The 72,089-nt window shown below is 36.0% G+C and overlaps 2 protein-coding genes and 1 non-coding gene across 6 annotated transcripts; 1 reads left to right on the top strand and 2 right to left on the bottom strand.

The window, feature by feature from the left end:
* Nucleotides 1-18,573: 18,573 nt before the first annotated feature.
* LOC120079710 (Transducin/WD40 repeat-like superfamily protein) lies at nucleotides 18,574-44,089 on the bottom strand. Of its 4 annotated transcripts, none has more exons than XM_039034037.2 (10): nucleotides 43,727-44,089; nucleotides 43,503-43,633; nucleotides 42,732-42,814; nucleotides 41,419-41,670; nucleotides 40,944-41,016; nucleotides 34,382-34,462; nucleotides 34,222-34,303; nucleotides 20,716-20,816; nucleotides 19,433-19,523; nucleotides 18,574-18,907 (listed from the first exon to the last, which is right to left on the bottom strand). In XM_039034037.2, the coding sequence occupies exons 1-9, from the start codon at nucleotides 43,859-43,861 to the stop codon at nucleotides 19,469-19,471; spliced, it is 993 nt and encodes a 330-aa protein (XP_038889965.1). In that variant the 5' UTR covers nucleotides 43,862-44,089; the 3' UTR covers nucleotides 18,574-18,907; nucleotides 19,433-19,468. The 4 variants fall into 4 exon arrangements, with proteins under 4 accessions (XP_038889965.1, XP_038889964.1, XP_090171036.1 ...); XM_039034036.2 differs by having other exon boundaries at nucleotides 34,382-34,465; XM_090314910.1 differs by lacking the exon at nucleotides 19,433-19,523.
* On the bottom strand, nucleotides 38,185-39,187 carry LOC120079712 (uncharacterized). The gene is made up of 2 exons (XM_039034039.2): nucleotides 38,496-39,187; nucleotides 38,185-38,351 (listed from the first exon to the last, which is right to left on the bottom strand). Exons 1-2 carry the CDS (start codon nucleotides 39,048-39,050, stop codon nucleotides 38,232-38,234), a joined length of 675 nt encoding a protein of 224 aa, XP_038889967.1. The 5' UTR covers nucleotides 39,051-39,187; the 3' UTR covers nucleotides 38,185-38,231.
* Nucleotides 43,936-44,007, top strand: TRNAW-CCA (transfer RNA tryptophan (anticodon CCA)). The gene has a single exon. It is a non-coding gene; the product is annotated as a tRNA-Trp (tRNA).
* Nucleotides 44,090-72,089: the final 28,000 nt, after the last annotated feature.

Genomic DNA, 72,089 nt, shown 5'->3' on the forward strand with positions numbered 1-72,089 from the left:
TAAGGACACTAAAAATTAAAGGGAATAGAAGAAGAAGGAAGCCTAACTTCGGTCTCCATGCATTCAGCTTCAAGAGTCGGCCTATACCTCCAAAATTCAGCATTTCGGACCTAGGGCCGGGGAGATATATTAATAGGATTCATCGCAGCGTTGCAATGCTTGGAATAGCATTGCAACATTGATGCGCGAGAGGGAAGCGTCAGACAAGCAGTCCAACGCTTAGCCCAACACTCGATTGCACACGCGCTTAGCTCCATGTACATCAGTCTTTGCAGTGTTGCAACGCTGATGCTTCTACCTTCAAGTGTTGGAGTGAAACGTTAGGATGCATTGGGACGCTAGCATTGATTCAGCTTGGAGCGTCGCGACACTTGGAGTACCGTTGCAACGCTGCATCCACTGCTAGATACTCGCTACTCAATACTCGATCCTCGTTCACTTGGTAGCGTTTTCTTGATTACTTGTCAGCCTTTTACTCGATGGTACTCGATGGTGCTCGATGGCTGCCTCAAACTCGGTGGAACTTGATGGCATCTTGGCCTTTTCAACTCTTTCGAAGTCCGGATGTTCAAATTAGCTCCAAATTACTTCAAAGTAACCCTGTTCTTCACCAAATGATTAATTCTACCTCTTGATTGTTCGATACCTACAAAATAGGGAAATAAACATATAAAATCCACTAACGAGCTCGAATTAAGTTAGGCATGTTAGTTCTTTTTGAGAGCTAACAATGTTGTAACTCTCTTATCGACAGCAACACTCAAGCATTGGGGTAGCATTGCAGTTGTAAGGTGACACTTAGTTGCGATGAGGTGTGCGTGCGAAAGTTTGATTTTTCTGTGAATGTCCGTAGTGCTGTAACGCCTCAGGGTAACATTGAAAAGTTGCCCTGTTTGAAGATACAGCCTTTAAGCATTGCATTGAAGCATTGGACTAGGGTTGTAATGTTGCTTCTACTGCCATATGCTCCTATTGAGTGGCATTTTTGTCATTTTGGTGACTTCTTTGATTTTGATACTTTTAGGCTTCATTTGGACACCAATTTGAGGTATTTTTCTTCTATGTGACTCCATTAGTTCTTGGGATGACTTTTCCTATAAAATAAGCATTTTATACATAAGAATTGTACAAAATAGATGAAACTAGCTCTTTTTTAGAGCTATCAAAGTAGATGGAATTTAATTATTTTAAATGATAAAACTGCTAAAAATATTTTCAACTATAGCAAAATATCACTTGATAAGCAGTGATAGACAATCTATCAGTGTTAGTGATAGACATTGATAGATTTTCATCTGTGTTTATCATCAATAGACAGTGGTATCTTGTTATATTTGTAAATAAGTCGACTTATTTTTATGTATTTTCAAACATGATATATAATATACGATATATAAGTTGGCTCATTTTTTTTTGTATTTTTATGTTATATTTAATAATACACAATATATATTCTTTTTTTTTTTTTTAGTTTTATGTTATATTTAATAATACGAGGGACACAATTCAAATGGAAAATAAACGAATTTTTCTTAAGTCACATTTATCAAACTGTAATAAAAATTGGTGTAATCATAATGGAGTTCTATTGATGGATCAATTGTAATGAGTGTGAATGACAAATGTAATTGAATTGTTTTTTATCGTATTTAATTAAAATTATGAATTTTGTCAATACTGTGACTGTTATTATCACCGTTACAGCTACCTTTGAGAGTGAAGAGGTAACGGTAACAGTAAATGTGACAAAATTCATACTTTTTCCTCTTGAACAATAACAATAACGGTAATGATACAACATAGTTTATAGACGCAATTTAACTAAGCACGCTTCATTCATCAATCAGTTTGGTAATAGTGAATGTGGCAATTTTCCTCCCAACTTTGGGCAATTCATTCTAACAACAACTTAATAGTTATAGTCACAAGAAATGGGTTAAATTGATATAATTGTGTCAACCACAGGATCTACTGCTTCGATATCATGTTAAAATACCGATTAATCTAAAAATTTAAATTGATGAATGAATTAGGAAAATTCAAAGAAGATAAACTATCAGATCAGTGGAGAATTGTCACAAGGATAATTCACACTCGTTCATAGCTTAAATTTTAATTACATAGATTACGAGATAAATATTTTCTTAATGGTGTCTCCGCCCAATAAATTTAACCCACGTCAAGTGTTGAGGAGAGAGTGTTAAAATACCGATTAATCTAAAAATTTAAATTGATGGATGAAGGTAAATTGAATCTTAATTAATTTCATAATTAAGGAGAAGTCACCTCATGTGAATTTCTACCTTTTAGTAAGGTCAAAGAATATAATATCTCCTCAACACTTTGACGTGGGTTAAATTTATTGGGCGGAGACACCATTAAGAAAATATTTATCTCGTAATCTATGTAATTAAAATTTAAGCTAAGAACGAGTATGAATTATCCTTGTGACAATTCTCCACTGATCTAATAGTTTATCTTCTTTGAATTTTCCTAATTTATTCCATTGCTCACTACAAGAAGTTAGTACACTATTGAATTAAAAACCAAAGCCAACACATTTTATTGCAATTACAATACAACATCCAAATATTATGATATTTCATTTCATAATTTGGACACATATGATTTGAACATTGAAAAGTTTGATATGCAAATTCAAAACCTCCATATGAAGCCATTAGAACAACAATCCAACAGAGACCTTCCTGAGTCAGCAGAAGCCAAGAAAGTTTTCATTCAGAAGATTCAACCAAAAGAAATGATACAAGTTTTCTTCAAATTTCCAACACCAAAATGAACAGTAAAAGAGTCCTAGGAGGAAAGTTCATTCTAGAAATAGCATCAACTTAAACTTTCGGGCACAATTTCCTTCGTCGTGAATGCATTAATTCTAATTAATCGTTGATTTAGTACAACCAACAATGTCCATGCAGATGTAATAATTGATACCTAAATGATTTTTGAAGTTAATAATAAAAAAAAGATATAAATCGATTCACTAATAAAAGTTTAGAGTAATTATTAAAAACTACTAAATATATTTTCAAGTATGGTAAAATGTCACTATCTATTAATAATAAACACGGATAGACATCTATCAGTTTCAGTGATAAACACTAACAACATTTTGCTATATTTATAAATAAGTTAGCTCATTTTTTTATGTTTGAAAACCATCCAAAAATTTATAAGTTTAATAGATATAAATTATAAGTTTCACATGATGATCTTTAAACAAAATCTGGAAAACGAAAGTTTGAAGTTTAAATAAATACAATAACTAGTTCAAGATTATCATTGATAGCGTTTTGTGTATCAGCTTAAATAGTTCAGAGATGCTATATAATGATAAATTGAGTCTAAGGGGATCAGAATTTGGAAGTCCAGTAGAAGCCTTTTGGATATATTCTAAGATTTTATCTCTTTTAATAATAAGTTTGACACAAATAATACAAAGTGGATACGTGACTCCAAATCAGAAGGTTGATTCACGTCGGGTTCAATTCCATTCTTTTTTCTCTCTTCGAATTTTTCAGCCCCTTATTTTGTTACCGCTAACTTTTGAAAGGAAAATAGAGGGTATGTTCTTCTATTTGAATGGATGACGATGACTTTTGTTGTTGATTCATTAAAGTTACCATTTTGGAGATTTGGTTAAATAGGGAGTTGACAAGAGTTTTTCGACATGATTAAGAGGTATTTTATTCGACATTTAATCGCATTAACCCACAAAAACTAATAAACTAAGATCCAAGGTTATCTTTTGTAACTTAAACATGTATGTGGAGACATGTAGGTGAATCATATTTAAGTGATAACCTAAAGGGTCTGTAGTAGATGGAAAAGACTATTGTAATATTAGATTTGTGCAATTGCGTTTGTTTGCTCGCGAAGAACATTGAGGGAATCGAATAAGACGATTGTAGAATTACGTGTAATATTATCGAGATATCTTATCCTAGTGACACTACAAATATGGCTCGCTTTGTAGTTGTTGTAATTGTTGTAAAGTGCTATAAATGATCTGATCCTGATCATTCATGTGGAAAAATGTGAACGAGGTATTCTATACAAAGAGTTTGTATAAGATCGAACTACGAAATGAATAGTCTCCTTGTATAACACTGTTGCTACAAGAGAATTACATTTCATCAGAATGACCATGGGTGACTTGACTTGAATCCTGTGTGAGTTGTGAACACTTACCTATGAGGGCGGTCCTTTGTTCTTCATGGGTGAGAGTGGCCTATTTCGCCGACTCAATATTTATACCAATTTGGGGATTCATCTGATGGAGGATATCGGAACGCAACTTCAAATTCACTCCTTCCTTACTATTAAGGTAAGTAGAAAAATTGCTCTCTTGAGGGCTGATTCTGAGGTTTGAACAATGTGCCACCACACCCTTTCTTGACCCGTGAGGGGTTCAGTAATAGTTGGACTATAACTTATTGTTCATTAGAGAGATCAATGGTATCTAAGAAGTTAGATGTGATTACAGGGATAAAACAGTAATTTTGGCCCAATTGTACTTACGAACAATTTGTGAAGGCCAATGTGCTATTAATTGGTTATATCCAATGGACACAAAAATATATCTATAGTGCGAAGAATGCGGCGGTCGGTCTTTAGTGGAATGACCAGAAATTAAAGAGTTTAATTAATTAATTAAGTGTTGTTGGAGCTTCAATCTAATCGATCTAATTTTGGATTAATTTGAATTGTTTAAATTAATAGAGGGAAATAATTATATAAGTTATAATTAATATAATGTATATGATATATTATAATATAAAGTTTTATTTGAGAGAAAATAAATATTTGGATATGATTCAAATATTAATTATATGAATGTCATTCATATAGAAACTATAGGTTAAGATTAATATGAATTTGATTCATATTAAATACTATTGATTATATTATTTGTGATATGATATAAATTATAGGTTATGTGTTACATTAGATATAACATATAGTTTAATATATATATATATATATATATATGTATGTATGTATGTATGTATGTATGTATGTATGTATGTATGTACGTACTAGAAAGATAGTTATTAAATCATTAGCATTGCATAAAAACATTCCCCTTAGAGTAGCTGTTAATTCGAATAATAGAAACTCTTGTTATAGTCATTTATGTACATTCGATGTACTCTACGGATAGAGAAATACATAGGTTGAACATAGTAAAATAGGAAATTGAAAGATTTCGTTGAAATTGTTTGTTTGGAAATTTTCTGAAAAGCTAATCATAGATTCTTCGCTTCATCAAAACAATAGTGTCGTTATGCTCATTACTAAACTTGTTGAATAGATGAAATATAACCAAGATATATCTAACGTTGGTCTCTAACTAGAAAAGTAAATGCTTGAGCTTGAGAAACTTCTGGTCCAAGCAATATTATTGAACCAGATAAAACAACAATCAATAAAACCAAAAAAAGATAAAACACCTGAACTATAAGACAAGTACGTTAAATTTAAAATTAATTAACTCCGTTAATTGGGTGGGAGTTATGGAATAACTCCTCCCCCCACCTCTTCTATTTCTCTTGTTTAATGTACATAGAGGTAAAGAGAGAGATTTTGGCTTTTATCTTCTTCTCGAAGAAAAATATAGAAAGAACGTTCAAGCTCTTTCAACACTAGCTCACTACAAAATTCTCTCATAAAGAAAAGAAATCCCTTTTCCTTCAAAAATTAATCTCTGAAGCCCACTAATTCTCAATGATTCTCTACCCTTCGAGAATACTGAGGGCGTCGAGTGGTAATGTCCGGTTTTGGGTTACGTGTTGTTGTGATCGTGAGTTCAAGAGGAAAGGAAGATTGTACGAACTATTCGTGACCAAAAAGGATTTTCGAAGAATTCGGTCTTTAAGGGTGAGTGTTCTTCATCCTTTATTTCCTCTCCAAATTTCTGAGTAAATGCATGCTTAATTAGAATAAATGTATGTGTTTCCATCCTCTATATTTTTTATGTTTTGTAAAATAAAAATGGGACATCGATCCTTTCGCTGTAGGTAGTCACCTACTTTTTCAATCAGAATCAGATCAAGGTTTAAGTCCCAATTTTAATTTTCAAACCTTAATTCAGAATAATGGTTGGTTTATGATTTTGCATTGATGAATGTTGAATGAATTTTTCACATTTGGATGTTTTCACGATTGACCTTGTAAAATATAGAAAATGATCTTTGATCTTAATTTATTGGTTTTTGTAGGTTAATGCAACTAAATGTTGAATAAAAAGCCTCTTATTTTATTAGATAAATAAATTGTTTTTACAAATACAATTAAAAACTACAAGATCACGAAATTTAGGGCATCAACTCCAACAATCTCTCACTTGTTCTAAAGTTAATGGGGTGTACATCATAAAAGTCAAACTAGTATAACAGTACACAAAAACAAAAAATTGAGGCATACAATACACGCCCAGTATCTCCCACTTACCCTAGACTAGATGAGACATAGCTTGTAGACCCAAATTCTCTAGGTGACCCTCAAACATCTTAGCCATGAGGGTCTTCGTAAACGGATCATCAACGTTGTGCTCTGAAGCAATCTTCGTGATGATCACGTCCCTTCAATGCACAATCTTCTGAATCTGGTGATACTTGCACTCTATATGCTTTCAACGCTTGTGGCGCCTGGGCTCCCTAAAATTAACCACAACACCATTATTATCACAATAAAAGGTGATGGGCCTTGATATGTTTGGAACAACTTCCAGATCAGTCAAGAATTTCCTTATTCAAACAGCCTCCTTAGCAGATTTACAAGCCGCTACATATTCTTCCTCTAGTGGAGTCAACGATGCACCCTTGCTTGGTGCTTCTCTAGACAACAACCCCTCCACTAAGAGTGAACACTGATCCTGAAGTGAATTTTCTAGAATCCCTATCAGTCTGGAAATCAGAGTTAGTGTATCCTGTAAGGATCAAATCCTTAGACCCATACACAAGCATGTAGTCCCTTGTTCTTCTAAGATACTTTAGGATAGTTTTAACAGTTGTCCAGTGATCTAATCCTAGATTGGACTGATATCTACTGATTATCCCCACTTCATAGCAAATGTTAGACAAGATAACTTCATGCCTGAAAGGTAACAAGTCTTTCTTGGAGTTTTCCTTTGAATACTTGACAAGCATTTTATCAATGCACAATGTGTAACGACCCGATTCCCAAGGACTTATACGAGGCCGTTACTAAATGCATGCATACATTTCAAATCAACACATTTTCATGATTTGGTAAAAACCAACTAAATACTATGAAATAAATAACTTTATTAAAAGTAAATAACTTAAATTTATTTAATAGGGTACCCTTAAAACTATAAAACAAAACTATAAAATTCTCATGAAAAGTTCAAAAGCACAAATACCGAAATTTCAAGTTCAAACATCAAAACTAGAAATTTTAAAACATAAAATCTTGAAAACCTGAGCTAAAGCATATGACTAGTCCCAGTGGCTCGATCACGGATTCTGTCTGTCATTCGCCCGTGTGTCCTTACCTTTTCCTGAAAAAGAAACATGAGAAAAAATGAGTATAAAATACTCAGAAAGTAATCCCACTACCGGGGTCAGGCTAAGCATCTATGTCCTCTAAATGCTACTCTCTAGTGGGACATGCATAAATATCTACTTTCCATGGGATGACCATCTTTCCCGCTCCCCACCCCCCGTAGGTTAGATGTACCCTCAAATCCCGTAGGAGATGAAAAATCACTGGTGAAGTCCCAAAGGAAATCACAACCTCTATTGAAATCCTAAAAGAGATCACTAACCTCTGGTGAATCACGAAGGAAACACAAACCTTTGGAGGGAGATCACCACCTCTGGTGAATCCTAGGAAACACATAACTGGTAGACCTGAAGGCACACATAATCTGGTGGACCTAAAGGCACACATAAACTGGTGAACCCGAAGGCACACATAACTGAATCTGAGGTTACATAGCTACAGGTAGGAGGTAATTATCACTATCATACATAACATGCATCATAAACATAGTCCCACAAACATGCAATTAATTCATACACATACAACCTCTTAGCAAAACATATAAGAATTTAATTCATGATCGTACTCATAACATGCTTCAAACACAATTAAAATAAGCTTATTTATCCTTCTGCATCTCGATGCTAACAATATTAAAATCCTCAAATTATTCTTAAACTTTTATCGTTCAGCATAAAGGCGGTTCCAGTGGTAAGATGACTTATCTCAAATTTGGTCAAGAATATTAGACCACAAAATCAATCTTCTTTAAAACCTTTGGAAAACTTGAATTCAATCCTATAACATAAATCACCATTTAATTTAGCAACCATAGTCTAGAATAATGAATCTAAAATTTTAACTTATCCTTTGGGATCCAAATACAATTAACCAAATTGGTCCAAATGTCTTTGATTAAACTTAACAGAATTGTAACTTGGTTCAAAGTCAGTTCCAAATTTCAATTTATTTTTCCAATATGAACATAAATCAAAACCAAAGTTTAATAACTAAATTTTCAACAATGACCTTTAATCCAAACGAGAACCAAACCAACTAATCACCTAAAACTTACCAAACTTTAACAATTTTATGTAAAAAATTGGTCTCTTCTTTGATGAGCACAAAAAATCTTCCAAATCTTGGATCTAAAAATCCAAACATAACACGTTTATACGAAATTGACCCCAAAACTAAGTGAGCATTCAAAATCTTCAAATAAGACCTTAAAACTCAAATCTTACCCAAAACCACGATATTCCGGCGATGACGAACGGTGACTAGTTGCGACAACGGTAGAGGACGGCTAGATCTGGCCGATTGAGACTGGAAACGGTGGCTAGTTGCGGCGACTTCAATGGAGACGGAGAAGGAGGTGCAATGGCTGGTCACTTGTGTTTTAGGATTTGAGCCAAGAAGTCTCTTGAGCTAAGAGGGTTGGATTGCTTCATTTATTAGTAAGTGAATCTATTACTAGTTTGCCTTTGAGTTAGGCACCTTAGCTTATCCGGGATGATTTATGCCAAGTAGACTTTACAAGCATGCTACAAGATACTGTATGTATGGTTGTTAAGTTTCATGATAAAAAATTCGCTAAGAGCATGTTGAATCCTATGAGTTTTATGATATGTTTATATGGGACCCATTGTCTGTTTGATGCATGCTAGACAAGTAGGTGACTGTCAATCTTCTATCAAGCTATGTACATCCTATGCTTGTGAACCTACAAGTTTATTACTTATGTATGATTGTTTTCCTCTGAGATCATGATGATGGGAAATTGGAAGTCAATTTTACTCGACAACCAACTTCCCTTGGACGTGGTATGCGATGCATGTTCCTAAGATATGCGTTGATAGTCATGCGTCGATGGTCATGCATTGGAATGAATATGCGTTAATAAATGTATGCGATGACCATGCGTCCTGCCACAAGTTTTCTTGCGTTCACACCAAGTATAACATGGACGCAAGTTTCTCGGGTAATCCAAGGTCGAACACAGGGACTTATAACTATATGTTTGTGATGATTGTGCATGCGGCAGTATAAATAAAAGAATGGAGGGGTTGTTGTTAAATTAATCCTACTCCTACTCCTATCTAACAGACAACGTAATGAGAATATGCATGAGAGGTAGAGATACAACAAACCTTGACAGGAAGTAAATGAATGGGAAAATGGATAAAATGCGGAGGTGTTTTCATTGCAAAACTTAAGAGTGAACGCAAGGGAACCTTAATCAACGTAAACTAATGTGATCATGTAAAAATCATACAATAAGAAACCACCTCTCAGTGTGAATGCTACGGCTTCTAATGCTAGAACGCATGCGATGTATGTGCAGAGGTGTCTATAGAACCTACACATAAGACTCTACTTCTTGTCTATACGATGATACACAAACAAGATGACCACATATCATCATTCCTATTCCTAGGGTGCATGCGATGCAGTGTTGACAAATAGAGCTCATCTCTAAGTCCCCATTCTTTCCTATGTGTTCCAATCTGCTCTCTCGAGTCTTAGATTTGGGTTTTAGACTACTCTCTCAAGTATGCCTAAATGATGAATGATGCGTTCATAGGACAAGGTAACCGCATGAACTTAGTTGACGTAAGGTTGTTACTATCCCTAGTGAACAACGCATACATTACTTAATGCGACCAACCACTTACCCTCTCGGGCAGTTGATTGTTGCTGACTTCACTCATAGACAAGCAATGCGTAGCCTATAGATAGGCATTGCAGCAGATTCACACTATGTAAATAAGATTACTCACATACTCGCGCAACGCATACCTCTCGGTAGTTTGCTACATGCTTCATATCCCTAATCCACATGACTAAGTATGCAATACCCAAGCAATTCCACTAAGTGTTGCATGAAAGTAAAGATGCTAAGCAAGAAGATGGAGATGGAATCGAATGAATAGAGAAATGCATTGAAAACAGATTGTATTGATTTCTTAATTCCAGAATGTTATACAATACAATATGAGAAAAGAAAGGAAAAGAAATGACCGGCTGGAAGCAAAGATTTGCTTCCAACGGATGTGCATCAAGGCTACTGGTGGTGCCATGGATGGGTAGAGGAGCCGACTCTCTCGAGATCTAACTCCAGTTGAAGGCTCCGGGCATCACTCGAAATAGATGAAGGAGGTGAACAACTCTCAGCCGTCTTCTCACGCGTTTGTCTGGATCACAAGGATCCGCCATAGGCGAACCTCAGGCGAAAACCTTGGATAAAATGAATTTCAGCTCATCGGCTTCTATTTATAGAGCTTGGGTCGCCGACAGCATTAATTGGACTACTCTGAGTCTGAAATTCGATGCGTTCGTCCTTTCTGATCCTTTGCCACTAACGGCGTGGTAGGTGAAATGTCAACATCATCTTTGGATTTTCTCGAGGTAGATGCGTTGATGCGTTCATTCCACCTACCTTGCGTTGATCCCATTAGATGCGTTGTCGCGCAGCTGCAATCATTCAATGACCGCATTCGCTTAATACCGCAACTCTACATGATGACCGCATTCGCTTAATATCGCAACTCTACATGATGACCGCAATCACTTGACGAGTGCAACTCCTATGCAATGGATGCATACGGCTGATTACCGCAACATCCATGCGTTGATCGATGCGTTTGCCTTGCGATGGAGTGTTTCTCTGCATGTGGTCGTCTATGCGATGGTCCGGTTTCCACATTTGCGTTCATTTCCTGCATTGGCTACAAAAATAGAACATTGAACGCATAATTAACGCAAAATAACGGGTTAGCTGAGATTGACATGCTGATCGATGCAAGCTCATATTCTTGTGAATTCCTATCATGATCGACGCATATTCTGCCTAACAACCTTCATAATTCTAAGTAAAAGGTCTAAGATGACATGAATTTCTGCATGTCATCAGATCACCACCTATGTTTATATACCTTTGGGTTCACTATCTACGTGTTTGTTATGCTATGTACATTTATATATTAGGAATAGTTAGCAAGTTCACCTAGATGGCCATTCATGTTATGATATTAAATGTTGGTCCCATCAATTGAATGATCTATAATGTATGTGACTACTTAGCTTGACCCTGGTGGTAGAGTCACTTACTGAGTATTTTTATACTCATCCTTTCTTATGATATGTTTTTCAGGTAATAGCAATGATACACTAGCGAATGATAGAAAGAATCTATCATCGTTCCTAGGGAACTAAACCAACGCTTCCGCACATCTTTTTTTTAATGGTTTAAGAGTCAGTTTTTAATATATTTGAATTATAAGACTCTTCAGTGTTTGCACTTTAGACCATAAGCGAACTATGTGGTTTTAATTTTTTTATTTTCTAGGTACCCTGAACAAGATTTATTTTTATTAAAATGAATTTATGTTTGGTTGAAATTGTTCTTTTTGTTTAAAGCACTTTGAATTGCATGCATATAGTAACAACCTAAATATAGTCCTAGAAAGTCGGATCGTTGCAGGAATATTCTATTTAGACAAAATATATTTTTGACTCATCGCATTTGAACTTAGTGTCTATTTAGTCATTATAATTCAAAAAGAACACTTTAGTTCCTTAAATATGACAAATGATTCAAATTGGTCCATGAGCTGATCATTTGACTATAAGTTGAACTAATAAAAAATATCGCATCAATTGACTTATTGATTGTACTACGATGATGTGGCTATTAACAAATACACACACATCCACTCACATTTCTAGATAAATGATCTAAATCATAACAATTATATAATAGACGGTGTCAATAATGTTAACAATATAATACACAACTTTATTTATATACTATGATTTTGTTTTCTTGAGAAAATATATATTATGATTCTTTTAAGTTATTTTTTAAACATGATATCGCATGTTAAGAGCACATGGTACGAGATCACATTAATAATCTTTCCTATCATAGGTAATTTAAATTACAAATTGAGATGATAAAATTTATTGCTATTATTTTTGCTAATATAATATATTATTGATTAAATATTAGTATAGGACATTAAAAAAAGAAAACAAAAATCCCATAAGCTACTTCCTAATAAAATGATAGGTTAGAACTTTAATTGAGTGGATTATGGGCAAACTTATTTTTGTAGAGTTCACTCAAATATCCAATCACAAGTTATCATGTGGTAAAAATTTCTCTTTTTTTTAGATTTTATTATATATATATAATATCACTCTTAAATTGCATTAAATTAAAGTTAAGATCTTTTTATTTGTAAAAAAAGTTTTGACTTGTTAAATGACATTTAGAAAAAATTTATAGCCATTTTTTCAATAAAACAAGGTAAAAGGAAAGTATTTAGCTATTTTAAAATAAAAATTTTGGAAATCATATTAAAATTTTTAAAAACAAAAAAATTATATTCACAATAACCATTGAATGATAAATTCAAAATCCATTCCCCCTCTAATAAGCATTTAAATTATAATGTTTATTTATTTATTTTAATTTTTTTAAAAAAAGGTTTGATTCTCCTTTTGTAGAATAATTAACCATATTTGCCATATTGTTCCTTCCCCTCCTCATATGAAACTAATTTCCCATTTAGATTTCAAAATAAAAATCTAATCTATGGAGACCTGCCTCAGTAACATGAATAATGAGGAAGTGAGTAGAGAAAATTTTCTTTCCGTTGACTAAACGAGGACGAAATATCCATTCCCATCCCCAATTCCATGCCCCACAAGATTATTATTATTATTATTATTATTATTAGAAAACAATTTTGAAGTCTATTTTATTGTAATATTTAAATTTTAATTTTTAGAAACTAGTTTGATACTACGCGCATTGCTTGTATAAAATTTTAAAAGAAAACTTGATTGTTAGATTTTAATAATACAACTTTAATTTATGAATAAAAGAAAGATAAGATAACAATTTAGATTTCAAATACTAATTTGATTTTATTTTGAGTTAAATATTTTGAATTGATTAATGTGATAGTTGATAACAATTTTTTATTAAAAAAAAATTAATGTGAAGATTAAAAAATAAATCTAAAGAGAATTAAAATCAATAAGAATTAAGATTTAAAAATGATAAATAAAGGGTGTTACAAATGATTTAATCTTTATATTAAAATAAAAGATAGCTGATGGAAAATTGAGGGTGTAACTTAGCCAATTTAGTTGATGGAAAATTGGGGGTGTAATTTAGCCAATTTAGATTTCAAATACTAATTTGATTTTATTTTGAGCTAAATATTTTGAATTGGTTAATGTGACAGGGACAAATCTTATCAATTGGTTAATGTGGTAGTTAATAACAATTTTTTTAAAAAAATAATGTGAAGATTGAAAAATAATTCTAAAAATGATTAAAATCAATAAAAATTAATATTTTAAAATGATAAATAAAGAGTGTTACAAATGATTTAATCTTTATATTAAAATAAAAAGACTCTATATATTCATATAACCATCAAATAAAATGAGTAAATATATATATATTTTTTTTGAAGAGGTATTGTAATTAAAATGTGGGGTGGGGGAATCGAACCTCAAACCACGAGATACGCTTTTATTGGTAAAATAAGCAAATATTTTGAATTGGTTAATGTGATCTCAATTATGTGAAGATTAAACGATAAATCTAAAAATAATTAAGAATAATTTAATTTTCTAAAAATAATTTTAAAATCGGTTACAAATAATTTAATCTTCATCATTACAATAAATGTAGCCCACATATTCATAAAACTATCAACAACATACTTAAGTTGAATTTGAAGAAAAGTATATGTAACTTTGAATAAATTCAAATATTTTTTATTTAAAATTTCATATTAATTATCTCTTAGTTAATTTTTTATTTTGATTTCGATGATTTGATTATCTTATATTAATTTCAAACTTTTATTTAAACTAACAATTTTTTAGAAAAAAAATCCTAATAATTTTTTCTTATGTTGTTTTTAAAAATTTCTTGATTGGAGATTAGCATCCTAATTCTAAACTTTTATCTTAAACTAAAATATTTTTTATTCTTTTATTTATTTCAGATTTGATATATTGATTATTCTATTAATTTTAAAATTTAATTTAAATAAATCATTTTTTATTTCGTGACAATATTATCTATATTAATATTATAATTGATTTGTCGACCTCTAAATTGTTCGAACCTTGTTGAACCTTAAAAATAAGGTCTTCTTCTCGTTCAATATTTGAAGATCAATAGGTAAATTTGCGTAGAAAAAAACTAAAAAAACATATTTAAAAAATACATTAAATCACTCTACATGATTTTATAAAATTGAAAAGTGAATTTTTTTTTTAAAAGGGACATATCTTAAAAAAAATACCTAAAACATAATAAGTAAACTCTTTTTAAAGAAGAAGTAAAAGAAAAGATGTTACTCTTGACAAAATTAAAAAGAAAACATCTGAATGCTACAACAATTTAAAAAAAAAAACAAAACAAAACAAAAAAGTTGGATAGAGAAAATGGGGAGAGATACATAAGGGTAAATTTAGCAATAGATAATTTAGATATTAAATCATAATTTGATTTTATTTTCAATTAAATTATATAAATATGATGTAAAATGAGATATAGATTATTAGAGATAAAATATGTATTATTTTTATTTTGTTTTCTTTATTTTAAAGTGGATTTGAAAATTTATAAATAAGCTTTGGTTTTTATTTTCTTTTATTTAATGTGAATTTGAGATTATAAGATTTTAGAGGTAAAATGTGGTTTTTTTTAAAAAAAAAAAAATAAATAAATTATCTTCTTTAACGTAAATTTGAGATTTTAGGAATTGAGCCTTTTATTTATATATTTGTACATGAGATATTTTTATTTTGATTACAAAATTTTATAATTTTTGATGATCGGCCTAGCAGTAAAAATTTTGAAAAAAATCCATTGAGTTAATAAAAAATTATTTTTTTAAAAAATGGTAAAATAAAATTTTGGTCCTCGAAGTTTGAGGTTAATGTCTATTTAATTTTTGATGTTTTAAAAGCTAAGGGTGTTATGAATTGGGTTGAGTTGATACGAGTTAATCGGGTTATTTATTTAAAATTTTATTCTAAAAAGAAGTAAAACGTAAATATATAAAATTCTAAATTAATTATTTTCATATATTGAATTAAGATTAACAACTCAATTTCAATTTATATAGCGATTTTTATTTTTCTAAAGTGCAAATAAACTACTTTTAAGAGTCGTTGAAAAATAAATTAAATAAAATTAAAATCAATATATGTATAAATAATTGTGTTACAAGTAATAAAAAATATATTTTAAAGTTAATAATAAATTCGGGTTGGTTCGGGTTGGTTTGAGTTATATAAAGTGAACCCATGAACCAACTCAACCCATAAAAGTTTCATTTATTTGAACCCAACCCAATCCAAATGAGTTGATAACCCAATCCAAACACACACAGTTTGGGTTGGATTGATCGATTTCTTTGGGTCATCGGATTTTTTGAACACCTCTAAGCTACATATTAATCTTTGGAAAATAGTTCTAAATGGTTCCTAAGTTAATTTGACCATTAGTTAATTAACAGAAATTTGACGTAGCATGTTGACGGGGCAAATTTTAAATGATTCGGAGAGCTTTCCTAATTATATCTATATATATATATATATATATTTTATAATACATGGTTTTGAAATTATTTTTTAGTTTTTCATTATTTTCTTTCTCCTCATCTTCTTCAACATTTTTCTTCTCACCTTCTCTGGTGGATCAAATTTCCTCCCAAGCATAAAAAAAAATTATCCAATCGGCCTCAAATCTCCATTAATGGCATCTCTTAAAAAACTCTCACACTTCAAATTCTCAACAAATCCAAATGATTTTGCTAAATTTTGTGAGTCCATTTGGGCTTTCTTCATTCAATTTTAGAGCAATAATATATGTAAATATTTCTGTGATAAAAGTTATTGACAGCAAGAGGAACTTGTAGAACTTCAAGAGGTTAATGGGTTGAATTTATATGGTTTTGGATTGGTATAATTTCTTTGTTAAATTTAGATGAACTTGCAGAACTTCATTCAATTCTTACCGATGGTGAGACTGCGAGCATCAAACTGTGATGTAAACGAAAATCTTACTAGAAAAGAACAGAGACAACAGTGAACAGAAAAAAAAACTAGAGAAGGGGGAAGAGAGAAAAATATACCATTTGTTGTCTCTGTTCTTTTCTAGTAAGATTTTCGTTTAAAATTAGTCTAGATGTTTAAAATTATTATTACGAATTAATAATCTAATCAATTCGTTTGAAAATCATTTTAATCTAATCAATGATATAAAATTAATAGAAAATCGCAGCTCGCTTAAAATTAGCCACCTCAACGTGTCACATCAAGTTAAATTAAGATGGGATCTATTTGAAACTATTTTCTAAACTTCAAGGGCTAAAATGTTTTTTTTTTTTAATTTTAGGGACCAAATAAACATTAAATCTAAACCTCGAGGATCACAAGTGAATGAAAAACCTAATCCGCAAATTCCCTATAAGAAATCTCCACTCCGATTCACGAAACTAAACAAAACACTTGGCAAAGATAAGAATTGAAATAGGGGCACACCCACCCATTGACATTTCTAAGGGGATGTTTGGGGTTGGGGTGGAATACGATGTCTAACGTTCATATATATGTGGAGTTTATATATCCATATTTAGGGTGCAAAGTTATTTTGGTCTGAATTCATGTCATATGTCTCTGTTTGGGATACAGAATTGAGTTTATATGTTTGAAGTATCTAGTGCAATTTTTTTAACTCTAAATAACCTGGATTTTTTTTTTATGATGACTATTTTTACTTCCAATCCCTCCAAATTTAGATGATCATCATAGAACAAATTTCCATTTCTCACTATTTCTTACCAAAGATGTTGAAAAAAATCTTCATTTTATGGTTTTTTTATATGTTACATATTATTCAAATACACATACTTTTTCAAATATTATTTACACTCATTTGATATGTGAATTCAATTAAATAAAAATATATTTTACAAATTTCTATGTATAAATATTGCACTTAATGTAAACAAAGTACTATTATTTGTATAAACAACTCTACAACATACTTTAACCGTTATTAATCATATAATAGTCGAAAGTGGTTGTCTAAATTGATTATCGAAGATGTTTTTCACTGGTACTTATAGTTGGAGGTAACCATCGCAATTTGAAGTTGGTTTCATGAAGGTGGTATTGGAGTTGGTTGTCGAAATTTGCCGTCGAAAGTGGTTTTCAAAACCCAAAGTTGGTCCTCGAAATAGTCGCACGAAGGTGGTTGTCAAAGTTGATCATGGAAAAATGATTTTCGTTAGAGTTTGTAGTCAAAAGTGATTGTCGAAGCTCGAACTTGGTTGCATGAAGGTGGTATTAAAATTGGTTGCTGGAGTTTTGTCGTCAGAGGTAGTTGCCGAAGTCCGAGTTGGTCGTTGAAGTTGGTCGCTCAAAGGTGATTTTCATCGGAGTTTATAGTTGAAGATGATTGTCGAAGACTACAAAGATGGTTGTCAGAGTTGGTCATGGGAGTTTGTTGTCAGAGGTAGTTGTCAGAGTCCGAAATTGGTTGTCAAAGTTGGCCACATGAAGGTGGTCATTGGAGTTGAGTTACCAAAATTGTCATCAGAGGTGGCTACCAAAACCCAGAATTGGTCGTTGAAGTTGGCCATTGGAGTTGTCGTTGGAGGTGGTTGCTAAAGTCCAGAATTGGTCGTTGAAGTTAGTCGTCGAAGTTGTCATTGAAGGTAGTTGTCGAAACTCAGAGTTAGTTCCCAGAATGTAGCAATGATAGTTGTTGACAGTGGCCGATGGATGGAGCTATTGAAAACACTGAAAGAAGGGAAAATTTGGATGAGTTGGAGTGAGTTGGTAAAATATACCAACTCAACTCATGTTAGTGAGCCAAACAACCCCTAATAAAGATTCCAATTTAGGAAGCATTCAATTCAACATAAATATTAGAAAACTCAAACTCACATTTTCTTTTCCTTTTACTTCTCAAACCAGGTAGATATTAAAGAAAATTTCAAATTTTACATTCAAAAGCTTGGCTTTTCATCTTTTTTACTCAAATCAAATATTTCATCAAACATTTTTAAAATATATACATATAGAAGAACTAGTATAACATGTAAAATGATCCCACACTACAAATAAATTCCATATGGAGAGAAGGGATGTAGATATCGAGCATAGCTCACTTGGTTTAGACATATTCTTTAATTCGAACCCCCACATGTTAAACTAAAAACAAAAAAATATGGCACGACATCAAACGCTGCATTGAAGCTCTTGACTTTGGGTCTGTATCAATTCACTTAGTTGGAAGATGGAGTAATACATAACTATTCAGCTTCCTTTCCATCTGAAAAAATTTGACAAATTGTTGTATCTTTTGTTTAAATACATCATCAATTTTTATCCCAAGTCCATGACCTAAAGTTTCTTGTTAAAAACACACAAACGTCGAGGGCCTAAAATTAAACATTTCAAATTTCTACAAACTAAAGCAAAATAAATAGGAAATTTTACGGACCAAAAACATTGGACAATTTGTAAAAATCACCTCTAAAGTATGATGATAATTGCAATTATGCCCTTAAATTTTCAATGATGAAATTGAGCCCTTAAACTTATAAAAGTGTTAAAATTGAACACTCAAACTTACATATAATTATAGAAATTGTAACAATTATATAAATTTAAAGGGTTTAATTTTTGTCATTTGGAAGTCTAATTTCTATAACTGTTATAAGTTTGAGGATTCAATTTTTACAATTGAAAGTTTGAGGGTAATCGCAATCTTCCAAGAGTAATTTTGCAATTTGCCCAAAAAATTTAAAAATACCCTTCTTATTTTAAAGCTGAAAAAATATGGATAATTTATTACCCTTAGTGGGAAACAAGGCATGGTAGGAAGGTTGAGTTATCCAGTGGAAGAGTCCATTACATTATGTAAGAACACTTGAGGAGGATCTTCTCTGTTGTATAAATATGAGATGGGAACATAAAATTAACACCAAAAATAATAAATAATAAATAAAAAGAACAAAACATGTAAAGAAACCAAAAAAAAAAAATATATAAGTTTTGCAAGAGTATAAAAAGAATCTAAAGTTAACAGAGGTTCTAAGAAAAGGGCAAAGGAAAAAAACATACACGGAATGCATATGAATACGAAATTTTCTAATCTTATGGGAGTTAGATACTTTTTTTTTTGTCCAAATTATACTTTTGTCTTTATAAGTAATTTTAATGTTGGTAAACCCCTTATCATTTTAAACAAAGTATTGACGTGGCAAGCAATAAATGGAAGGACTGCATATTAGAGTATCTAAAATTTTCTGGCATATACATATGTACCAAACTCTCTTTGATAATCATTCTATATTTTATTTTATGATTTTAAAACTTTAGACACTACTTCCACTCATATATTTAATGGTGAGAAAGCAAATTTTTAACATAAAACTAAAAATGAAATTGTTATTAGACACAAATTCAAGGTTTTCACATTTTTGGTCTGGGGGGGGGTGGTGGTTGTTCACATTTAACTTATGACTTTAATCCCAAAGTTTTACAGAACAATCCCATTTGGTCCCAACGTTTTTTCCTTCTTTCTTTTCTTTAATTGGTCACTAAACATTTTCTTTATTAATTTTAGGGTAAAATACATTTTTGTCCATGAAATTTGAATTTAGTTTCTCTTTAGTTCAACTCACTTTTGGTCTTTGAACTTCGAAATTGGTTTCTAAATGGTACTCAACTAGAATTGACATTAGTTGACTAAACAGAAACATGACATGACTATTAACTTATCCTAACTAAATTTTGTTGACATGTATTTTTAAATGAGTTAATTTTTGTTCTTTTTTTTTAAAAAATATATATACCTAGAGACTAATTAAAAATCATTTTCTAACCTCATGGCCAATTAGAAATAAAATTCAAATCTCTGGACACTAAATATGTCATTTTTGAAACCTGTAGGACGACCTAGAAACTAAATCAAAATTTTAAAGACAAAAAATGTTTGTTTTGGAAACCTGGAGACCAAATTTCAAGCAACAAAAGTATATTTTATCCTTAAATGGAAGCAGAAAAACGTCTATGCAATGGAGATTGGAGAGGAACAACGTATAAGAGATGAAAGAGTATGAATAGAAAGTGAACCTTTCTTTAGCTTCTTGGTACGTACAACTTGAAGCAACAGCCAGAAGTTCCCCTGTGCAGTTGTAAGATAAAGAAGCCACACTATTTGGAAATCTAGGCAACTAAAACAAAATAGAAGAAGGTCAGCTCACCAGCTATGTTCGCAACAGCCACATGAAAATCAAAAACTACAAAATGCATATGTATTCAATCAACAACAGTCAAACATTTGCACCTCAGATTTTGGTTCAATTCGATGGGAAGATTGTATCCGTTGAAAATAGGGTTTTTACCCTAGGGGTATTTTTGTAATTGTCTCTCACCCTAGGGTTCTCTACTGAAAATAGGGTTTTTACCTTAGGGGTATTTTTGTAAGTTCCCCTGTGTGTTGGTTTCTCTCTTTTCTTATTTTCATCATGGTATCAGAGCAAGGGGACGAAACCTTAGCCATTATGGAAGAGAACCATCCACAGTCGCCTTCAGCTGGTGGATCTTCGAGTTTTGATATGAAAACTGCTATTCGGGCCGTTGTGAAGGAGTGTTTTCAAGCTGCCTTACCAAAATTAATTTCTGCCGTCCAGTTGCAGTCAACAGAGAGCCGCCTCACCTAACGGAATCCAGCCGATGTTCACGCCGCACACGGAAAGATCTGAAGAATATGCAGACACAGCCGATCTGCCTCGTCTCGTGCTGCCGTCGACTGATCCGGCTCAGATCGGGTATGTCCGTAGCAACCCCTCAGATCCATCGCGAGGCGGATCAAATCTGGCTTCGATCGGGGACGTTCGCGTCCGCAGCAACCCCTTGGCAGACAGAATCCCTTCGTCCGCGTCCGATCGTGCCTTCGACCTGCAAACACTCGACGGACAGGCTGGGCTTGCACCTCGATGGACAGACTCACAACCCTCTCGATTTGTGCCGACTGGTTTCGCGTCGGCGTGCCCTAGGGTTTCCGCTTCAGATCCGGCGAACCCACCCATCCGGCAAAGAGATCTGGACCTTTCCAATTCTGCCCTAGGCGCGTTCGACCAGCAGCAGACCGGTAGCCACCTCGAGCAGCACAGCCGGCCGAGATCCCCATACCTGCCGGCGACCATCTTCCCGCCGGCGACATGTGTTCAGTCAACAATGGCAGCCCAGTTTCCAGTCGCTTGTAGTTCGGTCCATTACTCAGACGATGTGAGACAACGGTTGGCCTCTCTGCACCAGCAGATTTCAGATCTGGATACAATGCTTGGCACAAATCCCCAACAACCTATTTGTTCAGAGAATCCAGTAAACTCGTTCTCTATTTTGCCCAATACAACTTACTGTTGGAAATAGGGTTTTTAACTTAGGGGCATTTATGTAATTGTGTAAGACCCCTAGGGCTTCCTACTGTCTATTTATACAGTAAGTCTCTGTGTATTTAGTGTATCAGTTTTAATAAGAAAATAATTTATATCGTGGTTTTTCTCCCTGCACTAGGATTTCCATGTAATCCTGTTGTTTTTCTCTTCCCTATTCTCTTTTTTAACATGGTATCAGAGCGCGGTGACGAAAACTTAGTCGTTATGGAAGAGAATCAACCTCAATCCTCCTCTGTTGATGGGTCTTCAAGTTTGACATGAGAACGGCAATCCGAGCAACGGTAAAGGAATATTTTCAAGATGCCCTATCGGAATTAATATCTGTCGTTCAGGTACAATCCTTGGAAAACGTCCTCAGCCAACCGGGTATCACCATTCCGAAACAAGTTAGAATCCGATCAGACCTGGAGCCGACCGTGAGGAACCATCGATTCACGATTGGAGCTATCACGATCATGGCAGAGTCGACGATCTCGGACGTGAAGAACAGGCTGGCTGCAAGGAGGTGTTGACCGTCGATCGGAACTATCAGGGCAGAGGGAGCAACATTGGGGGCGAGGAGCAGAAGGGTGATGATCAGATTAGGGTTAGTACCGGTCTGGAGCAAACCGGACTGGTTCGGGTTGAACCAAGGCAGACCAGCCAAACCCGATATTTTGATTTTAATTCCGACCCGAGGCTGTTCCGACCCGAGAATGCAGTGTTTCATTCCGACTCACGATCCTTTCATTTCAACCTGCGATCCGACCCACAACCTGAAAGCTTATCTATCCAGTTTTTTGCACCAGCCAATCCACTTTCAGCCCATCCAGCCCGACCCAGTGATCCGGTTTCCTTCAACATCCGATTCGATGGTTTTTTCACATCCAACAACCGAGGCTCGAGCAACCAGCACCTGTTCCGATAAATTGTGGTTCAGCTCGTTACCCCGACAATGTGAGACAACGATTGGCTTACCTGCAACAGCAGATTTCTGATCTGGATACGATGTTCGGTGCAAATTCTCAACCGGTTTATTTAGAAAATCCGGTAAACTCATTACCTATAGTGCCTAACGTTTCCTACTTATCTGGTTCGATGGGTAATTCTGCAGGATTTATCGTTGGAGAAAAATTAAATGGCCAAAACTATTTTTCTTAGTTTCAATCGATCCGGATGGCCTTGAAGGGTGCCACAAATTTGGATATTTGACAGGGGAAATTCCAAAGTCGGCCCCAGGTGATCCACAAAAACGAATTTGGAAAGGAGAAGATTCGTTGCTACGGTCTGTCTTGGTGAACAGTATGGAACCTCAGATAGGAAGACCGCTATTGTATGCGACCACAGCCAAGCATATCTGGGAGGCGGCGCAAGATCTATATTCTAAACGACAGAATACCTCTCGGCTATATACACTCCATAAACAGGTTCATGAATCCAAACAAGGGTCTATGGATGTTACCTCTTATTTTAACAAACTGTTGATGCTATGGCAGGAAATGGACTTGTGTAGAGAAATTGTCTGGAATTGTCCACAGGATGGGGCCCAATATTTGAAGATTGAGAAAGCAGATCGTGTTTATGTGTTTTTGGCTGGATTAAATCCAAAGTTTGATGGGGTTCGTAGTCGGATCTTGGGCCAGCGTCCGATTCCTTCACTTCGAGAAGTCTGTTCTGAAATACGGCTGGAAGATCGATCGTGTACCATGAATAATACCACCTCAACTACTGATGCAGCTGCTTTCGTTGCCAAGCCGTCCAGTATTGATGGTGATAAGAAACCTCCTCCCGTTTGTGAACATTGTAAAAAGCTTTGGCATACGAAGGATCAATGTTGGAAATTACACGGGAAGCCCCCAAATAGCAGATGACGACAGTCTCACAAAAAATCTAATACTAGTCATGCCCTGGCAAGTGATTCAGTAGATGACCAAACTCAGAAGAAATCTCCTGGTGACGATAAACACAGTTCAAGTACCGTTGGGGTTAGTGCAATTGCACAGTCTGGTAATTTCCCTTCTTTTGGCCTAATTAGTGTGAATGGTAAGAAACCATGGATTGTGGATTCAGGGGCTACTAATCATCTTACGAGTTCCTCAGAGTTATTTATGTCATATAATTCGAGTGCTGGTAATGAGAGGATTCGAATTGCAGACGGGTCTTTTGCCCTTGTTGCAGGAAAAGGCAATATCTCTCCGTTTCATGGTTTAATTCTACGTGATAACTTACATGTGCCTAAAATATCATATAATGTGTTATCTGTCAGTAAACTAACAAGAGATTTGAGGTGTAAGGCGATTTTCTCACCTGATTCAGTTTTATTTCAGGACCTGAAATCAGGGATGACGATTGGCACTACCCGACACGATAGAGGACTCTACTTCCTTTCTGACGAGGCTTCCTCTAGGAATGATCACCAATCGGGGTTTATGTCTTTAAGTTTCTCTGTTTCTGAAAATGATGTTATGTTATGGCATTTTCGCTTAGGACATCCGAATTTTCAATATATGAAATATTTATTTCCTCATTTATTTCGTAATGCTAGTGCTTCTTTTAATTGTGATGTTTGTATTCGTGTCAAGCGACATCGTGTTTCTTTTCATTCTCAGCCTTATAAACCTTCGAGTCCTTTTTCTCTTGTTCATAGTGATGTATGGGGTCCCTCACCGGTTACTACTTCCACGGGAAAACGGTGGTTTGTCACGTTTATAGATGATCACACCGGTCTCACCTGGGTTTTCCTGCTCACTAATAAATCTGAAGTGTCCTCTGTTTTCCAACAGTTTTACACAACTATCGAAACTTAATTTAACACAAAGATTGGGATTTTAAGAAGTGATAATGGGCGAGAATTCTTTAATGCCTCTTTCAGAGAATTTCTCGACTCTAAAGGTATTGTTCACCAGAGTTCATGTGCTTACACTCCATAACAAAATGGAGTAGCTGAGCGTAAAAATCTGCATCTAGTAGAAGTAGCCCGATTTCTTATGTTATCCGCCACCCTTCCGTCATACCTCTGAGGAGATGCAGTTCTTACTGCTGCTCACCTCATTAATCAGATGCCCTCTCGTATTCTTAATCTTCATACCCCTTTAGAGTTGCTTAAAGAGTCTTTTCCTACTACTCGGTTGATCTCTGATGTTTCTCTTCGAGTTTTTGGTTGTGTTGCTTTTGTTCACTCCCATGGTCCAAACCGCACGAAATTTTCTCCTCGTGCTCAGAAGTGTGTCTTTGTTGGATATCCACTCCATCAACGTGGATATAAGTGCTATCACCCGTCATCTCGAAAGTACTATGTCTCTATGGATGTCACCTTTCTCGAGGATCAGTCGTTCTTTCCCGTTAGTCATCTTCAGGGGGAGAACATAAATGAAGAAGAGACTAACTGGTCCTCTTATGCTATTCCTTTAGAGTCAGCGCCTATTCAAACCTTGTCTAAACCTAATCTTGATCATGATAGTCTGGTTCTTCCTACCAATCAAGTTCCTTGGAAAACGTACTACAGAAAGAATCTCAGGAAGGAAGTAGTGTCACCTATTGAACCAGAACTTCTGGCTCCAGTGCAGGAGTCAGACCTGTCATCAGGGCCAGGTACGTATATTCCTAATAATGTTGATTTATGTATGGAGAATGATGAAGGCAGGCATGACACGGGGGAAGGAAGCAGTGATACTAAGAGAGTGATAGGAAGGGAAACTGTAGAGGATGGAATGATCGAAGTTACGGAGGATGAAATAGTCCGTGCTAATGATGATGTGGAAGATACTACTAAAGTTTCTGATACACAGATAGTAAATCATGGTGAGAAGCCTGAAGAGGTGAAAGAACGTGATGCGTCACTTGATCTTCCTATAGTCCTGAGGAAAGGTACCCGTTCATGTACTAAATATCCTATGCATAGTTACATTACATATAGTAATCTGACATTCGAGTTCAAGGCTTTTACTACTAGCTTGGACACTGAAGTGGTTCCAGATAACATAAGTGTTGCAATGAAAAAACCAGAATGGCGATCTGTTGTTATGGAAGAAATAAGAGCTCTGGAGAATAAAACTAGGGAACCGGTGACTTTGCCTGAAGGGCACAAAACAGTAGGATGTAAATGGGTGTTTACTATAAAGTACAAGTCAGATGGGACGATTGACCGGTACAAGGCTAGACTTGTTGCAAGAGGTTTCACCCAAACATATGGAGTGGATTATTCTGAGACGTTTTCACCTGTGGCTAAACTTAACACAATCTGAGTGCTTCTGTCAATAGTTGTGAATAAAGATTGGCCCCTACACCAACTTGATGTTAAAAATGCATTTTTGAACGGGGAACTTGAGGAGGAAGTCTATATGAGTCCCCCTCCCGGGTTCGAGAGTCAATTTAAAAATAAAGTGTGTAGATTGAGGAAATCACTATACGAACTAAAACAGTCTCCAAGGGCCTGGTTCGACAGGTTCACGACGTTTGTGAAAGCACAGGAATATGTTCAAGGACATTCCGATCACACTCTTTTTGTAAGAAGATCAACATCAGGAAAAATTGTTGTTCTTATTGTCTATGTTGATGATATTGTTTTATCTGGGGATGATGATGTAGAAGTCACAAGACTAAAAACAGAGATGGCTAGAGAGTTTGAAATTAAAGACCTCGAGAAGCTAAGATACTTTCTGGGAATGGATGTGGCTCGCTCAAAAGATGGTATATCAGTTTCTCAACGAAAATATATACTGGACTTGCTAAAGGAAACAGGTATGACTGGGTGTAAACCTGTTGACACGCCAGTAGAATACAATGCGAAAATCGGTGATAAGAATGATGGAATTCCTGTTAATAAAGAAAGGTATCAACGGTTAGTTGGGAAGTTGATATACTTGTCTCACACAAGATCAGATATTTCTTATGCAGTAAGTGTTGTGAGTCAGTTCATGCAAGCTCCTTGTGAGGATCATATGATAGCAGTTGAACATATTCTTCGGTATCTGAAAGGAACTCCTGGTAAAGGTCTAATGGTCAGGAAAACCGATAAACGATCTGTTGAAGCTTACACTGATTCTGACTGGGCAGGGTCTGTTGTTGACAGAAGATCTATGTAGATATTGTACGTTTGTCTGGGGAAATCTAGTCACCTGGAGAAGTAAAAAATAAGGAGTTGTTGCTAGAAGTAGTGCTGAGGCAGAGTATCGGGCCATGAGTCTAGGGATTTGTGAAGAAATCTGGTTAAAGAAAGTATTATCAGATCTCCAACAAGATAATGAGCTTCCAATGAAATTATTTTGTGATAATAAAGTTGTCATCAGTATTGCAAACAACCCAGTTCAACATGACAGAACTAAACACATGGAGATAGAAAGACACTACATTAAGGAGAGGTTGGACAGTGGAAACATATGCATCCCTTATATTCCTTCGAATCAACAAGTTGCTGATGTACTTACAAAAGGGTTATTGAGACAAAATTCTAATTATTGTGTAAGCAAGTTGGGGCTTGTTGATATCTATACACCAACGAGGGGGAGTGTTGGAAATATGGTTTTTAACCTAGGGGCATGTATGTAATTGTGTAAGACCCCTAGGGCTTCTTACTGTCTATTTATACAGTGAGTCCTTGTGTATTTAGTGTATCAGTTTTAATAAGAAAAGACTTTATATCGTGGTTTTTCTCCCTACACTAGAGTTTCCACGTAATCCTGTTGTTTTTCTCTTCCCTATTCTCTTTTTTAACACTTACTTAACTGGTTCAATGGGAAATTCTGCAGGACTTTTGGTTGGAGAAAAACTAAATGGGGAGAATTATTTGTTATGGTCCCAGCGATTAGAATGGCCCTAAAAGGAAGGCACAAATTCGGGTATCTGACAGGAGAAATTCCGAAACTTATCCCAGGTGATCCTCAAGAAAGAATCTGGAAAGGGGAGGATTCTCTATTACGGTCTGTTCTTATCAATAGTATGGAGTCCCAGATTGGCCGACCCTTACTGTATGCAGCAACTGCTAGAGATATCTGGGAGGCAGCCAGGGACTTGTACTCGAAACGACAGAACGCATCCCAGTTGTACACGTTACACAAACAGGTCCATGAATGCAAGCAAGGGATCATGGACGTTACTTCCTACTTCAATAAACTATCAGTGTTTTGGCAAGAGAGGGATCTTTGTCGGGAGATTGTCTGGAACTGCACACAGGATAGGGCGCAGTATTTGAAACTTGAAGAGGCAAATCGGGTTTGTGTTTTTGGCTGGATTAAACCCAAAATTTGACAATGTTCGAAGTCGCATATTGGGTCAACGACCTACCCCGTCTCTTAGAGAGGTGTGTTCAAAGGTTCGACTAGAAGAAGATCGATCACAGGCTATGAACAATCCTGTGGCAGCCTCCATTGATGCATCAGCCTTTGTTTCAAAGGCGTCCAGTTCCGACAATGATAAAAAGCTCACACCTGTTTGTGAGCATTGTAAGAAGCCGTGGCATACGAAGGACCAATGTTGGAAGTTGCACAGCAGGCCCCCAAACAGTAAGAGACGACAGTCACATGACAGATCAAACTTCGGGCGTGCTCTTGTAAGTGATTCAGTTACTGAGAATACCGATAGTAAGACCAATTTGAATGCTGTTGGGGTGAGTGTCATTGCTCAATCAGGTACATTCCCATCTTTTGGCCTTATTAGCATTAATGGCAAGAAACCCTTGATCGTAGATTCAGGGGCCACAGATCATCTCACTAGTTCTTCAGAGTTGTTTGTTTCTTACTGTCCGAGTGCGGGAAATGAACGTATCAGAATTGCAGACGGGTCTTTTGCCCCAGTTGCAGGGAAAGGGAATACCTCCCCGTTTGATGGTTTAGTATTACGTGATACACTTCATGTGTCTAAAATCTCATATAATCTTTTATCGGTCAGTAAAATTACAAGAGATCTGAACTGTAAGGCTATTTTCTCACCAGATTCTGTTGTGTTTCAAGATCAGAAGTCGGGGATGACGATTGGCACTGCCCGGCATGATAAGGGGCTCTACTTTCTTTCTTACGATGCTTCTTCTAAGGAGGATCATAGAACTGGTTTTATGTCTTTAAAGTTTTCTACTTCCGAAAATGACTTTAAGTTATGGCATTATCGTTTAGGACATCCGAACTTTCAATATATGAAATATTTATTTTCGTATTTATTCCGCAATATTAATATAACGTCTCTAAATTGTGATGTATGTATTTGTGCCAAACAAAGTCGTATTCCGTTTCGTTCTCAACCTTATAAGTCGTCCAGTCCCTTCTCTCTCATTCATAGTGATGTCTGGGGACCATCACCGACTACTACCTCCACTAGTAAACGTTGGTTCGTCACCTTCATAGACGACCACACACGCCTCACTTGGGTGTTCTTACTTGCTGATAAGTTTGAGGTGTTTTCTACCTTTAAACAATTTTATACCATGATTGAAACCCAGTTCCATGTCAAGATTGGAATTTTGAGGAGTGATAATAGACGAGAGTTCTTTAACACCTCTTTCCATGACTTTCTTGTGTCTAAAGGAATTGTCCACCAGAGCTCGTGTGCTTATACTCCCCAACAAAATGGAGTAGCCGAGCGTAAAAATCGCCATCTGGTGGAGGTTGCCCGTCTTTAATGTTGTCTGCCACTCTTCCGTCCTACCTGTGGGGGGATGCCATTCTTACAGCGGCTCAACTCATCAACCGTATGCCTTCTCGTGTTCTTGACTTTCATAATCCCTTGGACCTTTTCAAAGAATCCTTTCCGACTGCTCGCCTGATTTCTGATGTACCCCTCCGTGTCTTCGGCTGTGTCGCGTTTGTCCACTCCCATGGCCCAAATCGCACAAAATTCCACCCTCGTGCTCAAAAATGTGTTTTTGTTGGGTACCCTCTTCACCAATGTGGGTATAAATGCTATCATCCGTCCTCTCGAAAATATTTTGTCTCCATGGACATTACTTTCATTGAAGACCAACCTTTCTTCCCCGTTAGTCATCTTCAGGGGAAGAGCTTAAGTGAAGAGCCTAACTGGTCTACCTATGATATTCCCTTAGGGGATTCCACCCTGATTCCTTCTCCTAGTTCTGAAAAAGCCTATCCTGTCCTCCCTACTAACCAGATTCCTTGGATAACCTACTATAGAAAGAATCGTAGAAAGGAAGAGTTGCCACCTGTTGATCAGCCGACTCCGGTCCATGAATCAGACCCTGTATCTGGTTCAAGTAAGTGTATTCCTGAAACTAATGATGATGATATATGTATGGAGACTGACAACTGCAGGGAAGATAAGGAAGGTGGAGGTGGAGGTGGCAATACTGAATATGTGATAGATGAGGAAACAGTTGAGAGTAATAACAGTAAAGGGAAAAGTCCTGTTGGTGACAAAGAAGTGGAAGATACTACTGAAACCCTTGATTTACAGGTGACTAGTCATGCTGAGAAACCAAGAGAGGTGGAAAATCATGATGCCTCTCTCGATCTTCCAATAGCACTAAGGAAAGGTACTTGTTCATACGCAAAGTATTCTATGCACAGCTACATGACATATAATAATTTGTCTCCCGAATTTAAAGCTTTCACTACTAGCTTGGACACTATCACGGTCCCAAGCAGTATTCGTGAAGCAATGGAGAACTCTAAATGGAAAATGGTTGTTATGGAAGAAATGAAGGTGCTTGAGAAAAATGGTACATGGGAACAGGTGCTTTACCTGAAGGGCACAAGACAATTGGATGCAAATGGGTATTCACCGTAAAATACAAATCAGATGGGACGATTGATCGATATAAGGCCAGACTGGTTGCTAAAGGTTTCACCCAGACTTACGGAGTTGATTACTCTGAAACGTTCTCTCCCGTAGCCAAACTCAACCCTATTCGGGTTTTGTTGCCAATTGCTGTAAACAAAGATTGGCCACTACATCAGTTGGACGTTAAAAATGTGTTCCTTAATGGAGAACTTGAAGAGGAAGTCTATATGAGCCCTCTTCCTGGATTCGAGAGTCAGTTCAAGCACAGAGTTTGCAGACTGAAAAAATCCTTATATGGACTGAAACAATCCCCAAGGGCTTGGTTTGATAGGTTCACCACATTTGTTAAAGCACAGGGATACAACCAAGGGCACTCAGATCATACACTATTTACGAACGGTCCGATTCCGAGAAGATTGTCGTCCTCATAGTGTATGTTGATGATATTGTTCTGTTCGGCAATGATGAGAATGAAATTATGAGGCTTAAAACGAGAATGGCCAGAGAAATTGAGATTAAAGACCTTGGTAAGCTGAGATACTTCCTGGGAATAGAGGTGGCCCGATCAAGAGAAGGTATTTCAGTATCGCAAAGGAAATATACACTCGACTTGCTCAAAGAAACAGGCATGACTGGGTGTAAACCTACTGACACACCCGTGGAGTATAATGCAAAACTTGGTGTTACAAACAACGGAGTTCCCGTTAGCAAGGAAAGGTACCAAAGGTTGGTTGGGAAGTTGATCTACCTATCCCATACAAGACCAGATATTTCATATGCAGTAAGCGTGGTAAGCCAGTTTATGCAAGCTCCTTACGAGGAACATATGAATGCAGTTGAGCGTATTCTTCGGTACTTGAAGGGGACCCCTGGTAAGGGGTCTAATGTTCAGGAAGTCTGAAAAAAGGTCTATTGAAGCATACACAGATTCTGATTGGGCAGGCTCTGTTGTTGATAAAAAGTCGACCTCTGGATATTGCACCTTTGTCTAGGGTAACCTTGTCACCTGGCGAATAAGAAACAGGGAGTGGTGGCTAGGAGTAGTGCTGAAGTTGAGTATAGGGCAATGAGTTTAGGGATATGTGAAGAAATCTGGTTAAATAAGGTGCTGATTGATCTTTACCAAGACGGGGATCTTCCAATGAAGTTGTTTTGTGATAATAAAGCTGCAATAAGCATCGCAAACAACCCAGTCCAGCATGACAAAACAAAACATGTAGAGATCGACAGACACTTCATTAAAGAAAGATTGGATAATGGGATCATTTGCATTCCCTATATCCCCTCAAATCAACAAGTGGTAGATGTTCTCACCAAGGGGCTACTGAGACCTAACTTTGACTGTTGTCTTAGCAAGTTGGGTCTTATTGATATTTATGCACCAACTTGAGGGGGAGCGTTGAAAATAGGGTTTTTACCCTAGGGGTATTTTTGTAATTATCTTTCACCCTAGGGCTCTCTACTGTCTATTTATTCACCCTGTTCTCTTGTATTCAGCGTATCAATTAAAAATAATAAGAAAATATCTGTATCGTGGTTTTTCTCCCTGTTCTAGGGTTTTCACGTAAACTGTGTGTTGGTTTCTTTCCTTTCTTATTTTCATCAGTATCCCACAAACTAATATTGTCCTTCCAACGAGGATATGCATGCTAAACAAATGGATTGTAGTAGGAGAAGCCACAAACCAAACCCCCCACCCACCCAAAAAAAAAAAGAAAGAAAATAATTTCCTACTATTAATCCTCTAGATGCTCTGCCTCTAATTTAAAGAAATGAAAAAAGTGGGCCAAACACAACCACAAAATATAAGATCCTTTATAGTACACTTGACAAAATATACCAATTTAGTCCAAGAAAGATCCTATTCATCTTTGCAATTCTAATCCTCCACAAAGAAGAGAAAAAAGAACATGTCAACGAGGGAGAAGAAGACAATAAATGAAGGTACAAAGACTTTAAAGAAAAAATTTATGAAGGTGAGAGCCCAGAAAGTCCTTACCGTTGGAATAAAGAACCAAATAACATATCTCAATGTCTCAATCATGAAAGGTGCTTAACGAAAAAGACCTTGACCTAGAACTAATAACTGAGGTCACGAGGGAGTTTTTTCAAGTGAGGTCCATATAGTAATGAAGCACAAAGTTCAAACAAGAGGACTTATTTGAAGCCAAATAACTACCTATAATCGAAGTCTACAACTATCATTTGTGAAAAAGTTGATAAAGGATAGAAAGCTTGAAAGAAAAAAGGGAAAAAGATAGATCGCCTCCCAAGGGCTTTAAAGGTGAGGACAAGTTAAACAAAAAACCCAACCATTGGGGTCAGTCTTATGCTTGCTCACAGCTACCTGATGTCATAAGACTTGAAATTCTAAAGGGAACCACAACCACACAACCATTTCAAGAGAAGGGCAGATTTCTTGGTATCTAAGTTCTCGATCCTCAGACCACCCTCCGAGGTTTCAACCCTCTAATTAACTAAACACGACCTATTTCTTTCCTCAATTTATTCCCACAAAAAGATCCAACTTTTTATCATTATTATTATTATTTTTTTTTTTTGGTCAACGGTTTTTAATCACGAGGGACAAGATGGATAAACAATCAAAGACGTGAAAGAAAAATATTTATTGAGATGAACACATTAAATCGCCACATCCTTTCCATTCTCCAAGGATTTGTAGAATTCCACACAGTCAAAAATGCTCACAGTCGGTAATACATCGCATACTGGTTGCTTCTACTAAACCGTGTCCAATCTTGTTTCCATATTTATATTAGCAGCAATTCATAATCTATCATAAGGATAGAATTAGGAAGAGAACTAGAGTTCAAAGGCATACTATAGATAGAGTGGGTTCAAAGAATGAAAGTAAACATTGGTTCAGCTGGTTTAGGCTTGAGTGATCTTAAGAAGGGAGAGACCATCCAAGTACCTCGAGTCCTCAAGTTACTTGGGTTATCATATAGTTAATTTATATTTAATACTATTCTAGTTGTTTTGATTCTATCGCAATCACACTGCTCTATACTGAAAGGAAAGAAACTGTTGATGCATTCAACCAAAAGATACAAACATAGAACTTTGCTAGTAACTATGGCCTACGGATTGTTGAAGTGGACCTTGGTTGGAACTTGGAAGAATTGATGGCTGCTGCCTGACTACCATTACCATACCTAAGGGCAAAGGGCATCTATCAATGAATCCTCCTTGTTGATTACTGACATCAGGGAACTTGAGATTAACCATTTTAAGGATGAATGTTCAATATGATTGCAAAAGACTTCTAACTACCATACTCACTAAGATGAAGTTTCTACCATTAAAATCATCAAAACCAAACTTACAATACTTATTCTCAACTGTGTGTTTCAAGGTCATCAATCTATATGCCATACTGAAGAAGAGCATGCAATATTAGAATAAAAAATACCTTTAACAATGAGATAAATGTACTAAATCAAGCAGATGATACCTCAAGTATTCTTCTCTTTCTTTGGAAATCCCATATGCTAACAAAGCCTGTATTATCACCCGTAGCAAAGGCACCATGATGTCTAAATAAAAATAGAATATTAGAATAATGTGAAAAAATATTTTACCCAGCTGAACGGTAAAGAAATTATAATGCATACATTGGATTAAACACAATATCATTCACCGACTCCAAATGGTTTCTTCCGGCTTTTGACTTTGGGTGACACCTGAAAATATATCTGCTTCAAAGAATGAAAGGAACATGTGTAAGAATAATGCACCCCGAAAATGATTGCACAAGCCAAATAATGATTGAAGAAAATCCTAAAATCCTGAATATCTTTCTTTGCCACTTGGAAAATAATACAGAAAGGAATAGAAAGAAGAAGACAAACAAATGCCAAGTTCATCATGAAAACTTGAAAAGTAAAGCTATGTTTCTGTAAGAGAGATCTCTAAGTACAACTCTCCTGCAGCCAAATAAAGAACTTGGATTTCATTAAGGTTAAGTAAAGGTAAGCTAATTGGAGGGCATTCCTAGCATCCTAGGGCAGAGATGTCTAATCTTTTGACATTATAAGATTGTATTGAAATAGAGAAGGGAATAAGAAGAAGAAAACACACTGTTTACGTGGAAAAATCCTAAATCAGGGAGAAAAAACCACGATATAAGAGATATTATTATTCTTCTACACTTACAATGTGCCACAGACCCAAATATAAATAGACAAAGGCAAACCCTAAAATAGTAGAGAATTACGAAAGGACTAAAACGCCCTTAGGGCAAAATACAACACTTTCAACACTCCCCCTCAAGTTGGGGCGTAAATATCAATGAGACCCAACTTGTTAACACAAGTGTCAAAGCTTTGCCTAAGTAATCCTTTGGTGAGAATGTCAGCAACCTGTTGATTTGAAGGAATGTAGGGAATACAAATACTGCCACTATCTAGTTTTTCCTTAATGAAGTGTCTATCAATCTCCACATGTTTAGTCCTATCGTGTTGCACCGGGTTGTTAGTTATACTTATAGCTGTCTTGTTATTACAGTAGAGTTTCATTGGAGCATCATATCTTGGTGAAGGTCAGACAAGACTTTCTTCAACCATATCTCCTCGCATATGCCCAGACTCATAGTCCTGTATTCCGCTTCAGTACTGCTTCTCGCAACAACACCTTGTTTTTTACTCCGCCAAGTGACAAGATTACCCCACACAAAGGTACAATACCCCGAAGTTGACTTCCTATCTGTAACAGATCTTGCCCAATCTGAGTCAGTGTAAGCCTCAATGTATCTCCTATCATGTTTCCTGAACGTTAGGCCCTTTCCTGGAGTGGATTTCAAATACCTTAGTATCCGAGTGACAGCCTCCATATGTTTCTTGTAGGGAGCCTGCATAAACTAACTAACCATACTAACAGCATAGGATATATATGGTCTAGTATGAGATAAGTAAATCAAATTTTCCAATAGATGCTGATATCTCTCTTTATTAATAGGAACTCTATCGACAGAATCTCCCAACTTAGCATTGACTTCAACGGGAGTATCAATGGGTTTACATCCAGTCATCCCTGTTTCCCTCAATAGATCTAAAGTATATTTTTGTTGAGAAACAAATATTACTTCTCTCGATCTTGCTACTTCCATTCCAAGAAAATATCTCAAATTCCCTAGGTCTTTAATCTCAAACTCATCTAGCATTTTCCACTTTAGTTTGACAATCTCAGCATCATCGTCTCCTGACAAAATGATATCATCAACATATACAATTAAAACTGCCACCTTCCCAAATGCTAACTTCTTTGTAAATAAGGTATGATCAGAATGCCCCTGAATGAACCCTTGAGACTTAACAAAAGTAGTGAACCTGTCAAACCAAGCTCTCGGAAACTGCTTAATCCATATAGGGATTTTTTGAGTTTACAAACTTGATGATCAAACTGAGCTTCGAATCCAGGAGGAGGGCTCATATAAACCTTTTCTTCTAACTCACCATTTAAGAACGCATTCTTCATATCAAGTTGATGAAAAGGCCAGTCTTTGTTAATGGCCACTGAGAGAAGAACTCGAATCGTATTTAGTTTTGCCACTAAAGAGAAAGTTTCCAAGTAATCAATCCCATACGTCTCGGTAAACCCCTTAACAACCAGTCTGCCTTTGTATCTATCAAGAGTTCCATCAGATTTGTACTTAACAGTGAATACCCATTTACACCTAACGGTTTTATGCCCTCTCGAAAGAGCTACACGGTCCCAAGTTTTATTAGTCTCCAGAGCTCTTATCTCTTCCATAACAGCAGCCTTCCATTCAGGAATTTCCATGGCCATATGCACATCGGTTGGTATTATTACAGTGTCCAGGTTAGTAGTGAAAGCCTTAAACCCAGAAGACAAGTTACTATACAAAAAGAAGCTATGCATGGAATACTTGGTGCATGACCTAACCCCTTTCCGTAGAGCAATGGGTATGTCAAGGGTAGCATCATATTCTCCTGTTTTTCTTGATTTCTCATTAGCACTGGACTGGTGATCATACTTGCTTAGTTGTGGCAAGTCCTTACTCTCCCGAGTATCCCCTAACGACTCATGACTACCTGCAGTCTCGACTTTGCCTAGAACAACCTCATTAGTTTCATCATTTTCAACTATATTGCCTTCAACACAATCATCATTACCATCAGAAGCAGTATCAAGAACAAAAGTACCTTAGCTTGAGCTGGTGCCGGTTCCAAGTCATGGACCGTATCCGATGGAGCAATAGAAGGTGCTATTTCCTTTCTAAGATTCTTCCTGGAGTATGTTTTCTGGGGCACTTGTTTCGTAGGAAAGATCGTGTCATTTGTGGGAAAGACAGGATCATTTGGGGGGAGGACAGGATCAGGAAGAAAGTCCATAGGAATAGAATACGTGGACGAGTTAGTCTCTTCACTAGTATTCTCCTCCTGAAGAGGACTAACGGGAAAGAAAGGTTTATCTTCAAGAAACGTCACGTCCATAGATACAAAGTATTTTCTTGAGGAAGGATGAAAGCATTTATAGCCCTGCTGGTGAAAATGATACCCAACCGGATAAAGACGCACTTTTGAGCGCGAGGAGCAAACTTAGTTTGGTGTGGACCATGGCTATGGACAAAGATTGTACACCCAAACACTCGAAGAGGGACATCCGGAATGAGATGCGTGGATACGTAGGACTCCTTGAAACATTCAAGAGGTGTTTGGAACTTGAGAACACGGGAGGGCATCCGATTGATGAGATGGGTTGCAGTTAGAACAACATCCCCCATAAATAAGAAAGAAGGGATGCAGGGAGCATGAGGGACCGGGCAACTTCAATGAGATGACAATTTTTTCATTCAGCCACCCCATTCTGTTGGGGAGTATAAGCACACAAATTTTGATGGACAATACCCTTCGAAGTTAATAACTCACGAAGGGTGTTATTGACAAACTCCCTCTATCTTGGTATTAAACTACATTTCAACTGTAGTATAGAACTGTTGGAAAACAAATGTTACTTCCAACTTGTCTGTGAGAAGAAACACCCATGTAAGACGGGTGTGATCATCAATAAACGTTACAAATCAATGCTTGTCAAACAACATAGTAATGTTTGAAGGACCCCAAACATCACTATGAATCAAATGGAAAGGCTGGGAAGGTTTGTACGACTGAGAAGGATAGGTAACTCGGTGCTGTTTTGCACGTACACACACATCACAAGATAAAGCAGAAACATCCACACTATGAAATAAATGGGAAAACAAATATTTCATATATTGAAAATTTGGATGACCAAGACGGAAATGCCATAACAAATAATCTTTTTCAAATGTTGTAAAAGAAGATAACAAACTAGTACTAGAAAAACGCCTAGAGACAACATCGTCAGAAAGGAAATAGAGACCCCTACCATGCCGAGCAGTGCCAATCGTCGTCTCCGAGCTCAAGTCCTGAAACAAAACAGTATCTTGTGAGGAAATAGTTCTACAATTTAAATCCCTAGTTATTTTGCTGATAGACAATAAGTTGTAAGAAATTTTCGGAACGTGCAACATATTCTATAAGACCAACCCCTGGAAGGGAGACAGATGACCTTTTCCTGTGACAAGAGCAAAGGAATCATCTGCAATTCAAATTTTCTCATTACCAGCACTCGTAGAATATAAGAGAAATCAATTAGATGAACCAGTTAAATGATCTGTTGCTCCTGAGTCCAATATCCATGATTCTTTTCCCTCAATAAGAAAACTAAATGATTGAGAGGTACCTGATTGGACAATAGTACCGACCCCAACAGTACCAGGTCAGTCTGGTTAGCCACCTGAGACTGCGATGCAACATCAATGGAATCACTCACAAGGGCTCGGCCAGATTTTGACTTGTCATTCGAAAGACGACATTTGCCATTCGGCGGTCGACCATGTAGCTTCCAACATTGATCCTTCGTGTGCCACGATTTTTTGCAATGTTCACATATTGGAGGAGATTTACTATTCTGCTTATCACCATCAACCCCGAACGATTTTGCACCAAAAGCAGCAGAATCAATAGGATTGGGACTGGGATTGTTCGTGGCACTTGATCTATCTTCCTCCAACCGGACTTCCAAACAGACTTCCATGAGAGAAGGGACCGGTCTATGTCCCAGTATCCGACTATGTACTGCATTGAATTTGGTGTTCAGACCAGCAAGAAAGTCGTAAACACGATCGATTTCCTCCAGTTTTGAATACTGTACTAGGCAATCCCAGACAATTTCCCGACACAGGTCCATCTCCCGCCATATTAAGTACAGCTTGTTAAAATAAGATGTAGCGCCCATGGTCCCTTGTTTGCATTCATGGACCTATTTCCGCAAGGTGTATAACCGTGATGCATTCTGCCGCCTAGAGTATAACTTCTAAACAGCATCCCAAATGTCTCGAGTAGTCGCAGCATACAGAAGAGGTTTGCCTATTTGTGATTCCATACTATTAATCAACACCGAGCAAAGCAAGGAGTCTTCTCCTTTCCAAACACGCTCTTGAGGATCACTTGGTCTCAGTCTCGATATCTCACCTGTTAGATACCCAAATTTGTGACGCCTTTCGAAGGCCATCTTAATTGACTGAGACCAGGAGAAGTAGTTCTGGCCATTCAATTTCTCCCATGCAATACAACCTATAGAATTTCCCACAGATTCAGAAAAAATATTTGTTGTAGGTAAAGTAGGGAAAGCATTTACCGGATTTTCAGAGTACATCGGTAGATGTGAGGACAACTCTGGATTAACTAAGTTCGACTGAAGTTTTGTGGAAGTCCCGAGGGTTGCCCTAAGTGCTGCAATCTGCTGTTGAAGATTATTGAATTACTGCTAAACCACCATTGGAGTAAGATTCACCGAACCTGTAGCATTAAGATTAACCGGAGGAGACTGTACAAGACTGGTTGTTGCTAAAACAGTTGGTTGTTGTCCGCTGTGGAATGATGACAACTCCCCCATCTCAACAAAGCACCATCGATCGCCCATGTTCGTCCAATTGAGGTGGCCAGTGCTCGGCAGATTAAGGCTAGGAACCGGCAACTGCCTAGTGGCAATTTCGGACAAAACCAGCATTGTGGAGGTCGATCTCGTGGCAGTTGAAGCAGGCCAATGAGTTGGCTGGTGCGAACGGCTGAGGGACTCGTCTATGGGACTGGCACAGACAAATTCGACTGGAGCAGATGGGTTCGGCCAGTGCAACAGAATCGGCTGTTGCGAACTGGTATGGAACGGATCGATGTTGCTCATTGGCAGCAGCTGTTGCGGCGGCACCATCTAACTAGGTAACGCCGGCGACTGGAGCGACTGGAGAAGTTGCTGCATCATCTAACCAAAGAGGAATGGAAGGGTTGTCCGGAGATAACGGTCAATAGCCACATGTACGGCAAAAGCGTGGATGTCCTCGACAGCGGCTTCACTTGTTTCAACAATGGAATCACCGACTGCTTTCGTTGGTGTAGGCTAAGGACCCTGCGACGGATTTTCACCAACGACAGCTAGGGTTTCTTCACCATGCTCTGATACTATATAGAAATAGAGAAGGGAAGAAGAAGAAAACACACAGTTTACGTAGAAAACCCTAGGTTAGGGAGAAAAAACCATGATATAAGAGATATTATTATTCTTCTACACTTACAATGTACCACAGACCCAAATATAAATAGACTAAGGCAAACCCTAAAATAGTAGAGAATTACAAAAGGACTAAAACGCCCTTAGGGCAAAATACAACACTTTTCAACAGATTGATTGAACAGTTTCTCAATGAAAACTTCTAATTCCAATTAAACATTTAGGTGGTCCTAAAATACTAATAACATATTAATTTCTGATGCCATATATCGTTCCATCAAGTGGTACTCCAATGACATTAGAGACTTGCACTTATAGAAATTCAAATAGTGATCAGGGAAAAGAAAAAAGAAAAAGAAAAAGAAAAACAGCGACAAAACTCCAAATAGGTGTCTACAGTATCCAGAAAATACTTCCAAACAAGTTCTAAGTTTTGTCATATGACTGAATGCAACTGAACCAGATGCCAGAATATTACTGTAGTACCCCAGAAGGATATGATAGAGCTTTTAAGCTATATATTAACTTGAGCTAGTTAAAATTTTATTTTAAGTAATTAGCATCCACATCTAAAGGTAGAGAAAGCAAAAGCTTCTGAGTTATGTGTACTATGATAAAAACCTAATGTCATCTGTTTGGTCCAGACAAGTAATATCCAAAGCTACACATCCATCTACTGATCCAACCGCAACTCCTGCAACAATAGTATCTGGAGGTGGTCAATACAATTCAAGCAAAGATTGTCTTGATGTTATATAGTTTTAACAAAAAGTAAATATTACTAGAAAAAATAAAGGAAAGAAAGAGGAGTATCCTTCAAAGATCAAAATATTAGCCAAAAATCATCCGGAAGAAACTGCAAATACATTTATCTAAAAGAAGCAATCTAGCCCCATAATCCACGTTTTCAAAATAACATTAACACAAAAAGGGTCCCCTTGTCTTCTAGTTTGTATGGACTATTATGTCTCTTTGGACTTTGCAAATTAGCCTCTTTTCTTTATATCAATGAAAAGTATTGTTTCCTTTTCAAAAAAAAAATCAATACAAAAAGGATCGGTGATATATTTATAACATGCCAAGTAACATAACCTACCTTCACTATAAGGAACTGAGCTAACACAAGCGACTGGAACTTTCATATAAGAATCTTTCAGTTGAATTGATTTCTCTAGGTTCCGTAAGTCCAGTAAATATACACATGCTCTAGAAGCCACATTTAAATTAAATCCAGATAGAGACATGGATACCACATCTGAACCCATATTTCTCACAAATGAAAGAGACTTTTCTTTACGTGTGTCCCACAACTGTATCTTTCCATCCAAACCCGCTGTTACTATTTGGCCTACAAAAATAGAGTAGATTTTGTTGTTCAACAACAAAGTTGCAAAAGGTCAAAAGACTACCAACGCAGATTATACATACCCAACCATCGTAGACATATTGCAGGATTTTTTTAAAACAAAAAACGACGGTTTTCATTAAGAAAATAAAAAGAGACTAATGCTTAAAGATACAAATACCAAATTTAAAAAAAAACAAAAACAAAAACAAAAACAAAACAAAACAAAACAAAACACAAAACACAAAAACCAGAAAACCTCAGTATCAAAGAAATAACAATAATGACAGCACTAAATAGGAAAGATGAAGGGATCCTAGCTGCAATAGATATCCTGAATGGAGTAACCAGCAAACTTCTTAGATAAAGAACACCACGAAGAAGATTTCAAATGGGCCGATTCAAATCTGACAAGATTGGAACAAGATCCTACATGACCATTTGCAAGCCTTTGTAGATAAAGATCCTATATGATTGTTACGATATGGCTATAAGCCCATAACAATCTTTTCAAATAAAAGAAAATAATATGTATGATAGTCAATTAACTTGGTTACTTGCGGCAGAGTACACACTGCTATTGTCTTCAAAATATTTGGGATTTTTTTATGTCGGATCTGTTTCTGTAGAATATCTAAGCAAAAAATAATCTAGCAAAATCTACCAGCATCAATACAGCAGAAAAGAAAGAAAACGGCTTAAAAATAAACCATTGGGGTCATCCAAAGAAAGAGAAAAGATGGCAAACAAACTGAAGGTTCAGTGTATGTCCTGCATTAACCAACGTAACAGAAAAACTGTAGTCTGTGATTACATGTTAAAGAAAAGAAAAGAAAAGATCGAATAATGATACTTAACTACACATTTGCACTCCAATATAAAGTTTGCTAACTCTTAAACAGTGCCCAATGAGACTCAAGGTTCAACAAGTTCCAAAGGAAAATATAATCCGTTCATTAAAGTGTGCTAAAAGCAAAATATAATTTAAAACATTTTCAATAATTTACCAAAAAGAATCTAATGTCTACAAACAATTAAGTTATATCAAGTGATAAAGAGCTTACACGTTCGATCAGAATATCTGATATGGGTTACACTATCATCGTGCTTTCCAACGGTCTCAACTATCCCTGATTGTAATTCATAGCTAGAAAAATTTTACTGAAAGCCATTAGCACCTATGCTCAAAGTATCCAACCATCACATTATGCTGCTAATATACAACAGAAGTTTTTTTGGCCAAAAAGAAAGGTAAAAAGAAGAACAAGGAAAATTTTCAAGTTAATTCCCAGGCAGGTTATGAATAGCATTGGAAATAATTTTTTAAGAACCAAAAATAAAGTCAGCACCTAAAATACTAACAATTTTTCTGTTTTTGTCATAGACTCATAATATAATACATTTTTAATATTAAACAAATAAAATATATATGGAATGAGAAAATAGACTGAACCAAAATTTGACTACCAATAAGGAATGAGACAAAAAGAGGAAAAAGAAACTGCTGCATTTACAATTTCTGCGCAGCAAATAGTAAAGAATTTAACTCGATCCTAAACATCTTAAACTACTCACTTTTAAATTCAAAGATTTGCCTTGTCCAATCTAATTAAATGGCCAGCAAAACAACTAATATTATACTGCACGATTCCAAGATAGCCTTTTCTTCTTGTTAACCTTACCCCACAAGATTACCGTATCATTTTTTTTTTTCCTCTTTTTTATTGATTAATCAGCAAAATTGCTTAAAAATACAACATCCGAATATCATAGATACACTGATATTTAAGCCAGTGGGATTTAACATTAAAAAATTTGATATGCAAATTCCAAACCTTCTTATGCAGCCATCAGAACCAGCGCTGAAAGCTAATGATTCATCCTGGAAGCAACAATCCAGCAGCGCAGCTTCAGATGAAGCTTCAAGTCTTAGTATAGACTTATCAACATCGTACAAACGAAGAATCTATCCCAAAAGAAACAAAACCCTAAAACATCAATAAGAATGAACAAAAAAGAAGGGGCAGAAGTTTTCAAAAAGCTTCCAACAAACACTTACAGAATCCCAGGAAGAAATTAGGAGATTGTTCGAATGGGGCGCAAATTCAAGTTTGGAAATGGAATCTTGGATCGGAATTTCAAAATTCAGTAAAACCCTGTTGGATTCCATGCCGAGAGATCGAGCCCAGACCATCAAAAGAGGCGGGAACCGAAGAAATCGAAGAAATTTTGAGTAGTGAAAACGATTTTATGAAAGAACAATTAAGTGGATCCGTGGCGCAATGGTAGCGCGTCTGACTCCAGATCAGAAGGTTGCGTGTTCGATTCACGTCGGGTTCAAATCCCATTTTTTTCTTCGAATTTTTCATCTCTTTGTATTTGAATCTTCATTTCAACAACTGATACTAGTCGATCAATTCTTAATTTTCAAGTGGAGAATGCTGACGTTCTTTATTTTTCTTTTTTTCTTTTTTTTTTTTCTAAAAAACAAGTTCAGCCTTAAATATTTTCTAAAAATAATAATATTGATTTATTCTAAAATTGTTAAAATCATTTTAAAATATTTACGTCATATTTGGAGTTACTTTTAACATATTTTTAATAATCCAAGATTAATTTTCAATATATTAAAATTGTGTTCTAAATTATAAAACCGAATATAAAATTAAGAGAACTTTGGTCCTTAAAGTTTGGGTTGGATGGTAAACTCGTCTTCAAATTTTCAAACTCAACAATGTTACTCCCAAAATTTGTATTTAGTTCCATCTTGGGTTCATTCATCAGTTTTTCATTTATTACTGACACAAAGTTGATGCGATAACTGTTTTCTAGAATTGTCTTCAAATAAAGGAAAATAAGTCAACATATTTAATGACAAAATTTTGCTACCTATTAGTGACATTTTGTTATTCTTGAAAATATTTTCAGCTATTTTATCATTTAAAACAATGACCAATTTTCTACTAAAATTATTTTTTTCTAATTTTTAATTATCTAAAATTAACAAACTCATTTTATTTTATTTTATTTATTTTTCACTCGGGTTTCTCTCTCCTCTCTTTCCATCTTCTTCCTTCACCATCAATGACAATCGTAGCCCATTGCCCATCAATGTCATTTGGCATTGTCATAGACTGATTAATAATCTTCAAACATTTGCATTAATTTTCAAACTCAACAACATTACTCCAAATAGAATCCATATAGCCTTCAAACATTTGCATTAAGATTGAGATTTCCACTAAAATGATTACTAATCTAGATAGTCTAAGTTAAAATAATAATATAAAATAAATATTATTTAAAATAATAAAATATTAAAACTGAGATTTCCACTAAGGTGGTTGTAGAGAAATTGGGAATTATTATTTAAAATAATAAAATAAATATGATAACTAACTTATCATATCTTATTTATATTAAGATATATGTTCATCAAATATAACACATAACCTATAGTTTTAATATTGTATCGTATACAATATAAACCATAGTTCATTTTCTCTATTTTATGGCATTTAATACAAATCATATTTATATTAAATTTAGCAATTATGAATCACATTCATAAAGAATATATTTGAATCTAGATTCAAATATATATTTCCTCCAAATAAACTATAATGTATCAAATACATTATAACAATTATATCATATATAATTAAATTCCCTCTTATTAATTTGAACAATTCAAATTAACCAAAAAACTGATTCTCAACTAAATCCTTTTGAGCTACCAAGGGGACCTTATGGACTTGTAGTTTCAAGCTCCAATGATACGTGAATAATTAATTAAACTCTTTAATTACATTATCCACCATTCGTTAACTGTCGGGCACTTCATTAAAGATCGATAGTTGCACTCTTCGCATTACAAATATATTTCTATATCCATTGGATAGAACCAATTAATAGTACAATGACCCTTCATAAATTGCTCGTAAGTACAGCAGACCAAATTATTGTTTTGCCCCTATAGTTACCTCTAACTCCTTAAGTACCACCGATCCCTCTGATGAACAATAGATCATAGTCCCACTATGATTTAACCCCTCTCGGAACAGGAAAGGGTGTGGTGCCACATTATTCAAGACCTGGAATCAACCCTTAAGAGAGCAATTTATCTACTTACCCTTGCATCAGGGAAAGGGTGAATTCCATCTTGTGTAGCTAAGTTCTCAGCTCCCCAATCAGGCAAATCCCCAAAATGGTAGGCATGTTGAGTCGGCGATCTGGCCACTCTCACCCATACATATCAAAGGATCGCCCTCATAGGCAGGAGTTCACAACTCACTCAAGATTAAGATCATGTTACCTATGGTCATCCTAGTGAAATGAAAGTCTTTATTATGAACGGTGTTATATAATGAGACTAAACATTTCATGGTTCGGTCTTGTACAAACTCCTCTGTATAAAATATCCCCACTCACATGTCTAATACATGAATGATCAGGATCAGATCATTTGTAGCACTTTACAACACTTGTAACACCTACAAAGTGGTTCATACTCGTAGTGTCACCAAAATAATGTACCCAGCCTTATCCATATACTACATACCATTTAGGTTATCACTTAAACATGATCCACCTGTATGTCTCCACATACATGTTTAAGTTACAACGATAACTTTGGATGTTAGCTTATTGGTTTGTGGTTAATGCAACTAAAATATCACATATTTTATTTTAAAAAAATGAATAAAAATATCATATATTATTAATCACATAAGAGTTTGTTCATACAAGATTTACAAACTATAGGACCCTACGAGATTAGAGCATCAACCCCCACGGGTCATACATTTAGCAATTAAGGTTTAGTAAGTATATCCTTTGAAGAACTCAAAAAACTAGAAATTTCTTATTGAATTCAGATCACCAACCGTTTGTGGACTATCGTAAGAGTCTTCCCCGCTATTCTCCGATTTTGAAACGGATTATGAAATCCAAATTGAGATGAGATTTAAGGGGAAAAGGAGGATTAGAGAGCTTTTGGTGTAGGAACTTAGAAGAACTAAATTTCTTCCAATTCTAATTTTTGCATGAAGTTTCTCCATAAACTAAAACTTCTATTTGTAAAAGATATTCATGCAAAGAGGATTCACCCAAAAAAAAAAAAAAAACGACACCAAACATATGCAAAAAAATGGGAAATTAGGTGTAAAATTAGTGGGTTTTGTGAGATCAACCCATTAACTTCAATTTTTCATTTTTTTTTTAATTTCACAAATTTCAAAAGAAAAATGAAATTTAATTTTAAAAATTAATGAAACAATTTAACATCAAATATTAAATTAATAAAATACATATCCCGAACAAGAATCCTCATTCATGTATACAATATTTAAATTATATTTAAATATTTTCAACTCTCCAATTTGTTTAATTCCATAATTAAACGTTTTAATTATATCGTATATAATTAATAATTCCCTAAACTTAATTTGAACATTTCAAATTCTCTCAACATACTATTTTAAGGTTTAGTCTGATATGAGCTAGTAGGGGGACCTAATAGACCTATAGATCATATGATCCGAGATTAACCGGCTAATTTCATTAACCCAATTAACCAACATTCGTTAACTACCGGGACACTCCACTAAAGCCCAGTAGATGCACTCTCCTCACTGTAAATATATTTCTGCCCATTTGATTTAACCACGATTAGAAAGTTGACCCTTCACATGGTTGTTCATAATTATAGCGGGTCAAAATTATCATTTTACCCCTATAAATACATCTTGCTCCTTAAGTCCCATTGATCCTCTAAGGAACAATTGGTTTGTAGTCCAACCACCAAACCGGTCCCTCTCAAACCTTAGAGAGGGCAGAGCCCTTAGTTCAAGACCTGGATTCAACACTTAAAAGAAAAACCTATCTACTAACCCTAGAAGCGGGTAAGAGTGAATTTTGTCTTGCAAGACAATGTCTCTAGCTATCTACCCAGTTTTACCCTTAAAATGGGAGGCTCATTGAGTCGACCATGTTGAGTCACTATCAACCATGTAGGTTAAAGGATAATCTCGAATAAACAGGAATTCATAGTTAGCTTGGGATTAAGATCGAGTTACCTAGATCATCGAGTTGAAATAGTCAGTCTTAACAATAAACGGTGTTATAAAGTAAAAGTGATTATTTCATGTTTCAGTCTTATGCAAATTCATTGCATAGGTTGCCTCCACTCGTATGTCTCCACATGAAAGATTCAGGATCACATCGTTTGTAACACTTTACAGCTATAGTAACAATTACAAAGTGAGATACATCCATAGTGTCCCTAAGATAAGGTACCCAACCTAATCTTGTTTGGTTATTACTCAAACTCGATTCACTTTTATGTCTCACACATAAATTTCAAGTATTCATGTTATAATCAAGGGTTCTTAGTTTATTAGATTTAGGTTTAAAAAGTGCAATTCACACATTCAATAACACTCTTACTGAATAAATAACATCTTTATTGCAAATAAAATATGTTTAATATTTACAAACTACGAGTTTCAGGACATACAACCCAACAAAATATACATCATAATTCTTACTCCTAAACTAGATAACTAACCTCGACGATACGCCATGACGGTGTTGAAGGGATTAAAATTCCATAGCGGAAGCATTTTATCACTTTTGTCTTTAATTTGGAAGATGCAACAATACAACAATACAGAATTAAAGAACAGAACAACATATGCTTTATAATTTTCTAGGTTAAGCACAACATTTGGTTGAAGAAAAGATACATTTGAAAAACTCTTCTTCAATCTTCTCTAAGTCTTCACAGTAACAAGTGGTACAATAACCTTTTCTTCTTTGCAAGTTGGACATCTCTCCTTGATCTTCTCCACTACAACTCTAGCAAGAACCGACTTGTGGGAGCCTTTTTTAGAGAGTAAAGAGAAGTTCGTTTATAGAAAACATCTATTGTGTAATTGAGATGGTGGGAGATTTTGAGAGAGAGAATTAAAGTTTGTAAGAATTCAACATCTCAAATGAACACCTTTTGTGTTTTTAACGAGGGGGAAGATAACTTCCTACCTCCCCACTCTCTGCGTTAAATAAGTAAGAGAGTGGGATTAATTAAATCAATTAATTAATTATATAATTAAATATCTTATATTTAATTAAATAAAAATTTCTATCAAATACAAATATACATTTCTCTCATAACCTATAGTTTTAATATAAATTCTATCTATATTACTTTTTAACCTATAGTTTTAATATGAATCCAATTCATATTAGTTTAATATTTGAATAAAATTCAACTACATTAAATCTCTCACATCATATAGTTTAATTTAAAAATAATTGTATTTATCTAATGTATCTATATATATAATACGGTAATTTGTATCATATGCAATTAACATATATTTCCTTAATTAGTTTGAACATTCAAATCATTCTTTCAAACTATGGTCCTTGTTAATTCATTGTGAGCTACCAAGGAGGCCTAATGGACCTCTAGATTATAAGCTCTAACGATTCGCAAGATTAATTAATTAAACTCTTTAATTAAATTAATCAACAATTTAATTAAATTAATCAACATTAATTAACTATGGAGCAAACCACTATAGACCCATAGTTACACTTTTATGCACTATAGAATATGTTGTGTTCATGGTGTTGGGGTTGATGCCTTAAATCTCGTAGGGTCCTATAGTTTGTAATTATATTGTACAAACATTTTATTTATGTAATAAAATTTATGATGTTTTATTTCAAAATTAGTTGCATTAACCACAAACTAATAAACTAACATCCAAGGTTATCTTGTAGCTTAAACATGTATGTAGAGATATACGGGTGGTCCATGTTTAAGTTACAGCCTAAATGGCTTGTAGTAAACAGATAAGGCTTGATACCTTATTCTTGTGACACTACGAGTATGACCCGCTTTGTAGATATTACAATTATTGTAAAGTGCTACAAATGATTTGATCTTGATCATTCATATAGAGATATGTGAGCGGAGATATTCTATACAAAGAAGTTTGTATAAGATCGATCACGAAATGTTTAGTCTCAATATATAACGTCGTTCATAATAGAGACTTATATTTCACCAGAATGACCATAAGTAACATGACCTAAATTTTGAGTGAGTTGTGAACTCTTGTATATGAAGGTGGTCCTTTGATTTGTATGGTTGAGAGTGGCCAGATTGTCGACTCAACAAACCTACCATTTTGGGGATTCGATTGATTGGGGAGTTGGGAATATAGCTACACAAGAAAGAATTCACTCCTTCCCCAATGTCGAGGTAAGAAGATAAATTGCTCCTTTAAGGATTGATTTCGGGGCTTGAACAATGTGGCGTCATATCCTCTCTTAGGCCAAGAGAGGTATGGTCATAGTTAGACTATGATTTATTGTCCATTAGAGGGATCAATGGTACTTAAGGAATTAGATGTAACTACAGGTGCAAAACAGTAATTTTGGCTTAACTATACTTACAAGCAATTTGTAAAGGGTCATCTATTGATTGGTTATATCCAATGGACACAAATATATTTGTAGTACGAAGAGTGCAGTCATCGGTCTTTAGTTGAGTGCCCAACAGTTAACGGATGATAAATTATTTGATTAAAGATTTTAATTAATTATTCACATATTGTCGAAGCTTTAACCTACAGGTCCATGAGGTCCCCTTGGTAGCTTAAAGGGATTTAATGAGAATCAGTTTTTAGATTAATTTGAATTGAGAGAATTAATTATATATGATATAATTAATTAAATTTTAATTATATATGATATAATTACTATAATGTATTTGATACATTATAATATTAAGTATTTATTTGAGAGAACTTACATATTTGAATATGATTCAAATATTAATTATGTGAATTAGATTCATGTAATTAAATTGAATATAAATGGGATTTATATTAAATATCATTGTTGAGAGAATTAAACTATAGATTATATTGTACGGGATACAATATCAAACTATAAGTTATATGTTATATTTGATATAACATATAGTTTTATATATATATATATATAAGTCTTTTTTTTATTAATTTTATTTTAATAAAAAAAACTAATTATGGAAGGGAGTTGTAACTCAATCCCCACCTTTTACTCTCTCAGACTTGAGAGTGGGGGTATCCATCATTCTCTGCAATTTTTGGTGAAAACCAAATACAGAGGTTTTCTTGAAACACAGAAAGATTCTGTGATAATCTTCCTTCTATCTTCCTCTGGATTCTCTCACTCAATCTCTATCCATCTCATAAATCCAAAACAGCCAGAACTCTACACCCTATTGGATTCTCACCTAGAGAATATCGTGGAAGCCATTGTGGTATTGCCCAATTGTTCGAGGGATTTTTCCAGTGAAGATTCATTCTTCAAAGGTAAGGGTCTTAAACCCCATTTTAATTATTCTCCGTATCGTTTTGTGCATGCTGAAATTTTTTGGGTTAAATGCATAATTTCATTATGTCTCTGTAAATTTTGGAAAAATTGGGACGATCCACTTCCGCTTTATGGTCCCTTCACAGGGTTTTTTCACATGGATATAACCATTACATATAAGTTGATCATTCATGAGTTGTTCATAACTTCAGTTGGGTAAAATGTTTATTTTACCCCTGTAATTACCTCTTTGTCCTTAAGTACTATTGATCTTCTAATAAAACAATATGTTTATGGTCCAACCATAAACTAAGTCCCTCTCGGGTCAATGAGAGGATGGGGCTTTATTATTCAAGTTCAGAAATCGAAATTTAAGGAAACTACTCATCTACTTACCCTAACCGGGAAGGAGGAAATTTCATATTGTGAAATTATGTTCACATCTCCCCACTTGGTCAAGTCCCCAAGATCATAGGCTTATTGAGTCGGCTATGAAGGTATTGGAATTCCTACAATGGAATGTATGAACACCGATTGTCTATAAATTTCGGTTCACAAACTTAAGAAAATGGAGAGCGACGAAAACAAGATAAACACACAAGACCTAAGGATGCTTTTCTACATAAAAATGTAGAGAAGGAAAAAGGATTGATATACATACCCTTGAAGAACCTATTCTTCACAATTTTCTCTCCCTGGGTAATCTCGAACTTGATCTCCTTCTCACGAACACAACTTCACAACAAGGCTTCGAACACAGTGACGAGGACACCACCACAAGAAAACCTTGTTATTCTCAAGATGGGAATCAAAAAGAGTTGTGTGCTTCCTTGGTTAATGTGAAGGGAGAAAGAATAGTTCTGGTGAGAAAATTGCAGAGGAAAGAGCTGAAGATCTTAAGAGAGAGTTTTTTTTTTTAAATCAAAATTAATTTTCATGTATGAAAAAACTAACAATTCCTCTATCTATATCCACACTATAAGAGATGAGAGGGAGGGTATAGAATAACTCCCTCCACCACTTGAAAATAACTCCCTTAGAAGTTAATTTTAAAATTCAAAATTTAATAATATTAGCTAATCTAATATATATTAAAATTAAACCATATTATATCCCATATAATATATATAATTTGTAGTTTATATTATATCACATATAATATAACCTATAGTTTATCTTTTCTCATATAACCTATAGTCTTAACATGAATCACATTCATATTAATTTGAATCTATAGTTTTTATATAAATCGAATCAAATATTTATTTCTCTCATTAAACTTTATATTATAATGTATCACATACGTTATATTAATTGTATATTATATAATCAATTCCCTTTAAATTAATTTGAACAATTCAAATTAAACTAAAACCAACTTGATTCCCATTAATCCTTATTGAGCTAACAAGTAGACCTTATGGACCTATAGATTGAAGCTCTAATGATATAGGATTAATTAATTAAACTCTTTAATTAAATTAATCAACCTTCATTAACTGCCGGTCAATCCACTAAAGACCGGCAGCTGCACTTTTCGTACTGTAGATATATGTATTTGTCTATTGGATATAATCAATCAACAATGCATTGACCCTTAACAAATTATTCGTACGTAAAACTAGGTCAAATTTACCATTTTACCCTTGTAGTTATATTCCTTAAGTACCACTAATCCCTTTAATGAACAATCAGTCATAGTCCAACTATAACTGGACCCCTCTTTAGCCAAGAGAGCGTGAGATGTTTAATTATTAAAGACTCGAAATCAGCCCTTAAGGGAGAAATTTATCTACTTACCCTAACAACGGGAAGGAGTGAATTCCTTTTTGTATAGTTGTGTTCCCATCTCCCCATTCAGACAAATCCTTAAAATGATAGACATATTGAGTCGATATAACTAGCCACTTTCACCCATGCAGATTAAAGGACCGCCCTCATAGGCAGGGGTTCACAACTCACTCACGATTAAGGTCAAGTCACCTATAGTCTTCCTGGTGAAATGTAGATCTCTTCTAGAATGATGTTATACTAAGAAACTAACCATTTCGTGGTCCGGTCTTTATATAAGTTCTTTATATAAGATACCCCCACTCACATATCTCTACATGAACAATATGGATCATATCGTCTGTAACACTTACAACTCACATAACAATTACAAAGTGGGTCATATATGCAGTGTCACTAAGATAAGACACCCAACCTTAACCATATATTGCAAACCTTTTAGGTTATTACTTGAACATGATTCGTCTGTATGTCTATCATATACTGTTCAAGTTTCATTAAGCAACCTTGGATTTTAGTTTATTAGATTGAGTTAATACTATTTAAATGTCAAATAAAATACTTCTTGTTTTATTAAATAAATAATTTGTATGCATAAATTACAAGCTACAAGATGAACGAGATTAGACACTAAATCCAACAAGCTACTCGAGCCACTCTCACTTGTGCAAATAAAAGGATGAGCCCTTATAGGAAGGAGTTCATAACTCACATAGGATGATTAAGTTACTTATGATTATCCTATGAAATATTAATCTCTTTAGTCAACGACATTACAAAGAGAGATTAATATTTTCCAGTCCAGTCTTATTCAAACTCATTGTATAGAATACCTCTATTCATATGTCTCCACATGAATGATTTGGATTACATTGTTTATAACCTTTACAAAGTGAGTCATATCCATAGTGTTTCTAGGATAAGACACTCAACCTTAACCATATACTATAGACTTTTTAGGTTATTACTTGAACGAAATCCATTGTATGTCTATTGAGGTTGATGCCCTAAATCTCGTGGGTTCTGTAGTTTGTAATTGTAATATACAAACTTTTTATTTATTTAATAAAATATGAGATGTTTTATTCGAAATTTAGTAGAAATAACCCACAAACCAATAAACTAACATCAAAGATTATCTTTTGTAGCTTAAACATGTATGTAGAGACATATAGGTGGATCATGTTTAAGTGATAACCTAAATGTTCTGTAATAGATGGATAAAGTTGGATACCTTATTCTAGTGACCTACGAATACGACCCGCTTTGTAGATGTTACAATTGTTGAAAGTGCTACAAATGATTTGATCCTGATCATGCATGTAGAGACATGTGAGCAGGGATGTTTTATACAAAGGAGTTTGTATAAAACGGGACCGTGAAATGACTATTCTCATTACATAACGCGTTAATAATATAGGCTTACATTTCACCAGGATGACCATAGGTGACATGACTTGAATCCTGAGTGAATTGTGAACTCTTACCTACGAAGGCGGTTCTTTAATTTATATGGGTGAGAGTGGCCAGTGTTGGGGTTGAAGTCCTAAATCTCGTAGGGTCCTATAGTTTGTAATTGTAATGTACAAACATTTTATTTATGTAATAAAATATTTGATGTTTTATTTCAAAATTAGTTGCATTAACCACAAACTAATAAACTAACATCCGAAGGTAATCTTGTAGCTTAAACATATATGTAGAGACATACGGGTGGATCATGTTTAAGTGATAACCTAAATGATTTGTAGTAGATGGATAAGGCTGGATACCTTATCCTGGTGACACTACGAGTATGGCCTGCTTTGTACATATGATCTAATTCTAATCATTCTTGTAGAGACATGTGAACGGATATATTCTATACAAAGAAGTTTTGTATAAGATCGGACTACGAAATTTTTAGTCTCATTATATATCGACATTCATAATAGAGACTTATAGTTCACTAGTATAGGATTGTATCAGCAATAGTGGAAGCACAAGGATCATTTAAGCACTCTAATTTACTAATTTTGGCAAAATATAAAGCATGCTCTTGTAGAAAACAAGTGAGTTTCAAGACATACCTTTTGTAGAACTTCTTCAAAGCTCCTTCTCCAGCTGCTATCTTCTCCGAATCTTGTTGCAGACCACTTCAAGATCTTCCCCACTATTCTTTTGGTACTCTGGATTGAGTTTTGGGACTCAAACAAGCTTGAATCAAGGGATGAAGTAGCAATGCTCACAGCAACAATCTTAATGAAGAACCCTTTCTTCAGTCCGAATTTTTTCTAAAATTCTCTATAGATTGCATACCCAAATTTCACTCAAATCTCTTCATTATATTGTAGATCAACATACAAAGGAGAGAGTTGCATGAGTTGTAGCTCATGCTAGGAGAAGACAAGGCAAAGAAGATGCTTTTGTGTGAGCAAATGAAAGATGGATAATGGAAAATCAACTTTTTCCATTTGTGTTTTGTTTTTCATAAATTTCCAATTTTAGCATAAAATCAAAAATGATATTTCATATTTCCAAAATCCATTTTGATTTTAAAAATTGAAAAATGAAATTAATTTTGTAAATTAATTTTTAAATAAAACTAATTAATTTAATATCAAATATTAAATTAATTTTTACACATATCATCTTTATATATTTAAATCATATTTAAATATATAAATTCTCCTATTTCGTTTAATTCTCAAATTAAACATGTAATTATATCTTATGTAATCACTAATTCTCTTAATTCTAATTTGAACATTTCAAATTAACTTATCACGCTATTCTAGAGCTAGTCCATTACGAGTCAGTAGGGGGACCTCGTAGACCTATAAATCATGGGCTCTAACGATTCGAGACTAATTGGTTAAACTCATTAGACCAGATTAATCCCCATTCGTTAACTAATGGGTCACTCCACTAAAGCCCATAGTTGCACTCCCCTCACTGTAGATATATCATGTTCACATGATTTAACCATAATCAGCAAGTCGACCCTTCACAGATTGTTCGTAATAACGGCTGGGTCAAATATCTGTTTTACCCCCAAGATTACGTCTTATTCCTCAAGTCCTTTCTGATCCTCTAATGAACAACTGATTTGTGATCTAATCACTAAACCAAACTCTCTCAGCCCAGTGAGAGAGGTGGGGCCTCTTGTTCAAGACCTGGATTCAATACTTGAGAGAACAACCTTTCTCCTATCTCTAAATCGTGTAAATGTGAACTCAGTCTTGCACTCTATGTCCCCAGTTATCTATCCAATCTTACCCTTGAAACGGGAGTCTTATTGAGCCGGCGCTGTTGAGCCAACCCCTCACCTATGCAAATCTAAGGACAATCCCAAATAAACAGGAGTTCATAGTTAACTCGGGATTAAGATCGAGTTACCTAGGTCATCTAGGTGAAATAGTCAGTCTTAAACAGTAAACAAAGTTATAAAGTAAGAGTGACTTATTTCTTGGTCCTGATCTTATGCAAACTCATTGTATAGGACGTCCCCACTCCTTATGTCATAACATGTACGAGTTAGGACATAAAACTCAACAATACTCCCACTTGGACTAAAATTCCAGTTGATCAATATATACAAATATATACAATGTTGAGTTTACACGGAGAGAATAAAATGTACAAATACAATAAACTAGGGCATTACAATACCCATAAATTCTCCCACTTGCCCTAGTGATACAAAACTCGTAGACCTAGTCCTACTAGGTGACCCTCGAATACTTTAACTGAGAGGACCTTCGTAAATGGATCAGCTAAGTTGTCTTGGGAAGCAATCTGGGTGATGATCACGTCTCCTCTGTGTACAATCTCTCTGATGAGATGGTACTTTCGTTCGATATACATTCCTTGTTTATGGCTTCGTGGTTTCTTTGAATTTGCAACTGCTCCACTGTTGTCACAATAGAGAGTGACAGATAGGTGTATATTAGGAACTATTTCCAGATATGTCAAAAACTTTCTAAGCCATATTGCTTCTTTTGTTGCTTCACTTGCGGTTACATACTCAGCTTCCATTGTGGAGTCTGCAAAACAACTGCTTCTCCACATAACTGCTCCTCCGTTTAGAGTGAATACTGACCTGAAGTTGATTTCCTTGAATCAATATCGGTCTGGAAGTCAGAATCAGTGTATCTAGTAAGGGTCAGATCCTTAGCACTATACACGAGCATATGATCTCTCGTTCTTCACAGATACTTGAGAATATTTTTAACAGCAGTTCAATGGTCATGATTAGGATTGGACTGAAATTTGCTGACAATTCCTACGACATAGCATATATCGGGACGAGTACACAACATTGCATACATCAAACTCCCAACTACAGATGCATATGGAATTCAATTCATCTCCTCAACCCCTTTAGGTGTCTTAGGATTCTGTTCCTTAGACAAGTGAATTCTATGCCTGAAAGGTAAAAATCCTTTCTTGGAATTTTGCATTTTATACCTAGACAACATCTTGTCTAATATAAAATGCTTGAGATAAAGCCAATGTTCTATTCTTGCGATTCCGAACTATTTGGATTCCAAGAACATACTGTGCTTCTCCCAAATCTTTCATTTGGAATTGCGAAGCCAACCATCTCTTAATGTTAGCTAGATATTCTACCCATTCCCAATGAGTAGAATATCATCAACATACAACACCAGAAAAGCGAAAATTTTGTTGACGATTTTCTTGTATACATAGGGTTCGTCAACATTTTGTCCAAAACTATAAGATTTGATCGCAGCGTCAAATCTCATATTCCAGAATCTAGAAGCTTGTTTTAATCCATAAGTGGATCGATTAAGTTTGCAAACCTTTTGCTCTTGACCCTGCCGTATAAACCCTTTTGGTTGAGACATATAGATACTCTTTTCAAGATAGCCATTCAGCAAAGCTGTCTTGACATCCATTTGTCATATTTCATAATCATAAAATGTAGCTATGGACAAGAGTATTCTAATAGACTTTATCATGGCAACTGGAGAGAAGGTTTCTTCAAAATCTAAACTCACTATTTGGGTAAACCCTTTTGCCACAAGTCTAGCTTTGTAAGTCTGTACCTTACTAGCTTGGTCTCGTTTTCTCTTGTAGATCCATTTACAATCGATGGGTTTTACCCCTTCAGGTTGATATACTCCCAGACAGAATTGAAATACATAGATTCTGTTTCAAGGTCCATGGTTTTTATCCATTGGTCTTTGTCCACATTGTTCATTGCTTGATTAAAAGACAATGGATCCTCTAAACCATCACTGGTATGATGACTTGAGTTTCAGTTAAACCCATGTACCGGTCAGGCTATTGCATAACCCTCCCACTACGACGAGGCATTCTCAAATCTTGAGAAGGATGTGAAGTATCAGTTTCATCAACAACTCTTATTGACGAACCTGTTCTATCAACAATTCTTGTTGAAGGACCTGCTTTATCAATAACTCTTGTTGATATATTTGTCGTTTCTCTGGACATTTCTTCTATTACCAGCTAACTGCGAGGTTGATGATTCTTTACATATTCTTCCTCTAGGAAAATTACATTTGTCGACATAAATACCTTATCTTCCTGAGGATCATAAAAGAAACCACCTTTTGTTTCTTTTGGGTAGCCTACAAATAGGCATACTTTTGAATGGTGTTCCAACTTTTTAGGATTTTGCACCAACACATGTGCTGGATAACAACAAATCCTGAAATGACGTAAATTTCCTTTACGTCCTATCCAGAGCTCGTAAGGCATTTCAACAACACTTTTTGAGGGAACTATGTTCAAAATATACACACACTCTCAACTGCGTGTCCCCAAAAAGAATTTGGTAACTGAGCGTAACTCATCATGGAACGAACCATGTCTAACAAGGTTCTGTTTCTCATTTCTACCACACTGTTCTGTTGAGGTGTGCCAGGGGCTATGAGTTGAGACTGAATTCCATGTTCTATCAAATAGTTCTAGAATTCTATGTCCATATCTCACTACCTCGATCTGATCGAAGTGTTTTAATCTTTTTACCTAATTGGTTTTCAACCTCAACCTTATACTCTTTGAACTTTTCAAAAGTTTCAGACTTTTGGTGCATTAGGTAAACATGCCCATACCTAGAATAATCATCTATAAAACCGATGAAATATTCATACCCTCTTCTCGCTCTAACATTTAGAGGCCCACAATGGTCTGAATGAATCAGTTCTAGAGTTTTTTTTTTGGCTCTAAGACCTTTTCCATAAAAAGATCTTTTTGTTATTTTACTCTCGAGACAAGACTCACATGGTGGTAATGAACTGTCTTCCAACTTATTTAGATGACCGTTCTTAACCAATCTCTCAATCCTGTTGAGATTTATGTGACTCAGTCTTAAGTGCCAAAGATAGGCATTTGGAGAAATCTTCCTCTTCTTATGAGTCTCAATGTTCAAAACGGCTTTGACCTCAGTTGGTTTTAACATGTACAAGTTATTTTCTAATTTTGTAGAGCAAATCTGTTTATTTCCTATACTGTTGAACACTTCATTATTTTCGAAATAAACTTTATAATTTTGTTCTAGCAAACGAGAGACAGATATTAGATTCCTTTTCATAGAAGGAATATAATATACATTTTTCAAATAAATGTACTTCTCCCCTATAAATAACTTCATATCTCTCACTACTTTGGCTGAAACATTCTCCCCGATCCCTACCTTAAAGATTGTTTCACCTTCTGCCAACTGTCTCCAGGAACTTGTTTCCTGTGAGATAGTACAAACATGATTAGCGGCACCTGAATCAATTATCCAGATTTTATTGTTTTCCACTAAACATGCTTCGATAACAAGTAAATCATATTTATCTTGTTGTTTGAATTTTGCACTCTCATCTACATAATTCATAATTTCAGATGAGTTGGGAGATAGAGGACAATCCTCTATTAAAACTCTTTTGGTGCAATCAACCGCTAGTAATTTGTTTATTGATTTGATTTTACTGTTATTTAAATCGGAAGCGAGTTTTCTAGAAGAATTTGACATGCTTATAAAATTTGAAACAAATTCTGATCAGCAAATTGTAACTAAATCCAAAATCAAGTTTTAGCAAAAAGTAATAATGTACCCATAACCATTATTTATTTGCAATGATACTTTAGTGATTCAGAATATATGCTACCTTGGGGTAGTCAGATACTCCTTCACTAAAATAATTTTGACCAAACATTATCTCTGGAATAACTCTTATTCCTATTCCTAAACGATTGCACATCCGCGCACTTAATGATCGCCCGCGATTTCTAAACGATTGCTTACGTTTACTATACGATCGCTTAGCGCGCCAAGTAGAATTAAACGATCGCTTACCATTTGATAGACGATCATTTAGCTAAACCTACACGATCGTGTACCTTTTTATAAATGACAAACACCCAACTATATGATAGTCTTCTACCATCTCTCACTTACTTGTTCGTACTACACGATCATCTTTTCCTCCTTCCATCTACCAATTTCATCAAAGTCCACCCTTTGGATTCTCACTCTGAGAATACCGAGGGCTTCGAGTGGTGGTGTCGTCCCTGGTTTCTGGTTGTTCATGCGTTGTTGATCGTGTAGACAACCGTGGTGCTGTGAGGCGATTGTTTGCTGGACTATAAGGATCGTGAGGCATTTGCTTTCTCTGGACCGAGTTCAATTGAAGAAAGTCTTCAACTGGTATGTTTACTCGGTCTTTTGTATTTTATTTATTAAGGCATGCATGTAATTAGTGTTATAATTCATATCTATTTGTTTGAATGTATGTGTGGTAATTCTGTCACAATGAAATCGGAAAGATCCGCTTTCGCTCATGGGTACTCTAGTTTAAGAGTTCCTTCAATTGGTATCAGAGTCAGGTTTCTGATATTCCAATTTCATTGATGCAAAGGATTGCATATACATTCGCGGTGGGTGTAGTATATCTACTCTCTGTTTAATTGTTAAATTGTTTGTGGATGTGCAGATTAATGGAGTTTTCTGGGATGAAACCTCGGTTTGATTAATTCTTTACCTTTTCGATTAATTGTAAAGGCCCCTACGTTTTTTGGCATAATTCATTGTCTTCGAGCCCGTAATTCAAAGTTAGTTTGAGTCTTGAGTCGTTCATGAAGAAGTTCGGAGCAAGGGTTACTGTTCTTTGAGGAAGAAGACGATCAAGAGTTGATCAGGTCGTGTAGATGATGGGGTAGGCGATCGCTGAGTATCGGATGCTCGGGAGTCGTTTAACGCGTGCACGCACTAGACAATCATTTAACTCAGCAAGTTTCATCACTGACTAAACGATCACAGAGCAAATTAGACTGTAAATTGTTTACCTCTTCGCGTGTTAAACGACCGTCTAGACGATCAGGCTTCGCAACCTCGTTGTCGTCTAAGCGATCGTTTAACATTTTTGCACTATCGTCTAGTGTGTGCTAAGCGATCGTTTACCTGTGGCATTTACTAAACGATGGAGCTTCGCCTGGCGATTCAAGACCTGGTATGCCTGTGAACCGGTTTGCTCGAGGAAAACTGTAATAGATAGAATTATTTCATTCCGGTTTTGTAAAGGTTGGACCGGCCCATTAATCTTTGGTTTATTACATAAGATGTATGTTTATATATATGTCACATGGTATGTTCATATAGAAAATCCCACCTTAGGTTACGCATTGGTCATGAACCATCTCTTTATTATAAATGTTATAATTTAGAGAAGCATGATTTAATTACGTAAGAGCATGCTCATGCATCATATAATATAAGAATTATATTTATGCATGCATAAAAAGCATTGACATGCATCATCTTTATATTATAATTGTTATAGTATAAGGGTGTATGGAAAGCATGTTTGCTTGGTTATTACATGTATATAAAAGTTTTGTATAGTAATGACCGGACATTACATGAAGCATGACACATAGGTTTCTTTATAAGCGTTATAAACACCTTGTTATGCACAATGTGTTTTAGTTGTTTCTTTTTAAAGGTTAAAGAGAAATTAGAACTAAAAGCAATAAGAAAGACATGCATGCTCACTTAGGTTTAATTCATGGTTTTAAAATGTTTAATACTTGGATGACATAGACCTAAGATCACGGTTCTAATATGTTTAACAACCTTTAGGCTTTAATCTTTTAATTTGTTTAATAGGATTAAATTGGCTAATAAAAGGTTAAAGTGTAGCAAATCTATCTATAAGGGACCTTTTGTCTAAGGCGGATTTTGGCTAGGCTGGGGTATTTAAGTTCACAGAAATGTAACACCCCTACCTGGGAACCTACATGGAAAGGTGAATTAGATAGATTTGATGCATGCATGCAAGTTAAGGACAGTCCATTAAAATGTTTAAATGTGACTACTTGAACTTGTTTATTTTATAGACAAAAGTTATTTATGAGCGGACTTAAAAAGATGACTTAGACTAAAATCAGTAGCCGGATTGTCTAGGTTAATGAACCCGTGGGTAGAACATTCAATGGGAGGTACTTGGGGCATATGATGCTTCATTCAAACCTTTCATGTTTCTTCAAAATAGTCCACACCGTGAGATCTACCCTCAGCCTCGTGGCACCTTGGGAGTGTCCCCCTAAAGGATGGTGTTTTAATAGGTCAATATCAAGGTGGATAATGAAAGTATTCATAATATGTGGGAGCGGGAAGTGCGACAACATATCCCACGGTCTCCCTCGTTGGATTGAATAAAGTTTATGGGCATCGCCTCGAGGCACCCTGGGAATGTCCCCCTAGAGGATGGTAGTTTTGCGCGTTTCTTTATTTGATCTCTTGTAAGAGGATAAGGTTACTTAGTCTCTTATTCTAATCTGCTTCTTCCCTACGGTGGGCTCATTAGGGCGAGACTCTGGTGTCGAAAGCGAGAGGTCACACTTACACGAAATTGTTAAAGGTTAACAATTCTGGACAAAATAAATGGTGGCTGTTGGGTTCAGTTCCAAGAGTTGGTTTTGCTTAATGGTTGAGAATGTCTCATCCCAGTGAAGGGGCAACTGATCACCCCACTGGTGACGTTTGTCCTGCCTCGTTTGGGCATCATTGCAAAATAGAAGTCTTACGCTTAGGGTACTTGGAAACTATTTTGCAAAACTAATTGGTTAAAATGTGGTTTAGCAAAATCTTATAAAAGTTTGATCATTTTTCAGCAACAAATTTTAAAATGGCTACAGCCACGTTAGTATTGCTTAGTGCCAAGAAACTAACTGGCGATAATTTTTCAACATGGAAACACATGATCACGACTATTTTAATCATCGAGGATCTCATGTTTACTCTTACGGAGGCCTATCCTCCTATTCCAGCTTCAAATGCTGCTAGAAATGTTCAGAAGGCATAAGAGCGATGGACACGGGCAAATGAGAAGGCTCAAGCCTATATCTTGGCAAGTCTTAATGACGTCTTAGCCAAGAAGCATGAGCCCATAGTTTCTGTGTGTGAGATCATGGACTCCCTACGGGGGATTTTTGGACAACCGTCTGAATAGCTCAAGCACGAGGCTCTTAAGTATATATTCAACTCTAAAATGGAGGAAGACACCTCTGCTGGAGAGCTTCCTGTACTTTGTTAGTAATATGATTCTTAACAAAGTGAAATACACCCTTACAACTTTCCTCAACGAGTTGCAGACATATCAATCTTTACTGAAAAGTAAGGAGAGGAAAAAGGCTGAGGCAAATGTTGCTTCATCTTTAAGAACGTTCCATAAAGGTTCGACCTTAGGAACGAAGTGTACATTTTCTACTTCTAACTCTGCAAAGGGGAAGAAGAAGAAGGGTGGTAAGGGGAAAGGAAAGGCGCCTGCTAACCCGCCACCTGTCGCCCCAAGAAGGCGTCCGCTGCCGATTAAAAAGGGAAAATGTTTCCACTACAACTAGGACATTGGAAGAGGAACTGTCCTCGCTGGCTGAAGGAAAGGAAGGTCGCCAAGGCTAAGGCCAAGGCAGATAAAGGTAAATATGATTTACTTGTACTTGAAACATGTTTAGTGGAGAATGATGATTCTGCCTAGATAATTATTTTGGGCACCACTAATCACGTTTGTTCTTCTTTTAAGGGGATTAGATCCTGGCAATAGCTGGAGGCTTGTGAGATAACGATGTGAGTAGGTACCAGACACGTCGTCTTAGCTGTGGCAGTGGGAGGGATCCAATTATCTTTACAAAATAGGTTTCTTGTTTTAAATGATGTATATATTGTTCCTGAACTTAAGAGGAACCTTATTTCTGTAAAGTGCTTGTTGCAATGTAAATATACACTTTCTTTTAATGTGGATAACGTGTTTATTCAGAAAGATGGTATTGTACAGCTTATCAGGAAAGTAACTTTTATGTGCTAAGACTGCTAGCCATAAGTTCCCTCCATAACACAAAATTGTTTAAAATTGTTGTAAATCAATCTAAACGTCAATGATTTTTTCCAAAATAAAATGTCCAACTTTGGCACCTTCGATTAGGGCACATCAATCTCAAAAGGATTGAGAGATTGGTGAAGAATATACTTCTAAGTGAGTTAGAAGAAAATTTTTTACCGGTGTGCGAATCTTGCCTTGAGGGTAAGATGACTAAAAGACCTTTTACTGGAAAAAGTTATTGAGCCAAAGAGCCGCTTGAGTTAGTACATTCTGACCTTTGTGGTCCTATGAATGTGCGAGCCCAAGGTGATTATGAGTATTTTATTAATTTTACTGATGATTACTCTAGGTATGGGTATCTTTATCTTATTCAACGGAAGTCTGAATCCTTTGAATAGTTCAAAGAGTTCAAGGCTGAAGTTGAAAACGCATTGGATAGACAGATTAAAACACTTCGATCGGATCGAGGTGGAAAGTTGTTGGACTTGACATTCCAGGACTATTTGATAGAACATGGAATCATTTCCCAACTCTCAACGTCAGGTACACCTCAGCAGAATGGTGTAGCAGAAAGGAGAAATAGAACCTTTTTGGACATGGTTCATTCGATGATGAGTTACGCATCCTTAACGGACTCGTTTTGGGGTTTTGTAGGGGAGACTGTGGTATACATACTCAACTGTGTTCCTTCCAAGAGTGTTACGAGAACACCTCTAGAATTGTGGAACGGGCGTAAAGATAGTTTACGTCACTTCCACATTTGGGGTTGTCCAGCACATGTGCTTGAGGTAAATCCCAAGAAGTTGGAATCACAGTCGAGGTTATGCCTCTTTGTCGACTACCTCAAAGGTACACGAGGGGGTTATTTTTATGATCCGTCGAAAAATAAGGTGTTTGTTTCCACGAATGCTACTTTCCTGGAGGAGGATCATATTAGGAGCACAATACATGTAGTAAAGTTGTGTTGCGTGAGCTTTCCAAAGAAACTATTGAAACTTCAACAAGAGTTGTTGAAGAGCCTGCATCATTAGCAAGAGTTGTTAATGGTAGTTCATCTAGTAAAACGGTTCCACCTTAAGAGCTGAGGGAACCTTGATGCAGTGGAGGGTTGCGAACTTGACCGTTCCCTATCTGGGTTTCATGGAAATCCTTGCTATGGTAGCAGATGGCGACGTTGAGGATCTATTGTCTTATCATAAGGCAATGGAGGATGTAGACTGGGATGAATGAGCCAAGGTCATGGATCTTGAGATGGAGTTAATGTACTTCAACTTAGTATGGGATCTTGTAGATCAACCTGATGGGGTAAGACCTATAGGTTGTAAATGGATCTACAAGTACAAACGGAGTGCTGATGGGAAGGTGCAAACCTTCAAGGCTCGACTTGTGGCGAAGAGTTATACCAGATAGAGGGAGTCGACTATGAGGAGACTTTCTCGCCTGTTGCTATGTTAAGGTCGATCTGTATCCTCCTGTCCATTGCAACTTGTTATAACTATGAGATCTGGCAAATGGACGTCAAGATGGCCTTTCTGAATGTCAATCTTGAGGAGACCATTTACATAGTGCAACCCGAGGGATTCATAGCCCAAGGTCAAGAGAAAATTTTTTGCAAGCTGAATCGGTCCATTTATAGGCTGAAACAGGCGTCTAGATCTTGGCACATATGGTTTGATACTGTGATCAAGTCGTATGGATTTGACTAGAACGTTGATGAACAATGCTTCAGTAGTTTTCTTAGTGTCATATGTAGACGATATACTACTCATTGGGAATGATGTAGGTCTACTGACTGCAGTTAAGAACTGGCTAGCGACCCAATTCCAAATGAAAGATTTGAGAGAGGCTCAGTTAGTTCTGGGTTTACAAATCTTTTCAAATTGTAAGAACAAAGTTCTAGCACTGTCTCATGCATCGTACATTGATAAGATGTGGCTCAAGTACTCGATACCGGACTCCAAAAGCTGTCTATTGCCATTCAAGCATGCAGTCACTTTGTCTTAAGGACATGTGCCCTACGATGCCTCAAGAGGTTGAGGAAATGAGACGGGTCCCATATGCATCTGTCGTTGGCAGTTTGATGTATGCGATGCTCTGTACTCAACCAAACATTTTCTACGCTGTGGGTATAGTCAATAGGTATCAGTTTAACCTAGGCCAAAGTCACTGGACCGCAGTGAAGAACATCCTCAAGTATCTTCGGAGAAAGAGGGACTACATGCTCGTGTATGGATCTAGGGATTTGATTCTTACTGAATACACGGATTCTGACTTTTAGACTGTTAGGGACTCTCGCAAGTCCACGTTAGGGTCACTCTTTACTCTTAACGGAGGAGGTGTAGTGTGGCGAAGCACTAAGCAAGGGTGCATCGCCGACTCCACTATGGAGGCGGAGTACGTAGCGACTTGCGAAGCTGCTAAGAAGGTCGTCTGGCTCAGAAAGTTATTGACAGAACTGGAAGTTGTTCCAGATATGTCTAAGCCCATTACCTTCTATTGTGACAATAGTGGGGTTATGGCGAACTCCAAAGAGCCTAGGAGTCACAGGCACGACAAACACAAAGAGCGAAAGTATCACCTGATTTGCGAGATAGAGCATCGAGGGGACGTGATCATCACGAAGATCGCTTCGGAGCACAATGTTGCTGACCCGTTTACGAAGACTCTCACGGCTACAGTGTTTGAGGGTCACCTTCAGAGCATAGGTCTATAGGACCACCCACGGTTGGACTAGGGCGAGTGGGAGAATTTCTTATACTGGGATTTATGCCCTAGTTTATTGTTTTGTACTAGTTTTTATACACCCCACGCAACTTTAGGACAAGTGGGAGATTGTTGGGGTTGATGCCCTAAAGTCTCATGTCCTATAGTTTGTAAACAGTTTGTATGAACGCTTGCGATGTATAATATATGATATTTTACTTCACTTATTGATTTTGCTCAGTTGAATGTTTTATTTGCTTTATCACAAACCAATAAACCTAAAATCTCTGGTTATCTTTATGTAATTTAAGCATGTATGTGGTGACATACAAGTGGATTATATATTAAGGGATAACCAAAATATCTTAAGGGATCAACTCTTGTTGAAGTTTCAGTAGTTTTATTGGAAAGCTCATGCAACACGACTTTGTTTCGTGGACTGTGCTCCTTTATATGTTCCTCCTCCAGGAAAGTAGCATTTGTTGAAACAAACACCCTATTTTCTGTTGGATCATAAAAAATAACCCCATCGTGTAACTTTGGGGTAGCTACAAAGAGACATAACCTTGACCATGGTTCCAACTTCTTGGGCTTAGCCTCAAGCACATGTGCAGGGCAATTCCAAATGCAAAAGTGACGTAAACTAGCTTTACGCCCATTCCACAACTCCAGAGGTGTTCTTGCAACACTCTTGGTGGGAACACAGTTGAGTATATATACCGCAGTCTCCACTGGGAAACCCTAAAATGAGTCCGGTAAGGAAGCGTAACTCATCATCGAGCAAACCATGTATAACAAGGTCCTATTTCTCCTCTCTACTACACCATTTTGCTGAGGTGTACCCAACGTTAACAGTTGGGAAATGATTCCATGTTCTATCAAATAGTCCTGGAATGTCGAGTCCAAAAACTCTCTACCTCGATCCAATCGAAGTGTTTTAATCCGTCTATCTAATGCATTTCCAACTTCAGCCTTGAACTCTTTTAAATTTATCAAAGTGTTTTAATCTGTCTATCTAATGCGTTTCCAACTTCAGCCTTGAACTCTTTGAACTTTTCAAAGGATTCAGACTTCCATTGTATAAGATAAACATACCCATACCTTGAGTAATCATCAGTAAAACTGATAAAATACTCATAGCCACCTCGGGCTCGCACATTCATAGGACCACAAAGGTCATAATGTACTAACTCAAGAGGCTCCTTGGCTCTATAACCTTTTCCAGTAAAAGGTCGTTTAGTCAACTTACCTTCAAGGCAAGATTCGCACACTGGTAAAGAATTTTCTTCTAACTCACTTAGAAGTCCATTCTTTACCAATCTCTCAAGAGATTGATGTGCCCTAAACGAAGATGCCAAAGTTGGGCATTTTCTTTTGGATAAATTCATCGACGTTTTGATTGAGTTACGAAAGTTATGAACAATTCAGTGTTATGGAGGGACTTAATGGCTAACGGCCTTAGCACATATAAATTCGATTCTAATTTGCTGTGCAAATAAAAACACCATCTTTATGAATAAATGCTTTATCCACATTAAATGAGATAGTATATTTACATTACAATAAACACTTTACAGAAATAAGGTTTCTCTTTAGTTCGAGAATAATATATACATCATGTAAAACAAGAAACCTATTCTGTAAAGCTAATTTGAGTCCTCCTATTGCCACAGCTGACGACGTGCCCGGTGCCTACTCGCATTGTTATCTCACCAGCCTCCAGCTGTTGCCAAGATCTAATCCCCTGAAAAGAAGAATAAACATGGTTAGTGGCGTCCGAATCAATTATCCAGGCAGAATCATCATTCTTCACTAAACAAGTTTCAAGCACAAGTAAATCACATTTCCCTTTATCGGCCTTGGCTGCTTTCTTCTCTTCTAGATACCGAGGACAGTTCCTCTTCTAGTGTCCATCTTGGTTACTGTGGAAACATTTTCCCTTAGAAACCTGTGGATGCCTCCTTGGGGCGACAGGCGGTGGGTTAGCAAGTGCCTTCCCTTTTCCCTGACTACCCTTCTTCTTCTTCCTTTTTGAAAAGTTAGAAGCAGAAGGTGTAGACTTCGTCCCTGAGGTCGAACCTCTATGGAACGTCCTGGAGGAAGAAGCAACATTTGCCTCACCTTTCTGCCTCTCCTTATTTTTCAGTAAAGATGGTATGTCTGCAACTCGTTGAGGAGGGTTGTAAGGTTATATTTCACTTTGTTAAGAATCATATTACTAACAAAGTTCAAGAAGCTCTCTGACAAAGAATGCAGGATGATGCTAACCTAGCCGCCCTCATCGATGGTAGACCCATTCAACACTGCCACATTAAAGTGAACCATCATGTTAAGCAATGTTCACGAACAAAGGTGCCTTATTCCATTTTGGAGTTTAATGTGTATTTAAGAGCCTCATGCATAAGTTGTTCAGACGGTTGTCCAAACATCCCCCGCAGGGATTCCATGATCTCATGTGCTGAGACCATAGGCTCATGTTTCTTGGCCAAGACTTCAGAAAGACTTACCAAGATGTAGGCTCGGGCCTTCTCATTCGCCCTTGTCCATCACTCGTATGCCTCCCGAACATTTTGAGCGGCATTAGAAGCTAGAATAGGAGGACAAGCCTCCGTGACAGCGAACATGAGATCCTCGATGATTAGGATCATTGTGATCATGTGTTTTCATGTTGCGAAATTATCGCCAGTAAGTTTTTCGGCGTTTAACAATGCTAACGTGGCTGTTGCCATTTTGAAAATGTTGCTACAATTACAAACAAAACTTTATTAGAATTTGCTAAACCACTTTTAAACCAATCAATTTTGCAAAACAATTTCAAGTACCCTAAGTCATAGACTTCTATTTTGTAATGATGCCCCAATGAGGCAGGACAAACGTCACCGGTGGGGTGCCCCTTCGCTGGGATGAGACATTCTCAACTATTAGGCAGAACCAACTTTGGAACTGATTCTAACAGCTACCATTTTTTGGTCCAGAATCGTTAACCTTTAACTATTCCATGTAAGTGTAACCCCTCGCTTTCGGTGCCAGAGTCCCACCCTAATGAGCCCATCGTAGGGAAGAAGCAGATTAGGACAAGAGACTAAGTTACTTTATCCTCTTACAAGAGATCAAATAAAGAAACGAGCAAAACTGTCATCCTTTAAGGGGACACTCCCAGGGTGCCTCGAGGCGATGCGTAGTAACTTTATTCAACCTAACGAGGGAGACCGAGGGATATGTTATCACACTTCCCACTCCCACTTACTATGAACATTCTCTCCATCCACCTTGATATTTTCCTACCCAAACACCATTCGTTAGGGGGACATGCCAAAGGTGCCGCGAGGCCGAGGGTAGATCTCACGGTGTGGACTATTTAGGAGAAACGTGAAAGGTTTAAGTGAAGCATCTTATGCCCCAAGTACCTCCCACTGAATGTTCTACCTAGGGATTCATTAACTTAGACAATCCGACTACTGATTTTAGTCTAAGTCGTCTTTTAAACTCTGCTCATAAATAACGTTTGTCTATGAAATATGAACAAGTTCAAGTAGTCACATTTAAACACTTTAATGGACTGTCCTTAACTTGCATGCATGCATCAAATCTATCTAATTCACCTTTCCAGGTAAGTTCCCATGTAGGGGTATTACGTTTCCGTCAACTTAAATACCCCAGCCTAGATAGAACCCGCCTTAGACAAAAGGTCCCTTATAGATATATTTGCTACACTTTAACCTTTTATTAGCCAATTTAATCCTATTAAACTGATTAAAAGATTAAAGCCTTAGGGTTGCTAATCGTATTAGAACCGTGATCTTAGGTCTATATGATCCAAGTTTTAAATACTTTAAAACCATGAATTAAACCTAAGTGAGCATGCATGTCTTTCTTATTCCTTTTAGTTCTAATTTCTCTTTAACTTTTAAAAAGAAACAACTAAAACCATTGCGCAAAACGAGGTGTTTATAACATTTATAAAGTAACCTATGTGTCATGCTTCATGCAATTTCTGATCATTACTATATATAACTTTAATATAACGCGTAACAACCTAGCAAACATGCTATCATTCACCCTTATACTATAACAATTATAATATAAAGATGATGCATGTCAATGCTTTTTATGCATGCATAAATATAACTCTTATATTATATGATGCATGAGTATGCTTCTACATAATTAAAATCATGCTTCTCTAAATTATAACAATTACAATAAAGAGATGATGCATGACCATTGCATAACCTAAGGTGGGATTTACTATATGTGCATACCATATGACATATAAAAACCTACATCGCATGTAATAAATAAAGGATTAATGGACCGGGATGAGCCTTTACAAAAAACCAGAATGAAAAAACCTTATCTATTACATTTTTCATCGAGCAAACTGGTTCATAGGTGAACTGGGTCTTGAACTGCCAGGAAGTCTTCATCGTGTAGCAAACGCTGCAGGTAGACGATCTTTCAACGCGCACTAGACGATAGAAGCATTAGTAAACGATCGCGTAGACGATGACGAGGCTATGAAGCCTGATCGCCTATGCGATTGCGTAGCACGACGACAAGTAAACGATTTACCTTGCGTTACTAAGCAATCGTTTAGTCAGTTACTAAACAATGAAGCTTGTTGACCTAAACGATCGTCTAGCGCGCGCACTTAAACGATTTGCGAGCATTTCATCATCTACACGACGCGATACTCAGCGATCGCATACCCGATCGCCAATACGATACGATCAACTCTTGATCGCATACCCCATAATTTAACCGATGCATTCAATAGCATCGCGTACTCCATCGTCTTTACGATGCGATCAATAGCGATCGAGTACCACATCTTCTGCACGATGCGATCAACCCTAGATCGCCTCCTTCCTCGAAGAACTGCAATGCTTGCCCAGATCTTCTTCTTTGAACGACTCAAAACTTCAAACAAACTTTGAATACAGTCTCGATAACGATTATTAATGCCCAAAAATGCAAGGGCCTTTATAAACACCCAAAAATGTAAAAGGATTTAAATCAAACCAAGGCTAATCATCACAAAAAATCCATTAATCCGCACATCCACAACAAATTTAACCATTAAACAGTGTAGAAATACACCCACATGAATGTAAATCTCATTTCATTGCAACATATGAAATCAGAGTATCAGAACCCGACTCTGATACCAATTGAAGGATCTCTTACCGAAGAGTTCCATGAGCGCGTTCGGATTGCTCC

This window comes from Benincasa hispida, chromosome 6, assembly GCF_027475165.1.
Source record: "Benincasa hispida cultivar pf3 chromosome 6, pf3_genome.v1.1, whole genome shotgun sequence".
Lineage (NCBI taxonomy): Eukaryota > Viridiplantae > Streptophyta > Magnoliopsida > Cucurbitales > Cucurbitaceae > Benincasa > Benincasa hispida.

Bases quoted from the DNA above. Each gene is read 5' to 3' on its own strand.
- LOC120079712 (XM_039034039.2), bottom strand. From the start codon at position 39,050: ATGGGCGCTACATCTTATTTTAACAAGCTGTACTTAATATGGCGGGAG. The intron at 38,352-38,495 runs GTACCTCTCAAT...TTTGAATTGCAG, and splicing joins CGGTACTATTGTCCAATCAG to ATGATTCCTTTGCTCTTGTC.
- LOC120079710 (XM_039034036.2), bottom strand. From the start codon at position 43,861: ATGGTCTGGGCTCGATCTCTCGGCATGGAATCCAACAGGGTTTTACTG. The intron at 34,304-34,381 runs GTATGCATTATA...ATTTTTATTTAG, and splicing joins GATATTGTGTTTAATCCAAT to ACATCATGGTGCCTTTGCTA. The intron at 19,524-20,715 runs GTTCACTTTCTA...TTTATACAACAG, and splicing joins TACCAAGAAGCTAAAGAAAG to AGAAGATCCTCCTCAAGTGT.